The 61,864-nt window shown below is 34.3% G+C and overlaps 4 protein-coding genes across 4 annotated transcripts; 3 read left to right on the forward strand and 1 right to left on the reverse strand.

Moving 5' to 3' along the window:
* Window positions 1–428: 428 nt before the first annotated feature.
* Window positions 429–3,049, forward strand: LOC148202752 (geraniol 8-hydroxylase-like). The gene is made up of 3 exons (XM_088111114.1): window positions 429–1,045; window positions 1,238–1,598; window positions 2,374–3,049. Exons 1-3 carry the CDS (start codon window positions 444–446, stop codon window positions 2,980–2,982), a joined length of 1,572 nt encoding a protein of 523 aa, XP_087967240.1. The 5' UTR covers window positions 429–443; the 3' UTR covers window positions 2,983–3,049.
* Window positions 3,050–6,055: 3,006 nt separating this feature from the next.
* On the forward strand, window positions 6,056–8,945 carry LOC148202753 (endoglucanase 13-like). Its single transcript, XM_088110470.1, has 6 exons — window positions 6,056–6,280; window positions 7,183–7,596; window positions 7,766–7,852; window positions 7,958–8,110; window positions 8,231–8,512; window positions 8,631–8,945. The coding sequence occupies exons 1-6, from the start codon at window positions 6,056–6,058 to the stop codon at window positions 8,943–8,945; spliced, it is 1,476 nt and encodes a 491-aa protein (XP_087966596.1).
* Window positions 8,946–15,434: 6,489 nt separating this feature from the next.
* On the forward strand, window positions 15,435–40,294 carry LOC148202754 (uncharacterized). The gene is given in 29 exon segments (XM_088110702.1): window positions 15,435–15,970; window positions 17,091–17,722; window positions 17,725–17,813; window positions 19,779–20,181; window positions 20,184–20,492; window positions 20,495–25,639; window positions 25,642–25,756; window positions 28,096–28,154; window positions 28,157–29,254; window positions 29,257–29,550; window positions 29,553–29,594; window positions 30,242–30,361; window positions 30,364–30,504; window positions 31,352–31,572; window positions 32,733–33,004; window positions 33,514–33,998; window positions 34,001–34,258; window positions 34,261–34,611; window positions 34,614–34,871; window positions 34,874–35,068; window positions 35,071–35,418; window positions 35,421–36,532; window positions 36,613–36,742; window positions 36,966–37,489; window positions 37,585–37,633; window positions 37,636–38,495; window positions 39,208–39,391; window positions 39,920–40,006; window positions 40,009–40,294. Coding segments are annotated over 29 exon segments (14,223 nt in total). The 5' UTR covers window positions 15,435–15,635; the 3' UTR covers window positions 40,116–40,294.
* A 3,497-nt stretch (window positions 40,295–43,791) lies between these two features.
* On the reverse strand, window positions 43,792–55,029 carry LOC148202755 (myosin-8-like). Its single transcript, XM_088109682.1, has 26 exons — window positions 54,913–55,029; window positions 54,376–54,519; window positions 54,136–54,281; window positions 52,860–53,016; window positions 52,610–52,668; window positions 52,334–52,493; window positions 51,941–52,090; window positions 51,699–51,841; window positions 51,458–51,604; window positions 51,253–51,354; window positions 50,311–50,368; window positions 50,123–50,224; window positions 49,159–49,196; window positions 48,859–48,985; window positions 48,581–48,751; window positions 48,363–48,494; window positions 48,164–48,273; window positions 47,995–48,055; window positions 47,599–47,776; window positions 47,285–47,490; window positions 46,623–46,742; window positions 45,609–45,707; window positions 45,240–45,515; window positions 44,151–44,252; window positions 43,964–44,062; window positions 43,792–43,896 (listed from the first exon to the last, which is right to left on the reverse strand). Exons 1-26 carry the CDS (start codon window positions 54,937–54,939, stop codon window positions 43,792–43,794), a joined length of 3,219 nt encoding a protein of 1,072 aa, XP_087965808.1. The 5' UTR covers window positions 54,940–55,029.
* Between the last annotated feature and the right edge of the window lie 6,835 nt (window positions 55,030–61,864).

The raw sequence follows: 61,864 nt of genomic DNA on the forward strand, positions 1-61,864 counted from the left end.
TTACTTCAATTATTATAATTTAACTTTGGAGTTGTATATTATCTTCTTCTACCATTGTCTAATTTTAATTATGTAGTCGACACTTGCATCAATTCAATTATATTATCTTTACAGTAGTATCAGTAATTCAAAATTACATATACCCGGATCATAACAAGAAAATCAATTTAACCAAACTGAAGTAGTAGCAACATAAAAAAGTAGATTCATTTTGAAGACAAGAGTAACATAATAATTTTACATATTCATGAATTAGAAAATTTATTTAATTCATCACATCAATTAAATCAGTTATGATTTTTCTTTTTACTTCCATTCACTTTTTATTTCTATTCTTTTTTCCTTTTAGTCCATCGAATCTACTGGTGGTCCAAACACACCTTGAAATATCATAAACTTACCTCAACTCTCAATTATATATATTATATACCGAAAAACAATGAATGAGATCTGAATTATACAAGTTACTCTGCTGGATCTGCTGCACTTTCTCTTACACAACATATGAGATGGAGACAAACTCAACATTGTTCTTCACTTTCACACTCCTTTTGATCACCATCATCACCTTTCTGAAAGCCCTCAAATCACTTTTCACTCCAAACAAAAGCAAATCAAACCTTCCACCAGGCCCTAAAGGTCTTCCTCTTGTGGGAAATCTCCTCCAACTGGGTGCCAAGCCCCACCAAACCCTGGCCACCCTGGCCAACATTCATGGCTCAATAATGAGCCTCAAACTGGGCCAAGAGACCACCATCGTGATGTCCTCAGCAGAAGCAGCCAAAGGGGTGCTCCAAATCCATGACCACTTTCTCTCAAACAGAAAGATCCCTGATGCAATGAGAGGTGCCAGCCATGACCACTTCAGCTTGCCCTTCATACCAGTTTCACAACAGTGGAGGGAGCTGAGGAAGCTGTGCAATGAACTCTTGTTCTCCAACAAGAACTTGGACGCCACTCAGGGACTCAGAAGCAAGAAGGTTCGAGAGCTTTACAGTGACATTCACCGTAGCAGCTTGAAGGGTGAACCTGTGAACATTGGAAGGTTTGTATATGTATCAAACACACACACACACATAAAATTAGTTAGGAAAATTGTTTCCTTTTCAAATGTGTAATTTTACTTTTTGTGAGGTTTTGATCATATTAACATCAACTACATAATTTTCTCTTTGATTTTTTCATGTGTCTTGTTTATTTTCAATCTGTTTCTCTGTCTTTGAACCGTATTTTTCAGGTTGGCTTTCAAGACGACAATAAATCAGCTGTCAAACACAATCTACTCAGAGGATTTCCTTCAGTCGGCTGAAAAAGCTGGGGAGATGAAGGAGTTGGTGACCAACATCATGAAAGAGGTTGGAAGGCCAAATTTGGCTGATTGTTTCCCAGTGCTGAAGATGATTGACCCTCATGGAATCAGAAGACGCACAGGAAGCTACTTTTCGAAGCTTTTGAACATATTCAAGAGCTTGATTCACAAAAGGTTGGAACTGAGAAAAGATGCTGCTGGTTACTGCACCAAAAAGGACATGTTGGATGCCATGCTCAACGATGCTCAACATAAGATGGACATAGTTAAGATTCAACGTTTGTCATTGGTATTTTCCTTTTCCTGCACTTAAACTTTCTTATATGTTCAATATTACTTATTTTCTTATTTTCCTTGTACTGTTCTCCCTTGTTACTTTCTTACCTGCAGAAGAAATTATTGAAGGTTTATGTGTATGTTTTAACCTAAGAAATATATGAAAAAAACTTTTACATACAGAAAGAGGATACTTTTGCTAATATTCTATAATCATATCTAATGTTCTATTTTTGTAATAAGTGATGCATTTAATAAAACTCATATTAGTAAAATAAAACTTTAAATTTGATTGAAAAATCATACCATGTGCATCTATATTCTTGAACTATGCTTATTGAGAGAAAAGAACAGAGTATATGAATTTGTTAGTACAAGTTTCTAGCTACATGCAACAAAAATAATAAAATATCTTTTTCATAAATTAAAATTAACTTGTACACAAAACTTTATGTGACAAAATCTTTATAAATTCATTACATCTAATTTATTTTTTCTATATTTTCTTTGATAAAATATTTAAAGAAATTTGTCCTATCAAATCATTATAAAAAAAACTGCGCCAGTGATTCTTCTGATCTTTATCAGTAATGGTTGGCCCTGCCTTAAAGAGGAGCATTGGGTTGAAAACTATGGACAGGGAATTGATGGCCCATTAAGAGAAAAAGGGTGAAAAACAAGGTGGACCCAACCTGTTTGTGAAAATGACAGAGAAAATTTTTTGTAGGCTTAAATAAAAATCTTCTGGTTTATGCGGACTAACCTTGCAAAAATGTGTATTTTGTCAGGATTTGTTTGTGGCAGGAACTGATACCGTGACATCTACGGTAGAATGGGCAATGGCTGAGTTACTTCACAACCCACATGTTATGTCAAAGGCAAAGGAAGAGTTAGAGAGGATTATAGGAAAAAATAACCTTGTGGAAGAGTCAGACATAGCGAAACTCCCTTATTTGCAGGCAATAGTGAAAGAGACTTTCAGGCTGCACCCAGCAGTTCCACTTTTGCTACCCAGAAAAGCTGAAGTGGAATTTGAGATGCATGGATACACCATTCCAAAGGGTGCACAAGTGTTGATTAATGTGTGGGCCATAGGGAGGGACCCTAATTTGTGGGAGAAACCTAGATTGTTTTGGCCTGAGAGGTTTTTGGAATCAGAAATAGACTTCAAAGGAAGGAGTTTTGAGCTTACCCCATTTGGTGGTGGGAGGAGAATATGCCCTGGTTTGCCATTGGCCATAAGGTTGGTGTTCTTGATGTTGGGATTGTTCATCAATTCCTTTGATTGGGAGCTTCAGGATATTCAACCAGAGGATATGAACATGGATGAAAACTTTGGACTCACCTTGGAGAAGGCTCAACCTGTTTTAGCTATTCCAATCATTCCAAAACATTAGATATTCATCTTCATGGTCATTGTATAATTTATTATTCAACTCTTATTACAAATATCTATTCCTACAACATTTGAGATGTTTATTTTTTACTTTTTAAAGTAAAAGATGAATTAAGAATTTCATATTAATTAAAATAATCTTAAATTATAATATATATATATATATATATATATATATATATATAAATTATATGTATTGACGGTTAGACGATTTATATAGATTGTTACACGCTTGATTTATAAGGTATTGTTTAAACCATAACATTTAGAGATAGAATGTTTTTTAAGCGTTTAGTAAGACTGCACCAATTAAGAAAGTAAGACTGCACCAATTAAGAAAGGCAATTCTTAAGGAAATAGCGTCTGATGACAAGATCATTTATCAATGGTTAATTTCATAAACAATTGCATTGTTTATAAATGGTTAACTTAACTGAGCTAACTATCAAGTGTTTGAATTCTTTTCAGAATGTATACTAAATCAAATTGTTTACAAGTCTTAGATGATAACTCTCATAGAGATTATGTGTTTACAATGTTAGGAACAAGGCAATAAAAGATGAAAGAGAGAAATAAACGACACAAGAATTTAACGTGGTTCACTGTATAAATGCCTACATCCATAACTACACTAGGACGTATTTTTATGTTTGGTGTATCTTTCAAGCTTTATAGAAAGTTTTTATATAGTTAAAAAGAGAACAACATCTCATAGTATTAAGTGATGTGAGACTAAATTAAATTTCACAATACTAACATACAATACAACTCAATCTAATAAACCTTGTAGGATTTTCTCTTTTCTTCTCGATGTGAGCTTATGACTCTATGAAGCTTGAGAGTGTATTTTTAGAATTTTTGTTCTTGCACGAGTGTGAGTTTCACTTTAATCTTTGCGTTATTTGTATGCTTATCCTTTCTTTTTTTTCTTCTTTCCAATGGATCTTCTAATTATAAGCTTCATGGGAAAAAATCTGTTAGACAATTTTTGTCTTCAATCTTCATATCTTCGTAGCCTTTTTGTAGGTAGCAACCATATGTTGAAGTCAACATGTCAAACCAACATAGGTTGTGTGAAATCTTCAACACGATTTTTCATGAAGAGAATATTCCATGAATGTCTTCTTTGTTTCTAACCTCTACTTCTGATATGGAGCATGTTGATACTTGTAATAGACATATCTACACAAAGTAGAGTAGAAATGCATGTTGTCAAATATGTCATTTTTCTTGTTACTTTTGTTTTTGAAATGTTGTGCATTTAATGTTTTGCATTGCGTTTTCAAAGCAACTTTGTCAATTTTTCTATACATGTAGTTTAAACACTTTCTGAAAAAATATTAGGTACTACTGATTCAGAAAGGTTTCATTGTTGGATAAAAATATCGTTTTGTGTCAAGGTATCGTTTAGCCTTTTAAAGACATTTAGTAATATTTGTTTAGTTTGAGAGTGCATTTAGGAAAGTGTTACTCAACATATTGTTTTTGGAGCACTATTTATAGCTTTAGCGCATCATTGCATTGTTTAGAAAGTTACATAAGAAATGCGTTTAGTAAATATATCATGTATCATATTGATGCGTTTGCCAAAATATCATTTAATGGTGTGTCAATTATCACACTAATGTATTTACTTAAATATCATTTAATAACACGTTAACTAAAATATAATGCAATGACCTTTTTATAATAAATAATCTTTTAATAATATTGCATTTACTAGGATATCACTTGGTCTTAGCAATTTATTGAAGTTTTTCTTTATTCATTTAAATGTCGTAAGACTTGTTTCATAAAATGTTTTTCATGATATTATTTCTCTAAGATAATATTTTCAAATATTCGTTTCGTTTATGGTTGTTGGTTAAACTTTAAAATATAAAAAATTTATAAATCCTATGTTATAGACAATCTTAAAAAGATACTCTTATTATATATAAACTACCCTCTCACATTAAAAATATACGAGGAACTGATATTAAAAAACAGTGTTTTTTTAACAATTATCGAAGTGTAACATACACCGGAAGAAAAAGAATAAAATAATGATAAAAATATTATTTATAATTAATTATTATAATTAATTTGAGTTGAAACATCGGAAAGTCAAATGTAAAATATCAAATAATTAGTTTTATGATTTATATATAATATATATAATAAGTCATAGTGAAATTAATTATTTCATCAAAGCACTTTTCAGTTTCTACAGTTTATGTAATATACATGTAACGAAGATGATTTTTAAGTGTGTATATATAACTTTTTATATATCCCGTGCATGCTTTATGGATGACTCTAATAAAATAGTTATATGGTCTTTTCTCTCTGTTAGTTATGATATTTATAATAATTTGTTCAGTAATTATAATACTATTAAATAGATTATCATATTTATAAATTTGTTTAATAGTTTTATACTATTAAATAGGATGTTATATTAATAAGTGCAAAATTAGTTATAAAATGGATGTTGATTAGTGCAAAATTAGTAAGAATAATGTTGATGAAACTATAAATTTTGAACATTTTTATAATAAGGTGAAAAACTATGGTTATTTGGACAAGTTTTCTTAAACTTCTTTTGAAAGGAAAATTAAAATTAGTTTATATTCAGCTTACATAACTTATGTATTCTTCAAAAGTTTTACCTTTATTTTACATAAACTAATTTAAATTTATGAAAAATTTATTTGATTTTTTATCCTGTAAAAAATCTATACAAGTCGTCCAAATTAATATACTCTTAATCATAAAACTATAGAAAAAAAAATATATTTGAATATTCTTATAACATTTTCTAATATTCATAGAAAAAAATGGTTACAATCTCATCCAAGGTCAAATTATTATAAAAATAAAATGGAAGTTACTACTCTGGGTAATTTGTAATTAATATTTTTAAGAGTTACCAGGAAAAATATTATATTTGGTAGTCAGAAATATTAATTAAGTTTGACATATTTAGTAATGAGATAATTAAGATTATTTTGCAGGGTGGTGGTTGTGCTATAAATAGGGTAGAGCATGTTGAAGTGTGAAGAAACACCAAATATTTGTTTCCTTGTTGTCATATGAAATCAATGGTGATGACTCAAAGCAGAGTCTTCATTTTCAGTGTTCTCATTTTCTGTTGTTTCGAAATTGATCATGTAGCCTCTGCTCATGATCATGATTACAAACAAGCACTCAGAAATAGTTTGCTGTATTTTGAGGGCCAACGTTCAGGGAAATTGCCACCCAATCAGAGAGTCACCTGGAGAGCAAATTCAGCACTTAAAGATGGCCATGATGCTGGAGTAATATTTTTTTATTATCTATTTTACCTTTTCATTTTATTTCATTTAATTTGATTATTTTTTATTTGATTTTTTTAAATTTGATTGTTATTTTAACTAAAATAATTATCTCTAATAATACCATAAAAATAATATATATATATATATATATATATATATATATATATATATATATATATAAATTATTAGATGAAGTAACGATATGCTGTTGAAAAAAAATGGTTTTATTAATATTGTTCGTTAAATTATTTTTGTGATAATTACATAGAAATATTTGTTATTTGTTATTTGTCAATTGATATACTAATTGTTTTGAATGTTTTAAAATGATTTTGTCCTAAATATTACTATTAACGTTTCCTTAATTATAAAAATAAGAACAAAATCACTGCGTAAAACCGCATTCAACATGACGTAAGTTACAATTAACTTAAAAATATTTTTATGTAATGCAAACATTATGATTTTTACTATCATTATTTCCTTATGTCAGTTTTCTTTTTTCTTTTAAAGCTTCACTCATTATTCAGTCTGTTCCTAAATTTAATCCATTGACTCAAAACGAGAACATAAAACGCATACGAAATAGTCCAAACATTTTCATAACTTGAATATCTCATGATAATTTTTATTTTATGGTTCATCAACTCATACAATTTTTTATCCCATGAGTGATGAGATTGAACACAGTTGATAGAAAACTATATGTATAACAGATTAATTCAATGTGTATATCTGATTTTTGGAAAAAGAAGAAAACTATACATAGCGTCCATAATAAGAACTGAATTAATTTATTCTTTTTATTATTATAATCTCAATTTTTTTTCTTTTAAGTTGAAAAAATTGTTGGACAAGAAATATTTTCTTCGCAAATTATTAACTAATAATTTTTCCGGCAGATTGATCTTGTGGGCGGATATTATGATGCCGGAGATAACCTGAAGCTAGGGTTTCCACTGGCATTCACCATAACCATGCTTTCATGGAGCACGATAGAGTTCAAAGACAAACTTTCCCAGCAGAAGGAACTGCAAAACGCGCTCAGCGCCATCAAATGGGGCACAGATTATTTGATTAAAGCACACACAAGTCCTGATGTGTTATACGGCGAGATCGGAGATCCAAATTCCGATCATCCCTGTTGGATGCGGCCGGAAGATATGACAACTCCTCGGACTTCTTACAAACTCGACCGTCAGCATCCTGGTTCCGATCTCGTCGCAGAAACAGCTGCCGCCTTAGCAGCTGCCTCCATAGCGTTTCAATCCGTCGATAAAAAGTATTCCTCCACCATGTTACTTCATGCAACGCAGGTTCGTATACACATTAACCCTAAAAAAACTTTTACAAAACGTAAGCTATAATTTATTATGTTGAAGATATTTTATATTTTCAAAAAAAAGTTAAATATACTATTACAAAATATATATTTATATATTACATAGTATAACTGATTTTTTAATTTATGGTTTTTGTTTGCAGTTGTTTGACTTTGCAGACACTCATCGAGGTAAGTATTCAGACAGTATCACACCAGCAAGGGAAATATATTCCAGTAGCGGCTTCGAGGTCTGTATAAATGAAATTATGTATATTTATTACTTTATTTTGATATTTAAGTAATAAAATATTATATTGTATTATGTAAAACGTGTTTGATTGTTTTAATTACAGGATGAATTGGTGTGGGGAGCTGCATGGCTTTATCGTGCGACCAACATGAAGAAATACCTTGATTATCTGGGAGGAGTGAGAGATACTGGTGGTGTGAGATCAGTGTTTAGTTGGGATGATAAGTACGTGGGTGCACATATTCTTGTAGCAAAGGTATCATTCGATTATCATAAATAATATTCAATATTTAGTATGTGAATTTTGACTTTTTGCTTTTATTTTTCATGAAATCTATTTGGTTGATAGATGTAATTTGTTTTGAATGTGATGCAGCTTGTTTTAGATGGTAAAGTGGAGAAATCAGGGATATGGGCACAATACCGATCACAGGCAGAGGAATATATATGTTCCTGTGCTCAGAAATCACACCAAAATGTGCATAAAACAGCAGGGGGTCTCTTTTGGTTCTTACCATGGAACAATAATCAATACGTTGCTACTGCAACATTTGTGATGTCTGTTTATTCCAAGTATTTATCTTCAAAGGGTTCATCCCTCCACTGCAGTGGTGGTGTTGTTAGTCCTGATTATCTCACTTCTATTGTTCGATCCCAGGTACTTCATCTCTTCTTAAATTAAATCTTTAACTTTTTACCGATAAATTTAAATATGTCTATCCATCCTCAATCATGTATTTCTAGTAGTAAACAGTGTTTTTTTGTTTTCCTTATAGGTTGACTATATTTTGGGTTCTAACCCTAGAAGCATGAGTTACATGATTGGATACGGGTCAAATTTTCCAAAAAAAATTCATCACAGAGGAGCGTCAATTGTATCAATCAGAAAAGATCCTACTCCAGTAGGATGCAAAGATGGATTTCAGGAATGGTTCCATAAGGATGCACCAAACCCTAATGTGTTGGTTGGTGCAGTTGTGAGTCCAGATGGAAACGATAACTATCAAGATAGTAGGGATGATTATCAACTAGCTGAGCCAGCAACTGTTACTATGGCACCTTTGGTGGGTGTTCTTGCTCATCTAGCTTAAGTTGTAGAGTTTCACCTTAATTATAATCCTAAAATAGTATATGTAATTGTGATAACGAAGGAAGCATTTTGAATAATATTACCTCTCTTTCGTACCTCTTCGTTTACACCAGAATTTTGATATATGCAATTTAGTTGCTTTTGTTTCAGTTTGGAAACATATGTAAACACTACTATAAAAGTTTTTTATAGTTCTTTACGCTTGTTATTTTTTATTTTTGACGTCTTAGTTGGAAACGTCAATTTAACATTGGAGTAGAAAATATCATCGAATAATGTCAGTCCTAAGCCAAATTGATGTTTATTAACGATGGACACCAAGGAATCGACATCTAGGAATGTGGGGTGTACTTTTTTGTGAACAATTTGGCTGAGCTCGCTTTTTTATGAATGCTTTGGCACTCAAAAGGAGGGGACACTGCTAAGTGCACATTTTTTCAATGGAAATAGGGGGTTGATGTCGACTATGGTAAAAGTCGACATTGACGTATGTTAATGTAAGGTTTGACGTCCATGTTAGCTTTTTTTTTCTAATAATTTATTCGGTTTTATAATTTTACCAAAACCTAAAAAACAAAAAACCAGCACAACCTTTTGTATTGAATGTTTCCAGCATACAATTTCAAGATTAAAAGTATAAACTAATGAAAACTAAGACTAAAAACTAAAGTTATCAAAACTAAAAGAATTAAAACTAACTAATGAATGTCCTGAAGAAAAATAAAATTGCTACTATAATGGGTCTTAGGTCCTAATTCCATCGCTCCAGAAGATACGTTGGTCACTCTTATCATATCTTTTCCATTGTGTCCTTCGTTATTAGTGATGAATTCTTGAAGTGTTGCAAAAATAACATAACATTAGCACAAATTAGAATTTCTAATGTGTCTATTACGCTTCAGTTTCAACAAAGCCGAAGCATAAAAAAGTATAGTGACAATTTTACAATTTTGACAAACATAAAGACCTCAGTTCATCAAAACTCGAAGACATGGTGTTTTTGGCCTCGGTTAAATTAAAACCGAAGCCTAAAAGGGTGTGTCAGATAAGCAAACCTTTTAATGTTAATGTCAGTAGGGCCTATGACATTGATTATTTACAGAACCGCTGCCATAGGATCCTGACGTTGTATGTTGTCTTTTCAATTTTGTAGCCCTATGGATAACTCTATGACCTTGGTTGTTTTGAAAATTGGTGCCATAGACTCTTTATGTTTCAGTTATACCGCGAACCGAGACATAAAGTTTGAAACAAATTTCAAAATTATAACTTACAAAATATATATATATATATATATATATATATATATATATATATATATATTCGGAAGACTTTAAGTAGTAGTTCTTAGTAGAACCAAAGGCATATTGCCATTATTGGTTCGGTTAATAGAATAACTAAGGTAATATGCATTTTCAAGGTTAAATTTTGCAAAATAACATAGCCTCCTCTTGCACATTTCTTCTTCACTTTCTCTTTGCGTTTTTTCTTCTTCTCTACTCAAACCTTTATAAGACGAAGCTTTCAACGACCATTATGAGTAATTTTTCTTTACACAAATGTACATTGATTAACTACTATGGGTATGATTTTCTTTTATTTTGACTAATTGGTTTCGTGTACATGTACTCTTTGGAGCATAAACATTTCCTCATAAGCAACGATTTATTTTGGCACTGAACCCACCTTCATGGTTAGTTTTGTTTTGGGCTTTGATGAACTTTCATTTTCGTTTGTTGTTCATACACCATATATATCCAAAAATAGATTAAAAGTGAGAATATATTCAAAAGACTCTAAATGACTTTGAAATTTTTTCAAAGCACCAAAATATCATGAAAAACCCTCACAAAAATTTTTGGATCAAAATTCAAAATGTAAATATGTGAAATATTTTTTCAAAGTTTGAAAAAAACAAAATAAATTGATGAAAAATAGCAAACACCCTGTTTTGAAAATCTAGAAGGAAGAACCGACTATGCAAGCTCCCACGTGATTGAAAATTTTTTTCTATCCCAAATCAATACATAATACTGTCAAATCAACAAATCAGAGCAAATGTTATAGTCGTTTAAAGATTTGCAACTATTTTTATTTTTTATTTTTTAGGAATTGCTACCAAAAACCATTTTTTTATTTACTGTTCGGTTCTTTTGAACCGAGGCAAAATCATGACCCGGTTTTTGCTTCGGTTGTTAATCGAGACCAAAGCTCCCATTTTTTTATCATGTCTGAATATACGTCAGTTCCAAAATCGCTATCAAATGTCGAAAATAACCGTTGTCATAACTCTTTGCTGCACTAGTCTAACTTCATTATTTTTGCATACTAATGTTTAAAGATTACTGTGATTTGTAATATGTAAAAGGTATATATTATTACCTCATTCTAATAATCTCTAATTCTTGCTCAAATGATGGTTTTGATTCAAGACATGACATAGTAGCCACATCCCTAAATATGACTTCTTCTTACACTAAACATAATAAAGAAAGTAATCACATATCCAGGTCATAAATTGACATATGAAAATTAATAACTAAAAGATCAATTAGTTCCAAACTTTGGATACAATATTTGAATTTGTTGTGCTCTAAGCTTACTCACAACTCTAATTAAATTTGAAACATTTGAAACATACATTAATATTAATATGACTAAGTAGATGAAAAAATGTAACACTTACATTTGTAACATATATTTCAAGTCAGGTTTCATCCTCTTGTGCAGGGTACAAAACCATACAACTGTACACTATCTTGGTATGATGACCATCAATTGACAATGAACTCTATCATAAATCACAAATAGTTAGTTGATTAATTAAACCTTCATAAAAATTTACATTCAGTAACACATACCCATCAATGTATGACCCAATGTACATCTTTTAACTAAAATATTTGTGTTTGCAAATATATTTGCCTGTGGTAAACTTTGTTTCTAAAAGGTTGAATGGTCTAAGGTTTAATAAATACATATGTCTTCTTATAGAACTTGAGATAACAAATATTTTTTACAAAAGGATTTCCTCCGTGTAGATTTCAAGATCTTGTAGACAAGTTGAAAATGATTGATATTCATTTACCTTAAGGAAAAATGTTCTAATTAGAGAAAATATCTAGAAAATCTTCTTAATTAGAAAAAATAACACTAGTGCAAAAAAGACCTTTAACGTCACCCTTTAGATGTCTGACCCTCGAATATCCAACGTAAAAAATGACCAGTGACATTTTTCGTAAATAAAAAAACTATTTAGACGTTGGTTATGGAAGGAACCGACGTCTAAACCCTAAACCTAGAAATTTAAAAAGTCACTTTTTGACTCCATTTAGATGTCTGATCCCGCCACTCTGACTTCTGAAGCACTTTAGACGTCTGTTAATTGGGGACCGACGTCTAAACCCTAAATCCAGAAATTTAAAAAGTCACATTTTGACTCCATTTAGACGCCTGATCCCGCCACTCCGACTTCTGAAGCACTTTAGACATCTGTTAATTGGGGGGAACCGACGTCTAAACCCTAAATCTAGAAATTTAAAAAGTCACTTTTTGACTCCGTTTAGACGTCTGATCCCACCACTCCGACGTCTAAAGCACTTTAGACGTCTGTTAATTGGGGGAACCGACGTCTAAACCCTAAATCTAGAAATTTAAAAAGTCACTTTTTGACTCCGTTTAGACGTCTGATCCCGCCACTCCGACGTCTAAAGCACTTTAGACGTCTATTAATTGGGGGAACCGACGTCTAAATTTTGGCATTAAAACACCGTGAACGCGCACTCATTGTTCATCATCTTCGTCGCGTTTTCTGTCTACAGGTTACGCTTTTAAGGTTCGTTTTCTCACTTTTGCACCGTCTTAAGTTAAATTTACTCCGATTACATCACTCTTTGATGCATTATCTTTCATTTGAACCGATTAAAATGCGTTTTCGTTGGGTTTTGGTGCAGTTATTCTCGTGTCTTTAGGCGACGTTCTATGGCGGCGATTTCTTGTGTTTTGTACTCCTCCAATTCCCTTCACTACGTTTTTAAAACCATCTAATAAAAAAAATCTACAATACATTCTCTTCAACTAAAATATAAAGTTTTAAACTCGAATCACCATGAGTCAGGAGTGATAGTGGCATATTTTTCTATGAATTCAGTATTGAATTAGAGAAAATATCAACTCTTTCTCATCCTTTTTACCTTGTAAATCCTAGTTTTCATTTAGTTTAAGAAGTGGTTTCATCTTAAGCTTTAATTAGATAAATTGATCATTAACCCCTTTATTTATACAAGTTAATTAGTTGGAAGAAGTCTCTGCATCAAATGAAGAGTGCTGGAACCAGAGAAAACAAGAAAACAGCAAAAACAGCAAAAATATGAAGAACCAGAATCTGGAAAAAAGTTAGCTGGAGCGCCCTATTTCCATGGGCGCTGGAGCGGGCTCTGCACCAGGACTGGAGCTAGCTGGAGCGCCCCCTACAAAAGGGCGCTGGAGCGCCCTTTTTCCTGTTTTCGCGCGCTGGAGCGCGGTCTCAAGCGCGCCTGCTGCTGATTTGGCAGATTGGGTTTATTTAACCCCAAATTAGAAGGACTTTGACATCTTTGGCATCCCAGACACAAATTCTCTCAATTGGAGCGTCCAGAGGCGAGCTAGGAGCTGTGGGAACAACCCTTCTTCATCCTTGGGTCCTCCTCCTTCTTCCATTTCCACCATTGTTGTAAGCTCAAGCTCTCCATTCATGGAGAACTAGTTTCATTCTTGTTGGGGATTGATGTAACCACGGATCTCTTATGTAATTACAGTTGTTTTGAATGATTATATGCCTCTTTCATTGATTGTTAGTGTTTAATTCCTCTACTTAAAGCTTGTATGAGTAATTCAACCATATCATGATTTTAGGGTTTGCTTGATATTGGGAAATATTGGGTGAATCTAGAACTGGATTAAACACCTAAAGGAAATAGTATCTAGGGATAGAACTAGGACCTTTGGTTGTCTTGAATCTCAATTCTTAAAGCGGATGAACTTGTTAGGTTTTCCAAGGGATTGGAGTTTAAGAAGTAAGTCTAGGCTCTCTCTACCAAGGGATTGGGTTTGAGTAAATTAGAAGATTGACATTGGCTAATTAATGAAGAGGAAGTGATTTTCTATACATAAGAGTGAAGTAGGTGAAATCATCCCCCAACAATATCATTCCATAGCATTTCTAATCTTTCCATTCCTAAGTGTTTGCGTTATCAAAGCTCACTTTTACCCTTTATGTTTTATCTTTAATTTTATTGCATGAAAATCTCAAAAACATGGAATCATTCTTTAGTCTAAATTAGTTAGATATTATACGATTGTCTAGGACACGAGTCTCTTGGGAAACGATATCCGGTCTTACCGGTTTTATTACTTGAACGATTTGGTACACTTGCCAAAGTCTCAACAAGGAGCAACCTCAAAGACGTCTAACCTGTATGGATCGGACGTCTATATAGACGTCGGACCTATATAGGTCCGACGTCTATAGAGACGTCAGACCTAAAGGGTCCGACGTCTCATTAACGTCACCCATATAGACGTCGGACAGAGATCAGACGTTAAAAGCCCAATATAACAAACGTCTAAAGTCCTTTTTGCACTAGTGTAATTGTATTATTTGAAGAAATTACTATTTAATACATTGTTTCCTTATTTTCTTTTTTTAAAGATTAAATTGTTACACATAAAAGTAAAGAAAATATAATTGATAGGAATGAAAATAATAAAGTTATTATCTTTTTCAAATTTAACTAATAGCAATGGTAGAATATATTTTTTTTATAAGAACCTCTAGTCACAAGAGCTAATGATGGTAAAAAGAAGCCAATATAACCATGCCCTTCCACAAATTTGATTGGGAGAGGATATGTTCCCACTAATAAGTAATAACAACTCCAACCATCCAAAACTCTAAAACTTCAGTATAAGATCAACAAAAATCAAGGACTTTATTAATTCAATATTATAGAACAAAAATCATGCATATCTTAATGTGAATACCCTTTTAACTAGATATATGGGATTAGATTTATGAAACCAAAAAAATAAATATCTCTCAATCTTTTTAAATACCTTACTATTTAACCTAAAGAAAGTATTCATTATTATATTTAACATAGAGAAGGAAATGAGAAAAATATGATATTTTCAATTAAGTTTATATCAATCCTAAATGAAGAAAAAGGAAAAAAAAAGACTTTCTCTCACACCAAAGATGTACATTCCAATTCAAAATAGGGAGTGAATAAAACATAATTAAAATTAAAAAAAAAATATCTGTCACAAGCGTTGTGACACAAGGAGGTTTAGGTCTGCGTGCTACCACATGAATTTTCCAGTAGCTCTATCGTCATTGTCTAGAAATGAAGACCAGTTCCAAAAGTTGAAAACGTAATGACACGCAAGCAAACATCACCGTCAATAAAATAAAAGCTACCCCTCAAGTCTCTTGAAAGAGAGAACCCAACAACTCGAAAACAACCGCGAAATTCTTCTGACAACAAAATCACCAGAATAAAAGAAAGTTCTTCTCTCCTTTTCTCTTTTTCTCTTTTCTCTTTCTCTTTCTGTTATTCTTTTTACTTGGACGATGAAACTGAATCAAAATTAAAACCTATCGCATCATCGGAATACCATAGTCTTCGTATGCGCAATCGAGCGCCGTAGAACAATGGCTCCGGAATCGATCTTTCTAGAAGATTTCGGGCAGACGGTTGATCTCACTCGCCGCATCCGCGAGGTTCTGCTGAACTATCCGGAGGGAACCACGGTCCTCAAGGAGCTCGTACAGAATGCAGACGACGCCGGCGCCACCACCGTCTCGCTCTGCCTCGATCGCCGCACCCACCGCGGCGACTCGCTGCTCACGAACTCTCTTGCTCAGTGGCAGGGACCCGCTCTGCTGGCCTACAACAACGCCGTTTTCACCGAGGACGATTTCGTCAGCATCTCCAAGATCGGCGGAAGCGCCAAGCATGGACAGGCCTCCAAGACCGGTCGCTTCGGGTACTTTCTTTTTTCGCCGCGGTCTTATCCAACTTGTTCAATTGAACTGGGATTATGTTGATTGATGTTGTTTATTTGTTTTTGTGTTGATGTTTGGTTCAATCCAAGGATTTAGGTGTGAAGTAATTGTAGTTGTTGCTGGAATATAGCGAGAAGTGATGTGTGGTCGTTGACAACGGAATTGTGTTGTTATGTTCTATTTTTTTATAAGTGGTTTTGGTATTTTATGCGTGTTTGTGAGAAGTTAAAAAATGTAGTGCACTGGTTTTGGTGTAAAGTTTTTGTTGTTGCAGTTTTAACTGGAAAATATGGTGAGAGAAGTGATATGTGATTTGTTCTAGATGATTGACGAAGGAGTTGTATAATTGTGAATTTTGATTGTTTTTTCTAGCTTATGCGTGCTCTGTGACAGCTTCAAAAATATAGTACGTTTGTTAAATTTTTTTGTTGTAGTTGTAACCGGACATTATGGTGAGATAAGTGATGTGTGGTCGTTGACGATTGATGAATAGAGTTATGGAGAGTATGAATGCTTTTAGTATTTTATGTGTTTTGTGAGAATGTAAAAATGTAGTGCGAAGGTTTGTTTTTGTTGATCTTTTCCCTTTCATGTGCGAGTGAACTGTCGGAACTGAAGCTGGACTTTCTGTACTGCAATGTAAAGGCTCTGATAATGAGATTGACGTGTGAGAATGCCATAATGATTTTTATTCATAAACTGAATGGGGGATGTTCTTCATTTTAGTGTTTGTCATTTAGTGTACCTATATATATGGTTGCACTCATTTTTAAAAAGAAAAGGAAAGTTGTCCTAGGACACTTAAATGGTTATTCACATCTAGAGAGAAAGAGAGTTAAAAGAGAGAAGTGTAGGTATGATAGGAAGATAGAGATAGAGAGACGGGATAGGTGGTAATGAGGTGCTTGATTTATAGGAGTGTTTTTATACCATTACTCTTTCAAAATTGTAATTTTGTTCAGTAACCAACGCTGCCAGTTGCCAATTTCCCTTTCTCCGTCTATCATTATTTTTTTGGAAAAAAGTCATATTAACCTGATGTTTGGGTTCTTTGCATTTCTCTAATTCTTGTTGTCATTTTGTTCTGCATATACATTTTAGGGTTGGCTTCAACTCAGTGTACCATTTGACAGATCTTCCCTCTTTTGTGAGCGGCAAATATGTTGTATTGTTTGATCCTCAGGGTGCTTATCTTCCAAGAGTTTCTGCAGCAAATCCCGGGAAGCGGATTGATTTCACTGGCTCATCTGCCCTCTCCTTTTACAGGGACCAGTTTTCCCCATATTGTGCTTTTGGTTGTGACATGCAAAGTCCTTTTTCTGGAACACTGTTCCGTTTTCCTTTGAGAAATGCAGACCAGGCAGTCAGAAGTAAGCTCTCAAGGCAAGCATATTCACCAGAAGACATTTCCTCCATGTTTGTTCAACTCTTCGAAGAAGGAGTTTTGGCACTTCTGTTTCTTAAGAGTGTGCTGTGCATTGAAATGTATTTGTGGGATGTTGGAGAATCTGAACCTAAGAAAATTCATTCATGTTCTGTCAGTTCAGTATCTGATGATACAGTTTGGCATCGACAGGCACTGGTCAGATTGTCTAAGCATTTAAATACTACAGCTGAAATGGATGCATTTCAGTTGGACTTTGTAAGTGAGAGAATAAGTGGTGATGAAGCTAAGAGGCAAACCGAGAGATTTTATGTGGTGCAAACCATGGCCGCAGCATCTAGTAGGATTGGCTCTTTGCTACTACTGCATCAAAAGATTATGACATTCACTTGCTGCCATGGGCATCAATTGCGGCATGCATTTCTGAAAATTTATCGAATGTAATTTTCAATATCTTATCCTTTTGCTGTTGCCCCAACCTCTTCTCTCTCTCTCCCGTGCATACACATTGAATTCTTGTTACTATAAATTTGGATTTGCTTTTGGTTCTGCCCCATTATTAACTGTCATCTTAGTGTGGATGTGAACACAGTTGAAAGGCGTGGACCATTTACGAACATTTTGGTTCATCCAGCCCTCCAATTAATTTTGACTCCAATTGATGATTGAAAGTAAAGCATGTAACTCTGTTTGAAGTATAAAAGGTTATTGGGCTCGTCCAATGAGTTTGAAAAGAGTTTACTCCTCTGGTCAGATGTTTTGGGAGATCAATGGGGTGGTTGTTTCAGAGAAAAATGCAATGAGGCTGTTTCTTGTTTGTGTTCTAGATTTGGCATTTAGATCAGTGATGTATCTTTAATAGGATATCAAGTGGATTAGAGCTCTATACGTGATGTGTTACAACTTTGTATGTTTTTTGGTCCTTTGCTTTCCTTTCTTTCCCTTTGTTCTTGTAGGATACTGCATCTTCGTGGTATGTTTATTGTTTAAATTCTTGATTGCTTTTGTGGTTCTAGATTTATTTTTAGTTTATTGCTTACAACAAATAGCCATCATGGTGAATTTATTATGATATGTTATGTTTTCCATGATGTATGATACGTCCATTGGAACTTGCTTTTATTTTATAGGTGTCCCAGTGTAAATAAGAATATGATCAAAGTGATAAAGTTACCTATGAAAAGATATCACATGCACAATTTCATTTAGAAAGTAGGAGTTTATTGATCATAGAACTTTAATCTTTTACAGGCAATGTAGACTATAACAATGCCTTCTAGGTATATATGTCGGAGTGATGGTGCATTCCAATCTTTGAAACTATCTTATTTGACTTCATATACAATGCTACCTACTGTTCTACTGATAGTGTTATGATTTGCTTTTGGTACAAAATGGAGATCTTTTTCAAGATTTTTTGTTAGTTGTTTCCAATTACATGAGATACTTCATTCCTGTGCCTCTTAACAAGCTTTGGATCTCTCTACACAACTTTTCTCTACTAACCTTCTTACGGACCGAAATTGTTATAATTGAGGGTAGAATAATTCATTTTTTATGCTGAGAATACAATCTACACATACAAGGCTAGAAAGCTATTTTAGGAAGTATAATAATAGCTCCTAGACAACCATATCCCTATGATTCAGGGATATCCCCATCATATACTGTAATTATAATCTCCTAAATAAGGAAACAATAAAACACAAATCCTAACAGAAATAATACAGCTAATAAAACAGATTCTAACAGAAATGAAGTGAATAGATTTATTTTCTGATATCAACATGGCTTGGTCAACTATTTTAAATCATATACATATTAATATTTACCAAGAGGTATTTGAAAGTGCAACTGAGAATGAGAGACAACTAAACATTCTCTGAAAGGAGAGATTGGTTTTTGTGGTTTGAACTACCAGGGGAAGAGAAAAATGTTTCTTCCTTTTAATTTGTATCTCAATCCTTTTGGGATAGATTTGAAACCCTTTAATATAGGATAGAAGACACAATAAAATAACATTTTGGTTAAAGACCCTTTTATGTCTTAATCATACATAAAAAAATTAATAGAAAGATAAAAAGGAAAATAAAATGGAACAAAAGTAAATTCATTAAATTGATTGAGCCATTTTTAATTGAATAATATACTAATGCTTTCATACATTCAAATCAGAGAAGTGAAAAGGTGATTGGTCGTCCAGGTTTTCAAGATACACCGGGAAGCTCTCCCTAGTTACCCTTCTTCTCTTGCATCTAACTTATTATACGAAAGTTGACACAACTTTTGACCCTTTTCATAGAAGAACAAATGCAGTGTACACTATAGTTTTCACTTGCTTTTTTGGAACTCTTTGTTTATATACATTGTCCATTCCTCTTATTGCTGTATGTGTTTTTTTACAGAACAATATTCTTAGGACTGGTCAGGCTTTCTGTTTTCTTCCACTACCTGTTAGAACTGGCCTTAGTGTACAAGTCAATGGATTCTTTGAGGTCTCATCAAATCGTGGCATCTGGTTTGGGGATGACATGGATAGAAGTGGAAAAGTTCGTTCTACCTGGAATAGGCTTCTTCTGGAAGATCTTGTTGCTCCTACTTTTATGCATATGCTACTTGGTATTAAAGAATTGTTGGGCCCAACAGACCTTTACTATTCTTTGTGGCCTACTGGCACTTTTGAAGAGCCATGGAATATATTGGTTGAACAAATATACAAAAGTATTGGTCATGCTACAGTTATGTATTCAGATGTCAATGGAGGAAGTTGGGTATCACCAAGTGAAGCCTTTCTTCATGATGAAAAATTTCCAGAAGTGAGGACCTTGGTTTGGCTTTGATGAAGCTGGGAATGCCAGTTGTGCATATACCTAGTTCATTGTTTGACTTGCTTTTACAGTATAGCTCAAGCAAGGTGGTTACACCTGGTACAGTACGCCAATTTCTTAGGGAAAATGGTAGACTTAATTATTTGAGCAGACAGTACAGGTTTCTATTGCTCGAATATTGCCTAGAGGACTTGGTTGATGATGATGTTGGAAAAGAGGCTTATGATCTTCCTTTACTTCCTTTGGCTAATGGCAATTTTGCATCATTTTCAGAAGCATCAAAAGAAGTTTCTTATTCATTTGTGATGAATTAGAATACAAGCTTATGCAACTGGTTTCTGATAGAGTAATTGATCAGAACATTCCTCCCAATATATTAAGCAGACTATCTGCTATTGCGATGTCCTCAAAAACCAATGTCATTCTTTTTAGTATTCACCATTTTGCCCAGCTATTCCCTGCATTTATGCCAGGTGACTGGAAATATAAAAGTAAAGTGTTCTGGAACCCTGACTCTTGTCAAAAGCCAACATCATCATGGTTTCTGCTATTCTGGCAATACCTTGGAAAGCACACTGAAATATTACCACTATTTAGTGATTGGCCAATTTTGCCTTCCACATCAGGGCATCTGTTAAGACCTTCTAGACAATTGAAAATGATCAATGGAAGCAAAATCTCTGATATGTTACAGGGTATCCTTGTGAAAGTTGGATGTCATATATTGAATCCAAATTATGTAATTGAGCATCCAGATATATCTAGTTATGTATGTGATGACAATGCAACAGGTGTTTTGGAATCAATATTTAATGCAGTTTCAAGTCCTGAAGTTATGTATGCTTCACTTGATAGTCTAGCAACTGAAGAGAGAAATGAACTCCGGAGATTTCTTCTTGATCCTAAATGGTATGTTGGACCCTCTATGGATGAATTTAGCATAAGGTTTTGCAAGAGATTACCTATATTTAGAGTCTACGGAAGAGAGTCTGCTGAAGATTTCCAATTTTCTGCTTTAGAAAATCCTCGAAAGTACTTACCACCATTAGATGTGCCGGACATTATTCTGGTTGGCATTGAGTTCATGGTCAAATCCTCGAAAGTTGAAGAGGATATTTTGTCGAGATGTTATGGAGTCGAGAGAATGGGTAAAGCACAGTTTTACATGCAACATGTTTTTAATAGAGTTAGCGAGTTGCAAGCTGATGTTCGGGATAGCATAATGTTATCGGTTTTACAAAATTTGGCTCTTTTGTCCCTTGAAGATGCATATATTAGGGACTCATTGAAAAATTTGAAATTCATACCGACACTCACTGGTGGTCTTAAGTGTCCTTTAGTTTTGTATGATCCTTGTAATGAAGAACTATATGCATTACTAGAAGACTCAGATAATTTCCCTGCTGGTGCTTTTCGAGAATCTGAAATACTTAATATTCTACGAGGCTTGGGACTTAGAACTTCTGTGTCTCCAGATACTGTTTTAGAATGTGCTCGATGCATCGAGCGTTTGATGCATGAGGATCAACAAAAGGCATACTTAAGAGGGAAAGTGCTTTTCTCTTACCTTGAAGTTAATGCACTAAAGTGGCTTCCTGATCAAGTTGTTGATAATAAAGGAGCAGTTAACAGAATATTATCACGAGCAACAACTGCTTTTAGGTCTAGCAACACAAAATCTGATCTTGAAAAATTCTGGATTGACCTAAGGCTGATTTCTTGGTGCCCAGTTCTAGTCACTAACCCTTTTCAGTCATTACCATGGCCAGTTGTCTCATCAATGGTTGCTCCTCCAAAACTTGTAAGGCCACTAAGTGATTTGTGGCTTGTCTCAGCTAGCATGCGGATATTGGACGTCGAATGCTCTTCCACAGCTTTATTGTATGGTCTAGGATGGATGTCCCCACCTGGAGGAGGTGTAATTGCTGCACAGTTACTGGAGCTTGGGAAAAATAATGAGATTGTGTCTGATCAAGTTCTTAGGCAGGAATTAGCTCTGTCAATGCCGAGAATATATTCAATACTGACTGGAATGATGTCTTCAGATGAGATTGAGATTGTAAAAGCTGTTCTTGAAGGATGTCGATGGATTTGGGTGGGGGATGGATTTGCAACTTCTGAGGAAGTTGTCCTAGATGGTCCTCTTCATTTGGCTCCATATATTCGTGTTATCCCAATTGATTTGGCAGTTTTCAAAAAATTATTTCTTGAACTTGGTATTCGTGAATTCTTGCAACCTGCTGATTATGCTAATATTCTTCATAGGATGGCAGTTAGAAAGGGATCATCTCCTCTTGACACACAGGAGATAAGGGCCGTCACACTAATAGTGCATCATTTAGCTGAAGTTTACCATTATGAACAAAAAGTCCAGCTCTATCTGCCAGATGTGTCAGGTAGACTATTTCTTGCTAGTGACTTGGTTTATAATGATGCCCCCTGGTTGCTTGGCTCAGATGATTCCAATGGCTCATTTGGCAGTCCTCCAAATGTGGCTTGGAATGCAAAGAAAACAGTACAAAAATTTGTGCATGGAAACATTTCTAATGATGTAGCAGAAAAGCTTGGAGTTTGCTCTCTTCGTCGGATGTTGCTGGCAGAGAGCTCAGATTCAATGAATTTTGGCCTGTCTGGAGCTGCTGAGGCTTTTGGACAGCATGAGGCTTTGACTACAAGGCTCAAGCACATACTTGAAATGTATGCTGATGGACCTGGGACCCTATTTGAGCTGGTACAAAATGCAGAAGATGCTGGAGCTTCTGAAGTAATATTTCTTTTGGATAATTCTCACTATGGGACTTCTTCTATTCTTTCTCCTGAAATGGCTGATTGGCAAGGTCCTGCTCTATACTGTTTCAATGACTCAGTTTTTAGCCCCCAAGATCTTTATGCAATATCGCGTATTGGTCAAGAAAGTAAACTTGAGAAGGCTTTTGCAATTGGGAGATTTGGACTAGGATTTAATTGTGTCTATCACTTTACTGACATCCCTATGTTTGTTTCGGGAGAAAATATTGTAATGTTTGATCCCCATGCCAGTAATTTGCCTGGGATTTCTCCTTCACACCCTGGTTTACGAATTAAATTTGTGGGACGAAAGATTTTGGAGCAATTTCCTGACCAATTTTCCCCAATGCTACATTTTGGCTGTGATTTGCAACATCCTTTTCCTGGTACATTATTTCGATTCCCTCTTAGAAGTGCAGGTGTTGCCTCTCGGAGCCAAATCAAAAAGGAAATTTATACACCTGAAGATGTCAGATCTCTTTTTACTTCTTTTTCTGAGGTTGTTTCTGAAACATTACTTTTCCTGCGCAATGTGAAATCTATCTCTATTTTTGTGAAGGAAGGAACAATGAATGAAATGCACCTGCTGCACCGTGTATGCAGAACCTGTATAGGTGAGCCTGAAACTGGATCTGCTGAAGCCCAGGATGTGTTCAATTTCTTCAAGGAAAGTAGACGTGTTGGAATGAATAGAGTTCAGTTTCTGAAGAAACTAAGTCTATCCATTGGCAGAGATTTGCCTTATAAATGCCAGAAGATCATAATTACTGAACAAAGCACATCATCTCGTACTTCACACTATTGGATAACCACAGAATGTTTAGGTGATGGGAATGCTCAAAAGAAAAGATCTGAAACAGCCAATAGTAGCTATTACAATTTTGTTCCATGGGCATGTGTTGCTGCATATTTGAATTCTGTCAAGGTTGAAATTGACATGGTTGAAAGTTCAAAGGGGGAGAATGATTGCACGGTTTCTCCTGATCTGTTTCAAAGTGTTAGTTTGCCTAATCATCAGTTGGAGAATTTTGAAGGTCGTGCATTCTGCTTTTTACCTTTACCAATCAGTACTGGTCTTCCTGCTCATGTGAATGCATACTTTGAATTGTCATCAAATCGCAGGGATATCTGGTTTGGTTCTGATATGGCTGGAGGTGGAAGAAAACGCTCAGAGTGGAATATTTTCCTCCTTGAAAATGTTGTTGCCCCTGCATATGGTCGTTTGCTTGAGAAAATAGCATCAGAGATCGGCCCTTGCAATTTGTTCTTCTCGTTATGGCCAACAACATTAGGGTTAGAACCTTGGGCATCAGCAGTGCGGAAACTCTATCAATTTGTTGCTCAGTTTAATCTCCGTGTATTATATACAGAAGCTAGAGGAGGACAGTGGACTTCAACCAAACATGCTATATTTCCTGATTTTACTTTCCCCAAGGCAGCTGAGCTTGTAAAAGCGTTGTCTGGGGCTTCTCTACCTGTCATTACTCTTCCACAGTCACTTTCTGAAAGGTTTATGGAAATCTGTCCATCATTGCATTTTATGACTCCTAAGCTGTTAAGGACCCTTTTAATCAGAAGGAAGCGCGAATTCAAAGACAGGGATGCAATGATATTGACTCTTGAATATTGCTTACATGACTTGCAAAAATCCTTGCAGTTTGATGCCCTATGCGGCTTGCCTTTGTTACCAGTTGCAGATGGTTCCTTTACATCAATTGATATGAAGGGAGCTGGAGAAAGAGTTTACATTGCACGTGGTGATGAATACGGCCTTCTGAAAGATTATATTCCTCATCAACTTGTAGATTGTGCTATTCCTGAAGAAGTTCATAGAAAACTTTGTTACATTGCCGAAACGGATGGAACAAACATTTCTTTCCTGTCATGCCAGTTGCTTGAGAAACTTCTTGTGAAGTTACTTCCTGTAGAGTGGCAACATGCTCGGCAAGTAAGTTGGACTCCTGGTATTCATGGCCAACCAAGTGTAGAGTGGTTGCAACTACTGTGGAACTATCTGAAATCATATTGTGATGATCTTATCATGTTTTCTAAGTGGCCTATATTGCCAGTTGGGGATGACTGCCTGATGCAGTTAGCACAAAAGTTGAATGTGATAAGAAATGATGGATGGAGTGAGAAGATGTCTTCTTTGTTAGTGAAGGTTGGATGTTTATTCTTGAGACATGATCTGTTATTGGATCACCCTAAATTGGACTGCTTTGTGCAGTCAGCAACAGCAAGAGGTGTACTAAATGTGTTTCTGGCTATTGCTTTGGAACCACATAAGATTGAGGGGATCTTTACAGATGTATCTGAAGGGGAGCTTCATGAACTAAGAAGTTTTATTCTCCAAACAAAATGGTTCTCCGAAGAGCAAATTGATGACATGCATATTGAAATCATCAAACACCTTCCAATATTTGAGTCTTACAAAAGCAGAAAACTAGTTAGTTTGAGTAGTCCTATTAAATGGCTTGGTCCTACTGGTGTTTGTGAAGATCTCTTAAATGATAATTTCTTAAGAACTGAATCAGAAACAGAGCGAGTCATTATGAAAAGGTATTTAGGAATGAAAGAACCAACTAAAGTGGAATTCTACAAGGATTACATTTTCAATCACATGTCAGAGTTCGTTTCAAGGCAAGAATTTGTTTGGCCATTCTGCATGACGTGCAGCATTTGGTTGAAGAGGATCTCTCTCTCAAGTCTTCATTCTCGTGTGCCCAATTTGTTCAGGCAGCCGATGGATCTTGGCAACAACCATCAAGGTAATATCCTATTTTTTAAAATAAAATTACAATATCTATCAATAAGTTATCTTCCTTTATTGTATTTTAAGGTGCATGCATTTTCTGTGATTTTTCTTCTAAATGGTCAGTACCAGAATAAATTTTTCTTCGGTTAACTGAACTGTGAGTGAAAAGAGAGAAAGAGAACTGAACACGAAATGAATTTTTATTATGTATTTTCACATCTGAAGGTATGAGTACAAGATGTATTTATAGGCACTGCTTACTAACAGCTATATAAGAACTAAAAGCCGTACAAAGTAGCTTACAAATAAACCTATAGCTGTTCAAAGAAAACTTACTATTAATACATCCACAAACTATACAAACTGACTTGCTTTGCTCCTAAGAAACACAAAACGAGTTGAAGACAGAGTCTTGGTTTGAACATTCACCTATTGATCAAGAGCTGGAATATGATAAATAATAGTTGCTTGGCCATAACCTTCTCTCTGACAAAGAAAACATCATCTCCATGTGCTTAGTTTGATTATGAAAAACTGGATTATGAGAACAGACAACACCTTGACTGTCACAAAAAGGAGTTGTAGTAAAAGGAAATTGCAGTTCAATAAGCAACGTAGTAATCCATGATAGCTCATCAGAAGTTTGTGCTAAACTTCTATATTTTGCTTATTGGAATGAACAATAACTTGCGGCTTGTGAGACTGCCAGGATATCAAATTAGAACCAAGAAAAGTTGTTGCTCCTGACATATCTTCTATCATCAATACCTAATGCCCAATTGGCATCACAAAAGGCTTTCAAAGATATAGAATGTCCCAGTGATAAAGATTGAAGGTGTAATTTATGAAACAATGTTCCTTTAAGGTACCTTAGAATGCGTTTAACTATAGCCGAATGAGAATCAAGTAGGTTAGCCATAACTAGCAAACATTGTTTACAACAAAACTAATTTCTTGCCAAGTAAGATTGACATATTGCAAAGTACCAACCACTGAATGATATGAAGTAAGATTTGAAAAAAGATCAGCACCATGTTTAGACAACTTGCAACTGAAGATCATAGGGTCTGAAATTGAATGAGATTCAAGCATATGTGTTTTATGAAACTAGTATCTTATATACTTTGTCTGTGTCATGAGAATAGAATAATCAGATAAATATTTGTTCTGAAGGCCAAGAAAATAGTTCAGTTGACCAAGTTTCAAGGAAAAAATTGTAGAAGTCTGGCTGTAATATTCTGAATGAGAATAACAGAGCTTCCAGTTATGATTGTATTATCAACATAAACCAAAAAGTAGACAACATCTGATTCCATTTGTAGATGAAGAGAGGTATCTCTAGTGCTATTAACAAAACCAAACTGATGAAGAGTAGTTTGTAAATGATTGAACCAAATTTTCGAGGCTTGTTTTAATTTATAGAGTGCTTTATTCAACATACAAACAAGAGATTTATCACTTGCTTTAAAACCATGTGGTTGTTGCACATAAATTGTTTTAACAAAATAACCATTCAAAAAGGCATTATTGACATCAAGTTGAAGCAATTGCCACCCATGAGAGAGAGCAATAATAAGAATAATTCTGATTGTAACAGGTTTTAGTTTTGGAGAAAAGGTTTCATGAAAATTAAAAACCATGGACTTGATGAAAACCTTTTGCTGCAAGATGAGCTTTATACTTATTTATTGAGCCATCTGCATTTTCCTTGCTTGGAAAACCCAGTTACAACCAACAACCCTTCTATTAGAGGCTAAGGGTATCAGATCCCAAGTCTTTTGTTTCATTAGAGCATCATATTCTTGTAGTAATGCAACCAGCCAATTTCATCTTTAAGAGCTTGTTTGACACTGGTAGGATTAGAATGAGATAACAAGGATGGATGAACTCTGTTTTGAAAAATACCAGATTTAGGTTGAGTTTGCATAGGATGAGTATTAAGTAAAGGTGCAATAGGAGATACTAATTCAGAAGAAGATGAACTAACACTAGTAGACATAGAGGGTGTTGCACCAAAATTTGATGTGAGGGAAGTACTGGACACTGGATTTACAGATGGTTGAGGTGGTGATAGATTTGAGTTTAAACTAAAATACTGGCTAAGACCTTTGATAGAGATTGGTGTAGAAGGAAAAAGATCAAAACAAGTTATGGATAGTTACTTGATATAATTGTAATTAGACATCAAAGCATCTGTAAATTGTTTCAAGTAATTTATGTAAATAAACACTGAATTTTCAGCTGCAGCTTTCTTGTACTGATGTTTTATCCTTGAATAGTTAAGCTTCTTGATTAAGTGTTTTACTTATATAAAAACTGACATTTGGATTGCTGACTAGAATGTTATTGCAGGCTTTATGATCCTCGGGTTCCTCACCTTAAAAAGATGCTTCATGGAAATGCTTTCTTTCCTTCGACAAATTCTTTGATCCCGAAATTTTGGATGCTTTAGTTTGCCTTGGACTTAGGACAACTCTAGGATTTACTGGCTTGCTTGATTGTGCTAGGTCAGTTAGCCTCTTGCATGATTCTGGGAACATTGATGCCTCCAAACATGGTGGAGAGTTACTGCATCTTTTAGATACATTAGCCTATAAGCTCTCAAATAAAGTTGGAAGTAAGAATGATGATCAACAAGGTGGTGTGGCTCTGGAAAGTAGCAGCATAACGGATGATGCTTTTGTATATGATGGTTTCCCTAAAGAAGAGACCTACCTGACTGATATTGATTTATTTTGTAGCAGCTCAGCATTTGATATGGTAGAAGAAGAATTTTGGTCTGAATTGAAGCTAATCTCTTGGTGTCCAGTAATTTCTAATCCAGCTGTTATGGGACTTCCGTGGTTAAAATCCAATAACCAAGTTGTTGCACCCCCTACTAGTGTGAGGCCTAAATCACAGATGTGGATGGTATCTTCCTCAATGTTTATTTTAGATGGTGAATGTGACACTACATATCTACAAACTAAACTTGGGTGGATGGATTGCCCAAATGTTGGGGTTTTAACAAGGCAGTTAGTTGAGCTATCTAAATCCTATCAGCAGCTTAAGATAAATTCACTGCTGGATCCCAGTTTTGAAGCTCAGTTGCAAAAGGAAATACCTTACCTTTACTCAAAATTGCAGGAATTTATTAATACTGAGGATATCAATAACCTGAAAGCAGGGTTGGATGGTGCTTCATGGGTTTGGATTGGTGATGATTTTGTATCACAAAATGCACTGGCATTTGATTCACCTGTAAAATTTACACCTTATTTGTATGTTGTTCCATCTGAACTATCAGAGTATAAAGATTTGTTGATAAAGCTGGGAGTTAGATTGAGTTTTGGTATTTCAGACTATCTTCAAGTATTACAAAGGTTGCAGAATGATGTGCACGGGGTTCCTCTGTCTACAGATCAGTTAAATTTTGTCCATTGTGTCCTTGAAGCCATAGTAGAGTGTTGCTTGGAGAAGCCACTTTTTGAGACTTTTGATAGTCCCTTGTTGATTCCTAATGATTTTGGAGTTTTATGCAAGCAGGAGATCTTGTATATAATGATGCACCTTGGCTGGAAAACAGCTCCCTTATTGGTAGACATTTTGTGCATCCAGTTATAGGCAATGATTTGGCTGACAAGCTTGGTGTACAGTCAGTTCGATGCCTTTCTTTAGTCAGTGATGATTTGACTAAAGATCTGCCCTGCATGGACTACAATAAAGTAAATGAACTTTTGGCGCTGTATGGAAACAATGAGTTTTTGTTGTTTGACCTTCTTGAGTTGGCAGATTGCTGCCAAGCCAAGAGATTACACCTGGTTTATGATAAAGGGAACATCCTCGCCAATCCCTGCTGCAGCACAATTTAGGTAATTTTTATGTTTTAGAAAATTTGGATATTTTTGTTTAGGTAATGTATAGTCATTTGTTTCAACAAAATGACTGTTATTTTTGTCGAGGAGGTCATGTGAGGAGGAATGATACACTGGCTAACAAGAGTAGTCAATAATTTTGGTTTTCTATAGTGGAGAGATAATGGGCTGCTGCCCTTCCAGCCCACCATGCCTAGTGAGTCAACCTACTTGAACCATAAATTTTTATAAAGGACTACCAAAGACTTGGTTCATTGAATAGGAGGATATTTCTCGATTGATGTATCATGTTTGGATGTTCTTCTAGAGCTCTAGGTGAATTTTCCCTTCTCATCAAGCAGTTAGGTTACTGCATTGTGCATTGTGGCATCAAGTTCGAGTCCTAGAAACAACTTCCCTGCTCAGTGGGTTAGATTGTTAGGGCTGCTTATCCTGACTATCCTCAGACTCCAGAATTAGATGTGTGCACAGGGACTTATTTTCTTACAATGTTTCCAAATATCATTGGATGCCAATGTTGGCTAGCTTAACTTATGGAATACCCATAGATAGTCTCTGTTGAGTGTGAGATGACCATACTGTGTTTAGCTGTTTTGGATTACTTTTCTAAATTGCAGTTAACATGGTATGATTTCTTTATACAGGTGAATTCCAAGGGCCTGCCCTTGTAGTAATCTTCGAAGGTGCTTGCTTGAGTCGAGAGGAATTTAGTAATCTCCAGCTCCGTCCTCCATGGAGATTGCGTGGCAACACAATTAACTATGGTTTGGATTGGTTAGCTGCTATTCCATCTGTGATCTTCTCTCAGTCATGTCTGGTGGCTTCTTTTATATGTTTGATCCTCGTGGCTTGGTACTTGGTACACCTTTGGCAAATGCCCCGTCAGCAAAGATGTTTTCTTTGATAGGTATACTGTGCGCTAATCATCTGAGTTAATGCAAAATAATTAAATAGTTTCTAACGTTTTCCATTTCAGACCCATTTACTATCTTTCACTTTTCTACTACTGATAACTTTTGGAAGTGTACTGTGAGTACTCTAGGTTGATCTCTTGCAGACATAGTTTACTATGTCAGATGGTAGGGACTGTTTGACTGGAGAATTGTAGAGCACACAACTTGTATCATGTGCTTTTATACCAAAATGTTAAAAAGTCGTATAAGTATCATTTTCCCAATAACAGAGCCAAGTCAGAGAAGAGAAAATGCAAGACTAATGGCAATAGTTCATTGAAATATTTTCTGTTCTCTTTACCCGTCCGTCAAGTTCATTGAAGCCCTCAAAGTTTATACTTTATTTGTCTTGCAAAAATCTTTGTTAAATTATTTTTTTCTTTTGGAATGAATAATCCCTGACTTGGTTAATAATGTTCAAACAGTGGTTAGTGAGTAGCTGGTTATTGTCATGGTTAGTCGTGCAAAGGTTAATTGTTCCTAAATTGTAAAGCAATTCCAAAACTTTTGTTTTTTGAGTAATATTCTTTGATCCTTTTCATGGTGTTAGTTAATGGTTACTTATGAGAGGTACCCTATTGGCTATGCTTCAAGATTGGAAAGCCTTTTGGTATCAGTATCCTTGATTTAAGTTTATTTTAATATGCATTTTCGTAGTGTTACTTTTGTACTTCTCCCTTATGTGGAGTATTTTTTTATAAAATAAAAGTTCATAAGTATTCTCTTATTTAATTTTGAAATCTAATAGCCAAATTCCTATACAATTGTAGAACATAAAGTTGTTTACTCTTGAGGTTGCAGGTAATGATCTGACTCAACGATTTTGTGATCAATTTAGTCCAATGCTCATTGAGCAGACTGACTTGTGGTCATTAGCTGATTCTACCATTATTCGGATGCCTTTATCATTTGATTGCTTGAAGGATGGACCTGACCTTGGATCAAACAGAATAAGGCATATTATTGACATATTTATGAAGCATGGATCTAGAGCACTCCTGTTTCTGAAGTCAGTTTTACAGGTAAATTTAGTACTGTTCTATTCTTCATGCAGCAAGGCAGAACAAATGGGATTTAACAGGTTGAAATTAGATTTTCTTTGGGATTCGGGATAGAACTTGGGGAATTAAATGTTCACATGGAATGTGGGGAAATATTTGTTTGGAGGTATTTGGTTGAGTTGAGGTTTATGGGATGTGAATGAGCCATGCATGCTAGATTAGGTTGTGACAAATTCAAGCAAGAAATTCTGGTGATTTGATGTGGTGAAAATCTAATGCTCTTTGGGGGGAAATGGATTTGGTTTTTTATGAAACTTACAATGTGAGGAAGGAACTCACTTGAGTGTTCAAATGTGATTTGGGAGGTGAAAAGGAGGAAGATGAGCAAATATACATGGAGAAAGACCCACATACCCATCTATTAAGGTTTTGGGTATAGAGTGGTGTCTTGGTGCCTTGTGAGGTTGGTTCCTAGCTCTTTAGTCAAGATCTCGCTGATGGTTCCCTCGAAGATCCCAAAAATTGGCAATGTCTATGGGGAAAATGTAGGAGAAAAGTCTTCCAGTGGGGTGAGGTTACAATGTGTGAAAGGGACTAATAGTTAAAGGTGAAAGTTGTTGGTTTTAAGTGAGTTGGAAGTCTCACACGTTTATTATGCTCCATAGTCTATCTTATCCATACCATATATTAGAGATGGGAACTTTATGTATAAGTGCTTTTACATTATATTTGCATTTCACTGTTAACTCCTTTAGATTTTCTGTTGGATTTAGTTAGCTATCTGTTAATTTGTTAGCTTCTTCGTCAGCAACTCATATGTACAGCTACTAACACCTACATTAAATACCAACTACATATATATAATACATATTCTAACAAGTACTAATTACATGGCTAATTAACTGTTTAACTACAGATCTGATCAAGGACTACTTTTTTAGGGAAGAAATAGTCAAGAAGTAATTATGATTCTTGGTGCATGTGCATGTGTCTATTTATATATGTGGATGGCTTATCTCTATTATTGAACTCATTATCATCTACTATTGTTAGAAAATTGTTCATACAAAACACCTGTATACTTAATATGTCTTACTTGTAATTTCTACCATATGAGAGGACTCTTGTCTGGAACATTTTCATGATTCTATTGAGCCAGAGTGAAATTGCATTTCTTCTAGGTATCCATATCAACGTGGGAAGAAGGACATTCTAATCCAAGGCGGAATTTTTCTATAAGCATTGACCCATCATCTTCTATTTTGAGGAATCCATTTTCTGAAAAGAAATGGAGAAAGTTTCAATTATCAAGAATATTTAGCAGCTCCAATGCGATGATAAAGATGCATGTAATTGATGTGAATTTATATTCAGAAGGAACTACAGTCATTGATAGATGGCTTGTTGCACTCAGCTTGGGTTCTGGGCAAACCAGAAATATGGCTCTTGATCGGTATGGTTATATTTGAATTGCATGGATGTCAAAAACTCATGTTGATGTCTTACAATAACTTTTGTATGATCTGTGTCAATGCTTTACAATAACTTGGTTGCCATTTTCCTTTTATTAACTTAAAAACCTTTTTACTTATCGATGGCGCAGTTTGAGGATGCATCCAGCACTTTTTCTCTCTAAAATACAAAAGAGCCATAGAAAACACAGAAGTTTATGAATGTGGAAGCTATTTTCCATGGTTTCTTTATTTCTTGCAAAAAACTCCTTGGCTTTGCACATTGCTTCTTTGTCTTGATCTTAAGGGAGGGTTCATACTGAAGCTTTTTCATTCTTTATTCCTCTTTTTCAGTTAGAGTTGGAAGGACAGTAAAGAAGTCTTAGTTTATATTGAAACTCATTCAAGCGTAATGATTGAAGTTTTATGTTCCATATGTTATGTTTATCTCATGAAAGTTTTGTTTTGTTTGGTAATATCTATCAAAATTCAATTTTTTTTTTCTGTTCAGGAGGTATCTTGCATACAACTTGACTCCCGTTGCTGGAATAGCAGCACTTATATCCAGCAATGGCTATCATGCCAATGATTTCTCAAGGAGCTCAATTATGGCCCCTCTTCCTTTGTCTGGTTGTATAAACTTACCTGTCACTATCATAGGTTGTTTTCTTGTGTGTCACAATACGGGTCGTTATCTCTTTAAATACCAAGACAGAGGGGCTTCTACTCAGGGACACTTTGATGCCGGAAATCAATTAATTGAATCTTGGAACAGAGAGGTGATGTCTTGTGTATGTGATTCCTATGTTGAAATGGTTTTGGAGATTCAGAAGCTAAGAAGAGATATTCCAAGCTCATTATTTGATTCGAGTGCCTATTCTGCAATCAGTCGCTCTTTGAAGGCTTATGGAGATCAAATCTACTCCTTCTGGCCTCGATCTTGTGAGAGGAAAGTTCTGATTGATCAACAAGCTAATCATGATGACAACCCTCCAAGTCCACCAAGAGTTGTCTTAAAGCAGACTGGGAATGCCTTAAAGACCGGGTAATACATCCATTTTATTCTCGTATTGTTGACCTTCCAGTATGGCAGCTGTACTCAGGAAATTTGGTCAAGGCTGACGAAGGCATGTTTCTTTCACAGCCGGGGAATGGATTGATTGGTAATTTGCTTCCAGCTACAGTTTGCAGCTTTGTAAAGGAGCATTATCCTGTATTTTCAGTACCGTGGGAATTGGTGACTGAAATCCAAGCTGTCGTTTTTCAGTGCGAGAAATTAGACCAAAAATGGTTAGGGATCTCCTAAAGGTTTCTTCAAAGCCATTTACTCTGCAATCAGTTGACACGTATATAGATGTTCTTGAATATTGCTTGTCTGATTTTCAGAAAGCAGAGTCATCCACCTCAGCCAAAGATAATGATCCTGATACTTCCAATGCTTTTTCCCGAGAAATTGATATCCACAGAATCACTTCTTTTCAGCGTAATATTCCAGGCTCCACTACTCGGGGAGAAGCCAGTTCTGGAGATGCATTGGAAATGATGACAAGTTTAGGGAAGGCTTTATTTGATTTTGGTCGGGGTGTTGTTGAGGACATTGGTAGATCAGGAGCCCTGGGTCTTACAGTAATGCTATGACTTCCATTGGTCAAAGTAGGGACGAAAAGTTCATATTAATTGCTTCAGAACTCAAAGGCTTACCATTTCCAACTGGAACTAGCAATTTAAAAAAGTTGGGCTTAAATGAACTTTGGATTGGGAATAAAGAGCAGCAGTCATTGATGCTTCCCTTGGGAGACAAATTTATTCATTCTAAACTAATAGACAGGCCTCTCTTAGGTGGCATATTTTCTAATTTTACCCTCCAGTCTCTATAAAGCTGCAAAACTTCTCCCTTAATTTACTGGCCAATCATATGAAACAAATTTTCCATGAAGATTGGGTGAACCATGTAATGGGATCGAATATGGCTCCATGGCTTTCTTGGGAGAAACTTCCTAGTTCTGGAAGTCAAGGGGGTCCTTCACCTGAATGGATTAGAACATTTTGGAAAAGGTTTAGGGGCTCAAGGAAGAATTATCCCTTTTCTCTGATTGGCCCCTAATTCCGGCATTTCTTGGTAGACCAGTCTTGTGCCGTGTTAGAGAGCGGCATCTGGTATTCATTCCTCCTCTTTTGGAGCACTCAAATTCGACAAGTGGGATTTCAGAAAATGAATCTGCTGAAAGTTATGTGAGTGGTGTTAGGGTGCCAAGGGATAATACTTCTGAAACTGACTTAGCAGAGTCCTATATTTCAGCTTTTGAAAGATTCAAAACCAATTATCCCTGGTTACTGCCAATGTTAAACCAGTGTAACATACCCATATTTGATGAGGCATTTATCGATTGTGCTGCTTCAAGCAATTGTTTTTCTATGTCGGTCAATCTTTGGGCCATGTCATTGCATCCAAACTTGTGGCAGCTAAGCAAGCTGGGTATTTCACTGAACCAACTAATCTCTCAACTTCAAATTGCGATGCACTTTTTTCACTCTTTTCTGATGAATTCTTCTCCAATGACTTTCATTATACCCACGAACAAATTGAAGCTTTGCGTTCTGTCCCAATATATAAAACAGTTGTTGGTTCTTATACTAAGTTGCAAGGTCAAGATCAATGCATGATCCCTTCAAATTCATTTTTAAAACCATATGACGAGCGTTGTCTTTCATGTGCCACTGATTCAAATGAAAGTTCATTTCTTCGAGCCCTTGGAGTGCTGGAGTTGCATGATCAACAGATCTTAGTACGCTTTGGCTTACCCGGCTTTGAAAGAAAATCTCAGAATGAGCAGGAGGAAATATTAATACATATTTTTAAAAATTGGCATGATCTTCAATCAGATCAGCTGGTGGTTGAAGCTTTGAAAGAAACTAAATTTGTTAGAAATTCTGATGAGTTTTCGACAGATCTGTTGAAACCATTAGATTTATTTGATCCTGGTGATGCTATCTTAATCTCTATATTCTTTGGTGAGAGAAGAAAATTTCCAGGAGAAAGGTTCAACACAGATGGGTGGCTTCGAATACTAAGGAAACTTGGGCTTCGGACTGCTACGGAGGTAGAGGTAATAATTGAATGTGCCAAAAGAGTTGAGTTTCTTGGAATTGAGTGCATGAAATCAGGTGATTTGGATGATTTTGAGACAGACATAATAAACAGTCATTCTGAAGTTTCACCAGAGGTGTGGGCATTAGGAGGTTCTGTAGTTGAATTTGTTTTCTCCAACTTTGCTCTTTTCTTTAGCAACAACTTCTGTGATCTTCTTAGCAAGATTGCATGTGTACCTGCTGAACTGGGGTTTCCTAATGTCGGTTGCAAGAGGGTGCTTGCTTCGTATAATGAAGCTATTTTGTCTAAAGATTGGCCTCTGGCTTGGAGTTGTGCTCCTATTCTTTCCAAACAACACACTGTTCCTCCAGAGTACTCGTGGGGGCCTCTGCATTTACGGAGTCCTCCTGCTTTTTGTACAGTTTTGAAGCACTTGCAAGTAAAAATGATACTTTTGGTTTATGTTTTATATTACATTACTTACCTACATGTATTTTATGCTAGCTTTCTTTTTCCTAGGTAATTGGGAGAAATGGAGGGGAAGACACTCTTGCTCATTGGCCCATTGCTTCAGGAATGAACATTGAGGAATGTACCTGTGAAATTTTGAAATATTTAGACAAAATTTGGGATTCACTTTCTTCCTCAGGTTCTTCTCTATTCTCATGTTATTCCATTTTGCTAAGGGTTGAGTAGAAAGGGTGTGACTGATATGTTTTTTGTATTTATCTCTGATTCTTCTTACTCAATGCACTTAATATATGACCAATTGGCTTACCATATTCCTGTGAACCTCCAATCATTCTGTTCATTTGATTAAGCAGGTTTGCTTAGGTTGTTACTGGAATTTCTAATTACTTGTGCTATTGCAGATGTGGCAGAGCTACGCAAAGTGGCATTTCTTCCTGTTGCAAATGGAACGCGCCTTGTGACTGCTGATGCTCTTTTTGCTCGTCTGATGATAAATTTGTCTCCATTTGCTTTTGAGCTTCCTACTGCATATCTCCCATTTGTAAAGATTCTTAAAGATTTGGGACTCCAGGACATGTTAACACTCTCTGCTGCAAAGGGTCTTCTATTACATCTTCAGAAAGCTTGTGGATATCAGCGACTAAACCCCAATGAGCTCCGTGCAGTGATGGAAATTTTGAATTTCATCTGTGATCAAATTGTTGAGGGGAACACATTGAATGGGTCAAACTGGAAATCAGAAGCCATAGTTCCAGATGATGGCTGCAGACTTGTTCATTCAGGATCCTGTGTCTATGTGGATTCTTATGGTTCTCGATATGTAAAATGTATTGATACTTCCAGGATTAGATTTGTTCATGCAGATCTTCCTGAGAGAGTATGTATCATGCTCGGCATCAAAAAATTGTCTGATATTGTCGTAGAGGTATCAAGATTTCAGGAGCATTTTCCTATTTATTGTTATCTAACTTTTGTCTGCTATAGGCTTTTACTTACTGGAATGTTTCTGTTTGGTTACAGGAACTAGATGAGGATCACGCACTACAGACTTTGGGTTCTCTGGGGTCTGTTTTCTGGTGACCCTCAAACAGAAGTTATCGAGCAAGTCTCTTCAAACTGCTGTCTGGACCATTGTTAAAAGCATGGGCAGTTACATTCCTGCATTCAATAGTTTTTCATTAGATACAATAGAATGCATATTGAACTCTACTGCGGAAAAGATGCAATTTGTTAAGTGTCTTAAAACAAAATTTCTGCTATTGCCCAATTTTGTAGATGTTACACGTGCAGGCAAAGATTTTAGCATCCCTGGGTGGAAGAATGATTCTGCACATCAAACTCTTTATTTTTTGAACCAATCAAGATCCTGTATTCTAGTTGCTGAACCACCAACTTATATTTCTCTTTTTGATCTCATTGCCATTATAGTCAGTCAGGTATTAGGCTCTCCAATCATATTGCCTGTTGGGCCCTTATTTGGTTGTCCTGAAGGATCTGAGATTGCTGTTGTTAATGTTTTAAAACTCTGCTCTGATAAGAAAGAAGTTGAACCTATAAATGGGAGTAGCAATATGGTTGGCAAGGAAATATTGCCACAGGATGCACGTCTTGTGCAGTTCCATCCACTCAGGCCCTTTTATTCTGGTGAAATAGTAGCTTGGCGGTCTCAACAAGGTGAAAAGCTGAAGTATGGTAGGGTTTGGGAAGATGTTAGACCATCTGCAGGTCAAGCTCTGTACAGAATTAAAATTGAAGTTGCGCAGGGGGATACACAATTTTTCCTTTCATCACAAGTATTTTCATTTAAGAGTGTATCAGCTAGTAGTCCTCTAAAAGAAACACTGGTGCATGATAGCCCTTTATTGAGTAGTAACATGCCCAGTGTTGATTTCCCAGAGAGCTCCTCAGGAAGGGGAGAAAGCTATTCTCAGGTTTATCCCTTGGAACTTTTCACTAATTACTAGTATCATGTATCGTAAATTTGCATTTATTACAGGCATTGCAATTTGTGATCCATCATCCTATGCTTTCCATTAACGCATGAATAATGTGTCAGCAAATGAGAGATATTTTTGGAGCTTTTAAGGTTGGGATGAAACCAAAAGCTTGAAATTAAGAAACTTTTTTGTTTAGTTTGTGGCTTATGCTCAATGCTATCTACCTTTAACTGTCACATATCTTGTTACCATTTAAAAATAAGCCTTCTGTTAGGTTTTTTGGTGACAAGAAACCTAAGCTCTATTTCAGTTTAAGAAAAACAACACAGATTTAACACCAACAAGGTAGTCAGTGTTTTATTGGAATGGAAAAACAGAAAACATTCACTACATTCAAGGGAAGAAGTTCCCTTTACACAGGCAGAACCTGTTACAAAATAAAATACCCACCACTAACCTCCATACACGCTCCCCCTTAAAAGAAAACCAACTTAGGCATTATAACCGCCTAACTGGTGTTATAACTGCCTAATTTAGTCCTTCCTAACTGTCTAACCCCCTTCTCTCCTTACTAGTAACTTCTATGCTTAATTTCTGCCTTTGTTCCTAACATAAATCTTGAGAGTTCTATCACATTCTGTTGGTTCATTTTGTATTGCTCATGTCAATTTTCTTAAATGAATGAGAAGTATCTTCTTGTGAATAGGTGCAGCCTGTGAGAGAGCAGTCTGGCAAGGTTTCATCTGCGGAACTGGTGCAGGCAGTCAATGAAATACTGTCTGCTGCTGGGATCAAAATGGATGTGGAGAAGCAGGCTCTACTTCAAAGAACATTAAATTTGCAAGAAAATCTAAGAGAGTCTCAGGCAGCTCTTGTGTTAGAGCAGGTTGGTGATTTTAATTTTTAGTTCGATGATTTCATAGCCTCGTTGTGTTATACCATTATTAATATTTTTCTTTCTGAATGGTAATTTGCCGTGTTGGCATTCTAATTTCACGATCATTTGAAAACTCTTTATGGTTTATTTGAGCATGTCATATGAACCCGTTGTTAGTTTGACGCATCGCACTTGAAACTTTTGATATCTTAAACATAGGTTTCTTGTTGGAAATTTTTGGATATCCACTTACGAAACTCCTCCTTAAACTTATCTACCAACGATTTTCTTACATATGTATGTATTGGTGCAGTCAGATATTACAAGGGACAAAAGGGTATCCATTTTTAATTATCAATTGAAGCAATGAAAATTCTATCTATGCTGCATTACAGTTGTATAAGCTTTGGGGATAGTTTTACTTTTATAGCGTAGGACGCAGTAATGATTGAACTAAAGTAGGTACCTTGATGCTTTATAATGCATATCTCTTAGAGTTAACCTTTATGATAAGTTTGAAATAACATTATACATTGTACAGGAAAAGTTGAAAAGACAACAAAAGAAGCTGATACAGCGAAAGCAGCATGGATTTGTCGGATTTGTCTGAGTTCTGAGGTTGATATAACATAGTTCCTTGTGGTCACGTATTGTGTCGTAGATGTTCTTCTGCAGTGTCCAGATGTCCTTTTTGCCGGCTTCAGGTTACAAAAGCTATCAGAATTTATCGTCCATAATTTCTCCATTGCTTTTGGACACCCTCAGATTTCCATTCGCCAATTATTAATGTTTCAAATGATTAATTGGCTGCATTGGACTCTGACATGAATATCATCTTTTGTGATTGAGCCCCAAAATGGGTACTGCTGGTTTTTTTTTTCTGTATATTGGCCTCAATGAAAAAAGGTTTTGTCAATTACCCTGTACCTTTCAAGATTCTCACATTTTTTACCACTAAATCCTGAAAAGGTTAGTGAAAAAATATCAGGCTTTGTCCCTACACACAGTTAAATAACAAAATTGACCTTTTAAAATTCTAAAACATCCCGGAAAATTTTACGCAGAACGTAATGAAATACTTTTTATATTTTACATTTTGACAGCTTTAGGAAAAAAATTCTACATATATAATTCAGTATTGATTTTCAACTATTAGAAATTTTTAATTCCAGGCTAATTTAAAAATATTCTAGGTTTTTTTTTATAAAGTATTTTTTTAAAAGCTTTAGATTCATAGCGTAGTATAAATGGAAGGAGAGTAGGAGGAATTACAGGGGAATCTGGTTTTAGGGTCTCTCCCACATTATTATTAAGTTCATATGAAATTGATACCTACTTTTATACTTGAAAATATAACAAAAATGTTATTAGGTGTTATTAACGATACATGAGTTTCTTGACATGTATACAAATCATGATTTGCATCTTATCATAAAATTCATTTATGCTTAACAAGATTGAGACTAATGACAATTAAAAGTTTCAGCTTGATCCAATTGGTTGCCTGAAAAGTTTATAAATATAAATTGAGCTAAGAAAAAAAGTTCAACTTAAATTAAACCAAACATTTTCTAATCTTAGTCATTTAGTCAAATTAAACTATAATCTATTTGAAAAACCAAGTTAACTCAACACACTTTTTTATTTTATTAATAAGACATGATTGGTCGTGTTAATATCAATAATAACAATAACATTAATGTGAGTGAGAGTAGTCTCTAAATAAAAACTTATAATAAGACAAAAATTAAAAATTTCATAACATGTTAAAACTTTCTTATTACTTTAATTTTTTCATAGTGACTACGTTCATGAAAAGCTTTAAATATATTTATAATAATATTGATCACTTATCTAAAAATTAGTTAAATAAATCAATTTAAAAATCACACAATTAACCTTTTAATTTTGTTTATCTATCACAATTACAATAATCCATTAAACCTAATTTTTCTTATATTCTGAATAAATTATTTTTTATCAAACAAACCGTTAGACCTAAACGTCAAAGGTGATTTAAAATATATCTCAAACTTAACCTATGTGGCTTATCGAAATGGGTTGAACTTTTCATTTTTACAAATACAGGTATGTCCAAAATACATTTGTCTTAATTTTTGAAGCCAATATTAAATACATTTGTCTAATTAAAACAGATTTAAATCTACACAATTTACTCTTTTTATAACACCATTGATAAAAACCATACACTGTAAGTACAACATCACCAACATAAAGTATCAAGGATGGACCAGAGAAAAATGGTCAACACCTACCANTTCTATATCATGTTTTAATACCACTAATAACTATATGAAAATTTTACTCCTAACAACTACTTTTTCAAATAACTTTTAAGGTGTCATTATGTATTCATGTTAAACATTACAAATAATGTCCTATAGTTAATGTTTCAAATATCACATGAAGATTATTAATTTTCTAGTACTGTGTGTATTCTTTTAAAGTTCACATCATTTGTATTGTTTCTATTCAAGATAAAAAGTTCTAATAAGAATAATTTAGAAGCAACATGTAAATATTCAAATATGTCAATTTATTCTTGTTTTTCTGTTCTACTTTAGAAAATAAATTTTAAGTCTAACTCAAAATTACAAAATTGATTAGTAAGATGAGATTTACACCACTTATATAGTGTAAATCTATTTTATTTCTAATCAATATGAGATCTCTAGATTCTAACATTAATGAAAATGAAATACATTTTAAGTATATTTTTAACACAAATTAAATACATTTTAGCTACGTATTTTTTCAACAATGAGAAACAAATAACTTAGAGCAAGTATTGCCAATAATAACATCTTAGGGTAAAGAAAAATATAATTAAAAAAACACCCTAAATGGAATGACGACAAAAAACTTTTAGAAGAAATGAGATGAGAAGCTTGCAAAGGTGGTGTGTTGGGAACAATGGCATGCCGGTGAAGGTCATTGTTAGTACGAAACCTCGAGTGTGGACGAGAAGATGGAGAAGGACGAGAGCGATAATGGTGCCGAAGAGATATTTCAAGAGAGTAGGCTTGGTGGCGTGGCGAAGAAAGTTGTGAGTACTGTGGCTGGTAGTAATGGCAACCAAGAGAAAATGAAGATGAATTAGATAATATGAAAATGTTATGAACATAAAGGAGATGTGTTTAAAGGATGTTTTTGCATTGGTTTAATAGCATTTTTTTCCTTATATTTATAATAATAATTCAACATTTTCTCCCTATTTTTAACTCAATGTTTTTTTTTCTATTTTTTGTACTCAATATGGTCTCTATATATTTTTAAAAAGACTAAATATGACATTAATATCATTCATCCCTTTTTGTTCTTGGGATTGAACAATAAAAACGTAAAGCGTGGGTGATTTAAACTATGTTAACATTGATTAACGGAAAGAATCACATTGAGTCATTTTAAAACATATGGCATCACATTGAGAAAAAAAAAATAAAAAGAAAAACTTTGAATCATTATACTATAAAAAAAAACCTGAACTTATCAATGGGAAAAAAATTCATTTGTAAGCACAAAATTTCTTCAATCAAGCAAGATTACCAACATAAAAAAAATCATTGATAAAATGCTAGTTGATAATTTTTATTGACGAATTAGAAATGTCAGTAAATAATCGTTGATATATTTGGTTTTTTCCTTCCTCATTCTTTTCTTTTTCATTTTTTTCTTTTTATTTTTTTTTCTTTTTCTTCTGTCACCGACATTTGTTGTTGTTATCATCGTTGTTATTGTGTACACCACTTTTGGTTCTTCCTCCTCCTCCTCTTCCTTCTCCTTTATCACTATCGTCACCACTACGATAACAATCCTCATTGCCTCCTATTCATTCTCTTCTTCTCCTCTTCCTTATTGTTTTCCTTCCCATTTCTTCTCTTTCTCCTCATTCTTTTCCTTTTTTTCTTCTCACTCATCTCCACTTAATATATAAGACATATTTCATCATATTTAGTGAGAAAATTAAAACTCATTTTTACCAACGAAATTATCAACAAATTTTAAAAAATACGATTTTTAATGAAATTTCAAAAATTTAATTATTAATAGATTTTCAAAAAATTCAATTACCAACAAATTTTACTTTCACATTATCAAAACTAAAGCAAAAACTTTGAAATCATTTTACTAACAAAAGTATCTAATTAATAAAAGTTATACATGACCTGTGAATCAATTGTAAGTGAAAATATTCATTAAGAATTAAAATTCTAAAATTCATCAATAAATTATATTTTACTGACAGCTTTTTTTTCATAAATAAAACTTGTTAATAAATACTATTTTACTGACAAATTTTTTATTATTGTGTTTTCTTATAATATTATTATTATAAATATAGAAAAGAAATGCTATTAAACCTAGATTTAACAAGAGATATCTAATGTTAATTTATACCTTCAAATGTTCATTTTCCGATGCAAATTTATTGATTGCGTCAGCAGCATTGACAAGAAAATCCGGTGTAATTTTCTTTTCCAATGAACTAATTTGTTCCTGTAAAACATAACAATAACAATGTATACAATAATGTAAAATTTCAAACACGTTATTTAAATTGTACCTTAAGGTGTTCATTTTCTGAAATCAGCTTATAGATAAACTCATCGTTAACAGGAAACTCTTGTAAAGTAGTTTTCTTTTCCAACAATTTAATGCGTTCCTGTAAAGCATAAAAAATAACGATAATAATAATAATAAAAAAATTACAAGAATGCATAAATTTCAAATACTTGGTATTTGATTTGTACCTTAATACGTTTATTTTCTAAAGTAAGGTTATTCAACTCATCGTTAGTAACATTTGTAGGTAACTCCCTTCCAATTTTCTTTTCGAATGAATTCACCAGTTCCTGCACAGAATAAAAATAAACACATAAAAATTCAATATCAAATACTAACAAGTGAATCAGGTTGAATTAACTCATTAAATGACTAACTCATGATAGATCAAATCGGATCGAGTCGGATTATCTGTTTTAACAATTTTATAAACACTTCATTATTTTTTTCACATTAGTTAATTAGAAAATTTGAGTATGTCCCTTAAAATGTTGTGTTTATGATTCTAATACGTATTCAATATTCACACGCATACAGTATTTTTGTATGATTTTTTAATCTTTGACACAATTCTGACCCAGGACGATTCTAACAAAATATTAATAAGGACAAATAGAATAATTTTTAAAACTCCCTTATTTTATAAGTTTCTATTACGAATATAAAAATAAGGAACAAAATTAGAATTTCACTGCACTAATGAAGGTGTGTAAACAAATTGAAATTAGTTTTCAAGTAAGAGATTATTAAAATTGATGAACAAACAATTTTGGTAGAGAAGCATTGGAGAGAGAAATTAGAAACCAATAAATTGAAAGCACTACGTAAATATAGTAAATAAGACGTGAGAATTATATTCTTTGTATTATGTATAAATACATGTACAAAGAGTATTATTACTCATTCCAAAAGAAAACTAACGAGTGAAAAGAAAAATAATATTTAATTTTTCTAGATTATTTTGGTTAAATTAAGTGTTTGTTAAAAACTAGAGATAAAACCAATGTATAATATGTATAGGTTGGTGTAAACCTCACCTTACAAGTCGGTTTCGTAGGATTGGATTAGGTTTAACGTCCACTTCTTAACATAGTGTTAGAACTATGATTAGAACATATTTGTTTGTTGGATATATTGTTTCATCCCACTAGGCTACCTATAAACGTCTAGTCTCACGCTGTCCACTTCTTAACAGTTTTTTATTTCCATCCATCTTAATATTCTCTTTCAATACAAGATTAGCAGCAACAGGAAGGTATGAATAATTAACAGAATACCTGCACAGTTTGAGGTTGCTCAACTACTTTCATGGCAGTCTCTAGTTCCTCAGTGAGCACTGCCTTAGCTTCTTGGAACTGAAACTCCATCTCTTGCAAATCAAGCCGCAGTTTTTCAGTTTCCTGTTTCTTGGCTTCCTTGATTTCTTCGAACTGAACCTCCTTCGCTTGCAAAACATGTTTTAGGTTTTCAATTTCTTGTGTTTTGGCTTCCAATTGTACCTCCTTCTCTTGCAAAGCATGTTGTAGTTTTTCATTTTCTTGTGTCGTAGCTTCCTCAATATCATAATGAAAAGACAAAACATTTAGCATGTTGGAGATAAACTCTTTCATGCTTCTATTTTAATTTACTGTAAATAAATAAATTACCCTCATTGTCTTCTCTTCCTCTAGAAACGAAATTAAATCTTTCACTTTCTTTGCCAGATTATTTTTTGCAGCTTCAAGTGCCTTTGTTTCTTTGGCAGCCTACACTAAGTTCAAATTTAAAAATATATATTAATTATAGATAGGAAAGTAAAAGAGCCACAATGAAAAATCTAAAAACTATAGTTTGCCAATGGTCGAGGATTTCTTATTTTTGTAAGTTTAAATTTATTGATAAATTTGAGCATTTTAATTAACTTTTTATTAAAACTTATATATTTTCCAGTTAAGTCTTTGTTAATATTAATTGTGTGATATGACTGTTTTATTTATTTGTTTTCACTTGTAAATGTAAAATTTAATAATTAATATAAAAATAATATTATGGTTAAAATATAAAATGATAATTAAAAGTGATTAAATAACTTTTATTGTTTTTATTGAGAACGTGTTGAATAACTGGATCATTATTCGTCCTAATAACTTTCATATCATCACATAGAATTATGAAAAGATTGTTTCATCACTATTATTAATGAAACCTACTTGTTATCCAATCTATTTTAAAAAAATAATAAAAATTATTCATGATAACAACAATATTTATATGTGCAACATTTCTTAACATGTAGAGAGAAGTAATTAAGATGATACAATAAAATCATAACCACGCCATCTAATTAATAAAAACTTAAATAGTAAAAACTCAATTAAAAAATTGAGTACTTAATATACCAACAAAATTTAATTAAAAACATCTAAATTTATCATAAATTTATTAATTTATATTTCCTACACATATATATATATATATATATATATATATATATATATATATATATATATATATATATATATATAGTATCAGAGATGTAGAGAATTTTATGGTAACAAAGCTCACCAATTTCTTATGAAAAATGATTAATAATGCTGATTAATTTTAAAATGAAAAATACTATAGGAATTTGCTAATGCTTTAAGAATGAAGAAAACTAAACAAGAGGGAAGAGGGAACACCATTTTAAGCTTTCGAAGTTCTCTCCGAGCCATTGTTCTCTTCCTGGAACACACTACGAAAATTGTTGCTTTCTTTAACCTCTGGAAATAAGTACGAGCAATATAACCTCTATATAGACCCTATAATAAGAAGACAAAAGAAAAAGCACATTAAATTTATCATGTTTTATATATAATGCACCAAACATCATACCATGTGAATATATGGTTACTAGTGAGATTAAACAGTTGCCCAACACCTTCGATGCTTTAACCTCGTGCTTGTTCATTATAAAATACCATGTTACAATGATTGAAAGGGTAAGTGAAAGACTTAAAATTTCAGTTGAGATTCTAGTTATAAATGATTATTTTTTTTAACCAAAGATAACTGAAGAAATATAATACCAATGAAACTTGAACCAAACTGACATAAAACACTACTTCTAATCCAAAATGTTATTTTTTATTTAGTTTTTTCATTTCTAGTCAATGTAAAACTTAGATACGACAATGTATTTATGTTGGAAGTTCCACGTCGACTAGAAATAAGGTTAATTTATAATATATAAGTGGTGCAAGTCTCACCTTACAAGCCGATTTTGTGGAATTGAGTTAGACTTAAAGTCCACTTTTTATCGGTATCTAAGTTTTATTCATATATATTATAAATAGTATCCTACCTGTATAGCAGCTGCAGCTTGTGATCGTTTTCTGAATCTAAGGTCATTTCTAGCAACCATCCCTCTCAAACCAATTTGAATATAAATAGCTGAGGCATAAATACTTTTGTAAGCTTTTCTGGAAACATGCATTAGGAAATCTTTCTGAATTTTCAAAGAAGCTGCTTCTCTCCTCATGCATTCATACTGATGTCGTGCGAGTTGTCCTACATTAAATTCAAAGCACATAAATATACAATCAACATGCAATAACATTTCACTGATTACATAGTAAAACACTACAAATAGTCCTAAAAGCTTCACATAAATGACACCTTTCGCAACCCTTTGAAGTTCTATGGCAGACAACAGCAATGAGATGAACTGTTTCTGACAGAGAAACGTGCGGAGTTTTCTCTGAATGACACTTGCAGATCTTCCCAGGACCTCTGCACGACATGCATCTAGTTCTGCTATTTGACTTGCTCTCAGAAACACTTTTGTCTTTCCAATCTGCAATGGGAAATAGTTCAGTCAGCAAGAGTTTTATTGTTTTTCCTTTTATGATCTTAAATGAAGCAATCACAGAAGCACATAGAAGCAATGCAATAGCAGTTAACTTGTTTTATTCCGAATAACATTTTATTTCAAGTCCATGTTAAAGCAAACCAGCATGCAATGTAAATGCTACAACTGAGATGAATAAAAAATCCAGTTGGATAAATTGGCACCTGATAATCTTTAAGATTGACTCTATCTAGAAGCCTCTTGCAAGCAGTCTTCCTATTAGGGCTGAGAATGTATGGTTATTGTTATTCAGTTTCAAATACTCCACAATCAGATTCATCTAAATGACTGGAAAAGGCAAAACAAAAAATGGAAAGGTATGCATGAAAATACCATTCTTTCAGAACCTCAGGTTCCAGGATGCTAAACCTCTGAACAAATTCATCAAATTTCTTTCTAGTAGGATATCCAGCACAACTTATCCGAATTGCCTCCATTACTCCCTGTGAATGGCATCCGCAAAGTCTCAAGTCACTTGGCCACAGTACTCATGTCAGACAAGAGAACACAGCCAAAATGGCATTGAACTTACTCCACATCGAAGCTGCTGCAACACAATTTTGTTCCCGAATATCCCTGGCTTCAGAAGATGATTTGGCTTTACACAACGAATGTAGTGTGGCTCGGTAGCATTTAGTGTTTCAAGCAAAGATTGCAGTTGTAGCTTTGTAATACGTGCATTAAGCATAATGCAGATGAATACAAGGCAGAGATAATTTTCATATATATACTTGGCAAAACAAAACAGACCTTAAACTGAGTGGCAACTGAAGAGAACTTTTTCGATTTTGTAGCATCCTCAGGTAAAGGTGGGAACAACCCTGAAACAAAGGAGCACTTGGAGGCATTGAGTATGTCAGCATGCTCTGGAATAGCGTAGTCTTTATTTTTATCAAGGAAAAGATCAGTTTTATAAGTGACCTGGAATTGAAAACCATCATATATTAAGCCTTTTTTCTTCGTGAATGAAATGAAAATAATAGTTAGCCCTTGAGAAAACTATGTAGACAAAAATGTACTTCACTTACATCACCAGCATAATGCTTAATGGTGAAGTCAGTGCGAGAGAACTTTGGCTTGTTGAAGCGTTTGTTGTCTTTGAAGGTTTGATACAGCTTTTCAGCAAATGTTTCGTGCGTTGATCTTGGAAACATACTACAAAGAATAAGCAGGACAACCTCACAATCTCAAAGGTCATGCATATGCAGATGCCATTGCATATCTATATAGAAGTATATTTAATGCAAAAGTGAATAATATTAACCAATCCGTATCTAATTGAATAACCACAGTCAAGTGTTTGAGCCACTCAGTATTGAAATACATACCAGGCCTCATCCAGGAGAGAAATAATGCCAACTGGTTTCTGCAGTTACAAGTGTACATCAATTAGAAATGTAAAATACAAAAGAAACAAGTATATCTCAGTAAAGTTCAAATACATACTCTTTTCAGAAAAGAAAATGTTAAAGCCTAACAAGAAACAATAGTAAACACAGGGAAAAGATTCTGAATTTCCTCTCTTTATTACAGAACAAAACACCCCTACAAACGAGCTTACTCCTTTATAATGGAATGTGTTCAGTTTTACAAAATATATTCATAACTTCTGTCAGGACACCACCTCCTATTACAAAGTTCTATTAAAGAAGAAACCAGGAAAAAGGAAAAAACAACTGTTTGTGTTTGTTAAAACAGCTGTAAAATCTTATGTTGTTGGGAAGCTTGTATATATAGGTGTGTTTTGGGGTTATGGGGGGAGGATAGGAAAATTAGTGAATAGTGGTAGGTTTCTGGAGTGTTTCTGTAATAATTCTGAAACTTCTATTTGAAATTCTCAGGTTTCTCTGTTTGAGTTTTCTTTCTTTTTTGAATTAATGCCCTTTTACTCCTTTTTCCTCTTCTGATACACCTTAAACCCTCTTCTCTTAAAGGTTATTTCTCTGACTTGTTCCTAACATATGCAGTTATATGTACTAGCAAGCCATCTATGAACCATTCTCATCATTTTGTCCAAAAATCGATGGCAGTAACATCAATAGAACAATCACTATTCGCTAATCATGACATGTGGGAATTTAATTTGAATGGATGTTTCAAAAAAGGCATCATGAAAACTCATCAGGTCAACCACACTCACATTATCACGAGCAGGATTAATTTAGTCCAAATGGGAGTGGAAACCATGGTAGAATCATACATATAAATGAAAATACATCTGATGCAAGACTGAGATGAGAAAATGATAGAAGTTTCCCACAATGGCAAAATTGATGGAAGTGTGAACTGCACCTTCTCTATGAGATCAATAACATCTTGATTATCCACGAACTCAATATAACTCCAATCAATCTCTTCCTTTTTATATTCCTCTTGCTCCATTTTGAAGATATGCTGCAAATGAAGTGTTCATTGAGTCAACAGAAATTGTTCAACAGATGATGAGTACCAACAAGATGGACAAACTAAGGGAATCAAACCTGGTTGAAATGTTGCTGTAATTTCTCATTTGCCAAATTGATACAGAATTGCTCAAAGCTGTGTCCCACCAATTAGACATTACAAAGGAGAGTTTGAAAAGTTAGTACCATAGGAAAAAGGGTCAATTCCAAAAAATGACACTATTTTTCTTTTATGTTTTTCGTTGTTTTCTATTAAGTAAGGATGTTTATAATATAGGACAATCTTACTAAAATAAATTATATATAAGCAAACTCAACTCAAGTAATGTGGAAGAGAAGATCAAGTTACAAACATATCTAGCAAGGAACTATCAGGAGTCATGTTATAGGAATAATAAAATCGTCCACCATCGTTAAGAGCTACATTATACACTCAATCATCTACTAGTCATCTTCCAAAAATTTTCAACTATACCCTCTTTCTAAGTTTCCAGCCATCAACAACCAATGCAATTATTTCTACTCCCAAAATTCTAACACAACTACCTCAACATTTTTTAACCATTTATGTTATGCTTGAATCAGACAAACAAAATACTCTGGCATGTGAAGAAGACAGATCCATAACCAATAGATTCTCTCTACGTAGAGAGCGTTAGGGTAAACTTAAATGTGATAGATTTAGTTAGGTTGTTTATTTGTTTAAGACTTTTGTCAGTTTTAGAGTGTAAGAGTCAGTAGATTAATGCAGTGGCTTTTAGACAATAATAAGGAATAAATGGTGTCCTAATGGTAGAGTTTATAGCTTTGTAGGTGAAAAGCCAATATGTAAGTCTATAAATTGTAAGTGTCTTATTGACACATAGTGTGGAAAAACATCAAAAGCATATTCACAAATATCTAAGCGAGTGTTATTTTCTAACATAGAGTAGAGTTAATAAATGCATTGCGCATAAGTTCCTATAGTAAATAAATAAACTTCATGTCAACATCTAGAAAAAAGGGGTACTGGCTAAGCACCTGTTGGTTTTGAAACTCTCAAATCCATATATATCTAGAACTCCAATCAAACTATTTGACTTTGGATCTTGCCCAATAGTGTCGTTTATCTTGCACATAATCCTGGACAACACATGTTTGCACCAATAGAATCAGGGAAACTCATGTACATTAAAATGAGCTTTTATAAGGATATGTAAACTTTTGAGCATCATAGATATATTACCAGTCAAAAAGCCTTGAATAAATTATTTTAGCTAATGAATCTCTTCTGAGAGCTGCAGAATTTGGATCAAGTGATTTTGTTATGGTGTCGCCACGAGTCACTATAATGCTTTTGCAGAAAGACTCTTCAAGGGACTTCTCATCACACCTTCCACAAACAAACAAATAAATAACCATAGAAGTAATAGACTTGGAGATTAACTTTTAAGAGAAACAAAAAATAAATTAACGACTTCACTTACATCAAAAGCTCAGCTGCGGTTTTTAGGTGGAAATAGGATTTTTCATCCTTGGGCTGACAGGAATCAAACACCTCTTCCACTCCCTTAACAAAATCAATGTTTCCTAAATGAAGTATTGCAGCTACTACTCGAAATATAGCATCCTGAGAAGAGGGATGCCAAATATTTCTAATGAAAACAATTAATAGAAAAAAAGAAGAAACATATATACACTCTCCAATGGGGATGTTACTGAGAGGTACCTGCTCCTCAGAGCTGATCCCAACAACCTCCATAGCTCTCTTAGTTGCAAAGTACTCCTTAGAATCATCCAACCCATCCAGCTCAATGCTATTTGATTGATTAAGGTAATGGAATTTTCTTGGATCTCCCAATTTATACTTACCAGATTCCTAGACATGGGAAAACTCAAACAAAAACAATGAATCTCATAAGCTAACTTAAAAAAACTTCAAAACCCAACTTTTGAAGCTCATATGCATGTAGAGAATGCTCATGAACTTTTTGTTATGAAACCATGAATCCTGTAAGCTACTTGGATCAAGGTAGTGACGAGGGAATTGGATAATTTGAGCTTATAAAATTTAAACCTCTTTGTCATTGTTGTACCAAAACAAGGAAGAATAATAATGTACCTCTTTAGGTGCAGCACACAGCATATAAAAGCAATGATAGTTTCTCTCAGGATCAGAAACTTGACAAACACGGGATCGTTCCAGCAAATATGTTCTGATAGCAGCTCCTGAAATTCTCCCCTTTTGATCAAACTGAATCTCCACAAACTTACCAAAACGACTGAAATTATACTATGTAAGCTTAGGACAGACTTTAAATCAATTTAGGCAAAAGAGGGTGCAGAGGAAATTACAAAGAAGAGGAAAAAAGATCTAATTGGACAACAAACTCAGTACCTAGAATTATTATTCCTAACTGTCTTTGCGTTGCCAAATGCTTCTAAAACTGGATTGGACTGCACAATTGTGCATAACATGCAAAATAAGTAATAACATCCAAAATTAAATTTCTCAAGAATGTATCACTAATCTTACAGTCATAGTACTGTGAGAGAGATTAATATGTGGCCCAGTAAGCTTGGGGTTAGACAAGAAAACTAAAATGCAGAAACTTAATCAGAACACAGGGCAAGATTTAGTTTCTTACCTCGAGAACTTGTTGCTCCACAGACCGTCCTTCAGTTTCTGCTCTCCCTCCAATAAAAGCAAGATACTGCATAAGCATCTTTGTACTTTCAGTTTTTCCAGCTCCACTTTCTCCACTAACCAAAATAGATTGGTTTCTTTTTTCGTTTATCATCTTGCTGTAGATAGTTATCTTGGTTAGTGAATGCAGACACGTCTTATTCATGATTTTATATCATTTGACAATTCCCAAGAATCTTTGATACTGCTACGAAACCAGAAACGGTAAAGAAGAGATATAAAACCAGAAATACAATTTTTGTGTAGTTACTCAATGCAAGAAGGAAGAAAGTGTTATCATTCTATTACCGAGTGCAGTAGGTGATGTATTACAAAAAGATAGATCTGTTTCTTCGAATTGCTATCTCCAGGATGTTTTCCTATGATTTTTCTACTTCTCTAATGGTATCATATTTCACCTTGTGTGCTTAGTTCCACCATGCTTAACAGGATTTTTCCCGATTGCATTAATTGACTTATTATCAACTCATATGGCAGTAGATTCATCATGTAGCTGCTCCACATCATATAAAACTTTTCTAAGTCAAATGGCATGATTTGTTGCGGCTGCAGTAGAAATATATTTATCTTCAGTGGTGGATTGAGCTACCACCTCCTATTTCTTTGAATTCCATGAGAAAACACCACTACCAAATGAGAAAACATAACTTGAGGTACTCTTGGCATTGTTTAAACTTCTTATGTAGGCACTATCTATATATTCTTGAAGATCTCAAATTTCATCCTTTAAAAACCATAAGCTACAATCAGTTGTGCCTTTAAAAACCAAATGATAACTGTTTTCTGCTCTCTCACATACCCTTAAAAGTGAAGGAGTTCCGCTATCACGTTATGAAACTAGAAACAGTAAAAATAAGTTATAAAACCAGAAAAACAGTTATCATTTCATTATTGAGTTCAGTAGGCAATGTATTAAAAAAAGATAGATCACAAAAGTTTTCATTTTGGTTAATACTCAAAAGAGAGATATAAATTTCCACAAAAATAAGGACCTAGACTCCTCAAAAAACATCGATTATCACTGATTTCAACTTAACAAAAAAGAAGTTGTTGCGATGGATACAAAAACCAAAAACAAAAACTATCAAATGGTATACGCTCCATAACACGGACTTATTTGTTTCTTAATTATCTAGACCTGTTATCTTCTTTAAAGCACAGAAACAGGTTAAAGCCACCAACCAAAGCATAGAAAACTGAGAGCAGCAACGAGGTACCTATATGCAGAACTTGCAATAGCAAAAGGGTGCGGGCTCTGCTCACCAAAGGCCGCACATTTATACTTTTCCATGGTACTAGTTCCAGTCAAATGAGGTAACTTTTGAAAAGGGTTTACAGCTATCAATATACTTCCCGTGTATGTCTGCAAACGACACCATAAAAAGTAGTTAAAGCTTCATTGCAGTGAGTGTCACAGCAAAAGAAAGCACATCCGGAATATCGATTCAACATCTTACATAAATCTCATTTATGGAATATCGAATTTGCAAATTCTGAAGAAGTCCTGGTTCATGCAGATATGCCAGTCTTGTCATATCTTCCACACCAGCAGGTGGGAATTCTGGATCTTTGGGATACATGTTAGCGGATTTTCTCACAACCTGCAATGGAAATGCAGATGGTGTTGAGTGCTTTCGACAGTTTAATAATCTCATTGTGTAGGTGAATTGGTTTAACTCTGAAGTACAATGGAAAACTCTTGCAAACAAACTTCTTGACAAGATTTTAGATAAACTACACAATTCCTTGCTAAAGAAGTATCTATGATATGAATATCAGATGCACAGAGAAGGTTCAAACCCTATCACATACTGTGATATTCATTTTCACCAATATAATAATGCATCACACACCCACAATAGCCTCAAAAAGTACAAAGCATTGGAGAAACGAACTACATATACCAGACAGAAAATTTTGTTTGCAGGTTTGTGTGTGTGCATGTGTGCTACAGACGCATATATACGGATTTACCATACATTCAGGAGACTCACCCTCGTGTCCGATTCAAAGAGGATCATGACCTCGTCTTTGTTAGATTCCTGGATTTCTCCATCTATCCAAGCTAACTCAGTGTCCTCTACCCAAACATGGGACCCCACTACAAAATTGACCTGATCAGCCTGTGCATTCAAAAGAACATCAGTGCCTTTATAATTTGTGAACATGCAAACCAATTGGTGAGAATTTGCTCCCACATTACAAGTAAAGGTCAATCATATAAATGAAGCCAACGTTGCCATTGTTACATGACAACATAGTAAATGCCACCTAGTTAAGCACCCTTTAAACTTCAAAAAGACATTGCATCCTTAACATAAGTAAAAAAACAAAACGGCACTTCTGCATGATATTTGTTAAGACGCAAAGTAAAACAAATGACTGTAAAACAACAGACTGTCTAACTAAAGGCCTGGAAAGGAAAAGTAACACAATGTGATATGGAAAGTGTAAAAGAATTATTACCATTGCCAACAAAATGTTATGTGCCCAAATGAATCCGAGGATCAGCTGCTCAAACCTTGGATTGCATCACCAGAATCTACCAAGCAATGTGGAGAAATGACTTGAGAATATTGAATCTCTAAGGAGCAAGGACTAAATTATCTTGCTGAGCTATCCGTCTGTCTATCTAACTCTAACTTAAAGAAACTTGCTAGTAATATATATATATATAAGTTGGCCTTTTCTTGGTATGAAGATTGGAAGATTCAAATGGGAGTCACCCCGGGAAAGTGGCGTTGCAGAAGAGGCTTCACAATCACGTGGCTTTTCACAAGAAGATGATCCAACCTATGCTAACCCCTCCTCTGCAACTATCTCCCTCTATTCTCTTCTCTTGTTTCTGTCTCACTTTTTTCCTTCTATGTCTCAAGCCAATTGTCTGGTGCGTGTCTTCCCCAACAACGCAAACAAGTTATAGCATGACACATGAAATGTGATCACAAACAACAACTATGCGTGTAGGTATATCTATGTATCCTAATCTTATGTAACTGGCACACCATGAAATCCAACTTCACATGCTGTCCTTATTCTTCTCACAAAAATGCCATATACACTTCCAACTAAAATAGAAAATCTCTGAATCCCTCGTTGTTTCTTCACACCTTGGATTCATTGTTCGCACATGAATCTCACACATACACGTATGCACTATGTCATCATGCGATCCCCTTTCTTGAATCCAGATACACCATGTCTTCCAAATTCTTGGTGCATGTGGAGACAGTTTTGACGTGATCAATCTCAGAAAGTGTCCTCAATCTTTCTTCTCCCTTGATCCTTTTTTTTTCCACACCATGCATCATCATCTGCAAATGATGATCCTATGAAAAATCCAAAGAAATTAAGAAATAACACAAAAATCTACACGCCTTTTCTTGAATCATAGCCTCTAGCATCCACCCTCATCGTCGTTGAAGTACTCATCGGTGCAACATCACCAGTGTGGTAGTTTTTCTACCATTGAATTGAATCTGAATATCTGATAGAAAATTTGTTTCTGGCAGAATTCAATGGCTTAGAAAATGTCACTTACTTGTTGCATTGGTGCAACGGTGGCATGTTAACTTTTTTACTTAACAGATATGAATCATACCAATGTTTGTTTACCCTTATTCGAGGAAAGCCGGAGATCTAACTAGCTTCTCTACGTGGTTAAATCTACCTCATTTTCTATTTTTGATCTAATTTTTTCTATTATAGTATTAGTATTAATATTACATTCAAATCTTATTCTAAATTCGTGCTAGTTATGGTCACAATTATTGTTATTTTTATGTTCTCAACTATATACTCTATTGTATTTGTCTCGATCGAACTGCGATATTTTTTTTTATCCATAATTTCTATATTATTATATAAAGGGATTATTCCTTTTGACCGTGCTGAACTTAAAGTTAACTTAGGTCATTTTTAATTGAGTTACGGTGGTCGTCTTTGGCCATACAAGTGGATTGGGCTAACTCTATTTTCGCCTTTTCTTTGTTGTATAAATATTGTCGACTTAGGCAGACTTCACTGTGGATTGATTGGCATTTATCATGACTGGTAACTTCTGTGACATGGTTTCCTTTTCCTTTTTCATTTTGGTCTATTGCCTGCAACTTATTTTTTTTATGTTGATGACACTCTAAGATCTAGTAAATTGAACCTTCCGTTGCATAATTTAGTACAGAATAGTTCACATTTTGGAGATTGCACAGACAAACAAAACCGAATGAGAGCACAAACTCATAATGGATAGGCCTTTTCCAATGCAAATGATGTTTTCAACTTGTATAAGATTCTTGGAGTGCGTGCTAAATGTTTATGTTAGACCCTGTAGAGGAACAATCTTGGAGTTAGGCGTGCAAAGGAAACAAACTACATTTGGGTTCTGCTAACTTAAATGATCAATGCAGATGTAATGCAGAAGACATTCTATTGGATTGGAGATGAACAGTATATTACGGCCCGAAGGAGCAGTGATATTCCAAGATCAAGCTGATGTGCTAGTGAAAGTGAAAAGAATTGTGAAAGGAATGAGATGGAATACCAAATGGTGGATCATGAGGATGGTATAATGGTTTCAGAGAAGATGTTGTTTATTGTCAAGCATCCTAACTTTTTGTTTGCTGGAGACTTGTTTGGAAGATCCATTTCAGTTTGACTCATCATGAACTTTATGTGGATTTTACTCAGAAAAAGTTATGTACAAACATATTTTCGTTTTACTTGTTTTTGTTAGCACACACTTAAATTTCTTGTACAAATTAAACTTTGTGAGTCTATCATACGATGCAATGATATAATCATCTGTTAGTATAAGAAATTAATATAGTTAATATGAGAGAATATGTTTTTAGTATTACCAAGTATGTGAAATAGCTCATTACATTATTTCAGGTTTAAACTTTAAGCATACAGTTATATTAAATGTTTCAAGTTTAAACTTTAAATATACAGTTATATTAAATGCTGAATTAATAATTCTATTATTATATATTTTTTATGTTAAAAAAAAGTTTATGGATTGACTCTAACGCATAAAACTTTGGAAAATTTGATCTTGTAGGAGAGATATGAAAATTCCCCAGTTGAAACGTCACGACCATCATATCTCTCCAAATCCTACGATCTAAAATGCAAGACCATTGCATTTCTCTATAGCACAATTGTCATATCAATCAATCATGTCCTCTCTGACATGTTCTGACACGTATCTTGTCAAGTCTCTTCCTCTACAAGTTTCTTTGAGATTGGACGGCCACTATGGTATACCATAGAAAACCCAAGATGATAAAGAAAGGAAAAGATTTCTTCAAAGCCTCAAATCCTCCTTAAGCTTAGAGGCTAGTGTACCGTGGGAGGACTGAGATGATATCATTCCTTCAAAGAAAGGAAAAAAAAAATATATCATGGAAAACCAAGATGATAAAGAAAGGAAAAAAATTCTTTCAAAGTCTCATATCCTCCTTGAGCTTAGAGAGGCTAGTGTATCGTAAATGGACCGAGATGATATCATTCCCACAGAAGGACACCATATGAACATATGTTAGAATTAAATTATATTAAGGTAGCCTAAAGTGAAGCTTAATCAAAGACTAGGATTCCCTAAACTCATATAGATTAGGTAAGGCCTAAGTAACTTAGGCCTAGTTTGGTAAGACCCATAAAAATAAGAGTTATATATGTTTTTAGTCTTTGAACTTTAATGTAAAATTGGAATTCAATCTTATCCAAAATTTTGATAGATTTTGGTCCTCAAACTTTAAAAATGAATGGATATAATCTTTTTATATTACATTAACTTTTTTTTACATGTCAAACGTGTTTTATTTTTTACATGCCTTAAGGTTTTGAGTAGAAGGTTGTGTCAATCCCTTATATAATTGAGCTCCAATGTCATTGGTGTTTGTATCTCTCAGGTGAACCTCATCCTTGATAGACTATCTATTCATTTTTAAAACTAAAAGATCTTGGTGCAAGAGGAAGACATCAACTTGAGCATTAGAAGAGTAGACATCTAGGACTTAGAGAGACATCTTGATCTTTGTTATAACAATTTACTTTCAATTTTTTAATTTTGAAATATAATTATAGAATATAAAATACGTAGACCAATTTGAGAAGACCCATATATATATATATATATATATATATATATATAGAGTTAAAAATAAACTACTCTTATTTGTTTTTCTTACTCTCACTCCTGTTTATAATACACGCTTAAGGCATTTTCATCAAGATGGGTAGATACTTAATTCAATTTGGCTTTGGAAAGAGGAAAATACTTAATCTCAAAAGTAAAAAAAATAATTTCAAAATCTTGGAATAATTCATCTTCTAATTTCTCGTAGAAAATGTTTCCCCATATATCTCCAACCATTTACACGCATATACAATTGCCACTATATTTTTTTTTATTCTGAAACAGACAAATTATATATTTTTCTGTTTAATTGGAAATTGTAAATTGGCATATCTACGAAGATATAAAACTTTGTGCAATGAAAAGGTTAAAACATAATAATTTATCATGTTTTGTAAATAATAAAAACATAAAAAAACTAAGATAATGTTTATAAATAAACATGTGCAAACATATTAAGCTAAAATTATTATACACTTCATTTATAATAGAAATAAATGTATACATAGTTGAGAACACAAACAATTATAATAGTAACCATAACTAGCATGAGTCTAGAATAAGACTGAAATGTAATATTAATATTAATACTATAATAGAAAAAATTAGATTAAAAATAGAAAATGGAGTAGATTTAACCACGTAGAGAAGCTAGTTAGATCTCCGGTTTTCCTCGAATAAGGGTAAACAAACATTGGTATGATTCATCTGTTAAGGAAAAAAGTTAACATGCCACCGTTGCACCAATGCAACAAGTAAGTGACATTTTCTAAGCCATTGAATTCTGCCAAAAACAAATTTTCTATCAGATATTCAGATTCAATTCAATGGTTGAAAAACTACCACACTGGTGATGTTGCACCGATGAGTTCTTCAACGACGATGAGGAAGGATGCCAGAGGCTTTTATTCAAGAAAAAGGCGTGTAGATTTTTGTGTTATTTCTTAATTTCTTTGGATTTTTCATAGGATCATCATTTGTGGATGATGACGCATGGTGTAGAAGAAGGGTCAAGCGAGGAGAAAGATTGAGGACACTTTCTGAGATTGATCACGTCAAAACTCTCATCACATGCACCAAGAATTTGCAAGACATGGTGTATCTGGATTCAAGAAAGGGGATCGCATGATGGCATAGTACATACGTGCATGTGGGAGATTCATGTGCGAACAATGAATCCAAGGTGTGAAGAAACAACGAGGGATTCAGAGATTTTCTATTTTAGTTGGAAGTGTATATGGCATTTTGTGAGAGGAATAAGGACAGCATGTGAAGTTGGATTTCATGGTGTGCCAGTTACATAATAAGATTAGGATACATAGTTGTTGGAGATATACCTACACACATAGTTGTTGTTTGTGATCACATTTCATGTGTCATGCTATAACTTGTTTGCGTTGTTGGGGAAGACACGCACCAGGCAATTGGCTTGAGACATAGAAGGAAAAAAGTGAGACAGAAACAAGAGAAGAGAATAGAGGGAGATAGTTGCAGAGGAGGGGTTAGCATAGGTTGGATCATCTTCTTGTGAAAAGCCACGTGATTGTGAAGCCTCTTCTGCAACGCCACTTTCCCGGGGTGACTCCCATTTGAATCTTCCAATCTTCATACCAAGAAAAAGCCAACTTATATATATATATATTACTAGCAAGTTTCTTTAAGTTAGAGTTAGATAGACAGACAGATAGCTCAGCAAGATAATTTAGTCCTTGCTCCTTAGATATTCAATATTCTCAAGTCATTTCTCCACATTGCTTGGTAGACTCTGGTGATGCAATCCAAGGTTTGAGTAGCTGATCCTCTGATTCATTTGGGCGCATAACATTTTGTTGGCAATGGTAATAATTTTTCTGCACTTTCAATTTCACATTGTGTTACTTTTCCTTTCGTGCCCTTTAGTTAGACAGTCCGTTTTTTTTACAGTCATTTGCTTTACTTCAAATAAGCAGTTTTCATTCACCTGGCGTTGTTTTAGTGTCAGCAACCATTGGAAGCTTTTCCTCATTTGTTTTAGTCCAAGAACATGGAGATGGTTGAAATTCTTTGGTGACAAGTGCTTTAAAGTGTTTTAGCACATTTTGGGCCAGACAAATCTTAATATGGCTAGATTATGTCTGATTCTAGTTTCTCTGAAGTTGATGTATGATATCATATATCGGGATGGTTTAAGTAGATGTGGATGCACGGTTTTATTCTCAGAAAAATAACCAGAAATGTTTGTGGTTAAAAACAAATGCGCCTTAACAAATATCATGCAGAAGTGTTTTTTTTTTACTTTAATTATGGATGACAATGTTTTTGAAGTTTATAGGAGCTTAACTAGGTGGCATTTACTATGTTGTCATGTAAAAAAGTGTTGGCTTCATTTATGTGGGAGCAAAGTCTCACCAGCTGGTTTGCACGTCAACAAATGATGCCAATATAAATTGAAATGAGATTTTACTGTGATGATAAAGGCACTGATTATTCTTTTGAATGCACAGGCTGGTCAACTGAATCTTGTAGTGGGGTCCCATGTTTGGGTAGAGGACCCTGAGTTAGCTTGGATAGATGGAGAAATCCAGGAATCTAAAAAGGACGAGGTCACGATTCTCTTTGAATCGGGCACGAGGGTGAGTCTCCTGAATCTATGGTAAATCTGTAGCACACACACAAATGGTGCAAACAAAATTTTCTCCTTCCGGTATATGTAGTTCCTTTCTCCATTGCTTTGTACTTTTTGAGGCTATTGTGGGTGTGTGATGCATTATTATATGGGTGAAAAGGAATATCACAGTATGTGATAGAGTTTGAACCTTCGCTATGCA

Source organism: Vigna umbellata, chromosome 3 (assembly GCF_029865625.1).
Source record: "Vigna umbellata cultivar VRB3 chromosome 3, Vumbellata_1.0, whole genome shotgun sequence".
Classification (NCBI taxonomy): domain Eukaryota; kingdom Viridiplantae; phylum Streptophyta; class Magnoliopsida; order Fabales; family Fabaceae; genus Vigna; species Vigna umbellata.

Coding starts and splice junctions, on each gene's coding strand:
- LOC148202752 (XM_088111114.1), top strand. CDS start 444: ATGAGATCTGAATTATACAAGTTACTCTGCTGGATCTGCTGCACTTTC. Junction 1,046..1,237: donor GAACCTGTGAACATTGGAAG/GTTTGTATATGT, acceptor CGTATTTTTCAG/GTTGGCTTTCAAGACGACAA. Junction 1,599..2,373: donor AGATTCAACGTTTGTCATTG/GTATTTTCCTTT, acceptor GTATTTTGTCAG/GATTTGTTTGTGGCAGGAAC.
- LOC148202753 (XM_088110470.1), top strand. CDS start 6,056: ATGAAATCAATGGTGATGACTCAAAGCAGAGTCTTCATTTTCAGTGTT. Junction 7,853..7,957: donor ATTCCAGTAGCGGCTTCGAG/GTCTGTATAAAT, acceptor TTTTAATTACAG/GATGAATTGGTGTGGGGAGC. Junction 8,513..8,630: donor CTTCTATTGTTCGATCCCAG/GTACTTCATCTC, acceptor TTTTCCTTATAG/GTTGACTATATTTTGGGTTC.
- LOC148202755 (XM_088109682.1), bottom strand. CDS start 54,939: ATGATCCTCTTTGAATCGGACACGAGG. Junction 52,091..52,333: donor TGTGTGCTGCACCTAAAGAG/GTACATTATTAT, acceptor TCCCATGTCTAG/GAATCTGGTAAGTATAAATT. Junction 45,516..45,608: donor AGGAAGAGAAGACAATGAGG/GTAATTTATTTA, acceptor TATGATATTGAG/GAAGCTACGACACAAGAAAA.